This window comes from Lactuca sativa, chromosome 1 (assembly GCF_002870075.4).
Source record: "Lactuca sativa cultivar Salinas chromosome 1, Lsat_Salinas_v11, whole genome shotgun sequence".
Lineage (NCBI taxonomy): Eukaryota > Viridiplantae > Streptophyta > Magnoliopsida > Asterales > Asteraceae > Lactuca > Lactuca sativa.
This window is the reverse complement of record NC_056623.2, coordinates 42035808-42107896: the sequence shown is the minus strand read 5'-3', so window position 1 is coordinate 42107896 and position 72089 is coordinate 42035808. Positions and strand designations below refer to the sequence as shown.

Sequence of the window (72089 nt, the reverse complement as noted above, 5' to 3'; positions counted from 1 at the left end):
GACTCTTGAATCTCTTCAAGGTTAATGGTACTCCCACTGTCCTCTTTGAATATGAGCTCTCTTTCCAGAAAGACTCCTCTTCGAGCTACAAACACCACGTTTTCACTAGGTCTGTAGAACAAATATCCAAAAGACTACTTTAGGTAACCAATGAAAACACATTTCTCACTTCTAGCTGCTAGCTTGTCGTGAGTCTCTCGTATTACAAAAGCTTCACAACCCCGAACTTTAATATGTGCTAACGAGGGAACTTTTCCTGTCCCCATTTCGTGAGGTGTTTTGGCAACCTTCTTTGTAGGGACAAGATTGAGGATGTGGGCGGCTTTCTCTAAGGCATACCCCCAGAAGTGAATAGGAAGCAAGGCACGACTCATCATAGAACGAACCATGTCTAACAAGGTTCGATTGCGCCTCTCAGCTACACCATTTAATTGTGGTGTCCTAGGAAGAGTCAATTGTGAGACTATCCCACATTCTTTCAGATAGTCATTGAACTCGGTACTAAGATACTCCCCGCCTCTATCGGATCTAAGTATCTTGATCTTTCTGCCCAATTGATTTTCGACTTCATGCTTAAACTCTTTGAACTTTTCAAAGGGTTCTGACTTATGTTTGATCAAGTAGATGTAACCATATCTGCTATAATCGTCAGTGAAAGTCACATAGAATCGATTAGCATCCCTTGTGGTTGATCTGAAGGGCCCACACACATCTATGTGTATGAGATCCAACATACCTTCACCTCTTTCACAAGACCCTATGAATGTTGATTTTGTCATCTTTCCCAAAAGACAAGATTCACACATATCATCTGATTTTAGGTCAAATGATTCCAACACTCCATCCTTTTGGAGTTGGGCTATGCGTTTCTTGTTAATGTGTCCAAGACGACAATGCCACAAGCATGCCTTGTCTACACTATTAGACAAGTCAATATTTAGTACACTATTTCCTAAGCTATCAACACAAGTCACTGTTTCATACACACCATCACAAGGTAAAGCTTCAAACACAAAAACACCATTCTTATAAACAGAAATTGAACCATTCAAATCATTAAAAGAATATTTAAAACCTTGTCTGAACAATGCATGAAATGAAATAATGTTTCTCGTCATCTCAGACGAATAGCAACAATTTATTAAGTCTAATCTAACATCATTACTAAGCAATAGTTGATAAACTCCGATCTTGGTCACTGGTGAAGACTTTCTGTTCCCCATGATCAAGTTTATCCTCCCATGCTCTATCTCCTCACTTTCCTTTATCCCCTGCAAATCAGAACAGATATGAAAACCACATCCTGTATCAAGGACCCATGAACGAGAAGATAATGAGTTATTAGCAGAAATAGTGTAAATACCTGCCGAGGATGGCTTCACTTTGCCATCCTTGATATCTTGCAGATATTGTGGGCAAGATTTCTTCCAATGCCCCTTTTGATTGCAGTAAAAGCAAATGGCCTCTTTTGGATCAGAAACATGGGGAGTGGAACCATTGGGCTTAGCCTTCGGGCCATTACTAGATGACACAGCTTGAGCCTTGCTCTTCCAGTTTTGCTTGGGAGGACCTTTCCTCTTCTTCCCCTTTCCCTGTCCAATGGCCAAGACAGGGGCACTTGCAGGTGTGGAGGGTATACTTTTACCCTTCATCCCTGCCTCAGCTGTCTGCAACAAGTTGTGCAATTGGGCCAAAGTCTGCTCAGTGTTGTTCAAATGGTAAGTTAAGATAAACTGACCATAACAATCAGGCAACGAGTTCAAGACCATGTTAATGGCCAATTCCTCATCGAAGTGAATGTTGAGCTTGACCAAACACTCTATGTAGTGTTGCATTCTTTGCACATGAGATACAACCGATTCCCCCTCTTTCATCTTGCAAGCCATGAGTGACTTGACTACCTCAAACTTTTCTTGACGAGCTCGCTTATGGTACTTTTCCATAAGGTCCTTGTTCATCTCAAAAGGCCAGTAGTCCTCATAATACCTCTGCAATTCTAGGGACATGGTTGCAACCATGATGCATGCCACTTTGGTAGCATCATCATAGTGTTTCTTATAGGCAGCAGACTCTTCGGGAGTGGCTTTTGACTCATCAAGTTCTTTGAGCTCCTTTTTAAGGACATACTCTTTGTCCTCGAATCTAAGCGCCATCTTGATGTTACGCATCCAATCGTTATAGTTGGAGCCATCCATAACGACTTTGGAGCAGATGTTTAGTAGAGAGAAGTTGTGGCTGGAGGATGATGAAGCAGAAGTGTTTCCAGGAGTAGACATCTGAAAAGAAAGATAGTTTTAGTCAAATTACAAGACACCTCAATATAATAACCCAAAGATATCATATCAAGGTTAGGACCCAACTATGATGATTTACAACTTAGAAATGGGATGCCGAGATCCAAGTTCAAATCTCATAAAGGTAGGTGAATGACGATTCACCAATTCCACCATTAGGAAAAATAAACGAAGTGAAATTCCTAATTCTTTTGAGATACATTAAAACTATTTAATGACATGTTTTAATCTCGGATTATGCTCTACTATTTGTGACTGGGATACCGAGGATCACAAACTAGATGTGAACAACCACGCAAATGTGCTTGGTAACCTTATTGTCTTAATCATTAACTATTGATGTGCCGGTAAACCACACACGCTCCATCAAAATGATAATTATAAGATACCCATTACTACTCTTTATTAGTGCCTTTTAGTGTGCCGGTTAACCACACACGCTCCACTAACGACCAATAAAGCATAATGTGCAATTTCATGGATTAACATACTTTTCACATTTTTCCTAAAGTAACTAGAGTTGGGATTTTGAAAAAATGGTGTTCTAGTACTTTCTTTAATAACATTATACTTTTAATGGGAAGTAGTTGTCCTATCAAATCCGTTCTGCTAACGACCCTCCACTAATCAAGGAAGCGGTGGGTGAGAGTGGACACCCATTCAACTACCATTTTATAGGCAGTTTCCTTATACCCCCCCTTATAGACTAGCTTCGTGAATGAGGCATACTAGCGATTTGACTGACCATATTCTTCTACATATATAATATTTAACTTTTAATTATAGTATATATATAAGGTGTGTTTTAAAACATTTTAAAACTCCAAGGGTTTATATAAATTTTTTTTTCGAAATTTAAACTATTAAAATTTTAAATTTACATAAACCAATTAATTAGATTTAATATTTATCTATTAATTAACTTTTAATTAATTTATTAAATCTTGTAAGGATTATCTAATTAAATTAAACAATTAATTTAATCCTAATCCATATCCCGTCTAGATTTCGAAAATGTGGGGATAGGATAATTTCCTTATTTTTCTCAATTATCCAATAAGGCAACTATTATCCAAAACAAAGAAACCCTAATCTTTATAGCATATTTTGAAATTTCCAAGGGAGGAGGCTAGGGTTTTCAAAACCCTAACCCTAATTTCGATTAGGGTTCTTTGGAGGCTAGGGTTTTCAAAAACCCTTTGATCCACAACCCTAAAAATCGAAAAAATGGCCTTTAGGGTTTAATAGCTATAAACCCTAATTTGCAATTCAACAATTATAACAATTCAATTTAAAACAAACAAAGGCTCTGATACCACTGATGGGTTTTAGGTAAAACAAATAAACTAGAAAACAATTCCTAAGTTCACATGTAACCTACTTTGGATCTATGTTTTATCTATTGAACATACAACTTTGAATTGCAAAACAAGAACCCTAGAGGAAAGAGGCTATAATCGAAATTTACAAACTAGGGTTTAGTAATAACATACCTTTCAATTGTTATAGTAAACAATTGATGACTCCCTTGATCTTGATCTTGATCTTCTTGGAAGCTTAGCACCACAAGTGTAATGCCTCTAATGGAATCACACCCAAACTAGCAAGAAGGAAAGTAGAGGAGAGAGGGAAGAGGGAGTATGCAAAATTTCGGCCCTTAGGGTTTCTTCAAAAGAAAAGAGTGACCAAAACATGAACCAGGAGGCTCCTTATATAGCTGAGGGATCTAGGGTTTAGGGGAAATCCTAGTTATCCTTTGCTTAGGGCCTAAGCAAACCCAAGGGCCTTATCCAAGCCCCTATTGACGAAATTATTAGGGTTTCCCCTAAAGATTTCGTCCACCCTTATCCAAGGGGGTTCTAGAGCCTTCCACTCAACTATTAGATAATTGCAAACTAGTCCCTGCACATTATAATTAATTATTTTAACCCCGAAATTAATTCTAATTAATTTCTGGCTAACAATTAATTAAACAAAATAATTTCTTATTAATATATTAATCTTTTAACATATTAATAAATTCATTTATATTAATTTATCAATCTTATAATAAATTAATATCTCTCCTTTCATAATTTCCTTGTCCGGTTGCTAGGTTTGAGGGCAACCCAAAAGGACTGTGCTGCTATCAATTCAAGTACATACCAATTATAATTATGGGCTTAGACACCTAATCCAACAGAAATGTCATTTGGCACCCGTAGACTTGCAAGTCCCACTGTAGCGAGTAGCAAGGTGCAGGATAGTCAATCCAGTATAGATCTATACACAAATTCAATTGTGACATCCCCAAAATCTCGGCCAGAAAAGACCGATTTTCATTTATGCTTTTAAATATTTTCAGAGTAAATCCTTTTGATTTGAAAGAGTTGCGGAATTTGTTCCCAAAAACAAAACATGATAAAACAATGTTTACCGAAGCATTTCATAAAAGAAATGTATTTTCATTATAATCAAAACTCGGGGTGTCATGTTCCGATACAGACCAATAAGCATAAACGAATACATTACAAGTCATATAACAAATATAAACATATGCAGACTTGTAAACAAAACAACTTGATGGTTCATCCATCTCATGCCCTTCCGCCACTTCCTGTAATACAATTTAAAACTGAGTGGGTCAGGCTTGGGAGCCTGGTGAGCATATAGGGTTTTCAACCCACAATAAATATCATATTTAATTTTCACCAACCAACAATAACCCAATTACCCATTCCCGTTATTCTCACTTTAATGTCCCTAAAACAACTAACATAAGGGACCTAGTCTAAGAATATTTCATCGGGGCGACAACACATGCTTCGGGGGTACCTCAGCAATATAAGTCAAATAAGGCAACCATGAGGGGGATGGAGTACAGCGAATGAACACCCAAGTTCATTAACACCTACAGGTGGCGAACCTGCTAATGTTTCCACAAGACTATCTAGAAAAGTATGTGGTCGTCATCTAAACTCCGCTAGATGACTAAATCAAACAACAACGAGGCCTCTCATCTGTTTATTACACACCAACTATCTACCCATGTTCTACCCAACATATTAGTAGATAAAAATATACATTTGTATACATAGTTTAAAAACCTGTATAGCATGCTTTAGTCAACACATATATCACATAACAGATGAGGCACACACACACATAACACATATCTCATAGAGAAATAATCAGATCTATAAGATAGAAGAGAGTGAATACACATTCACACATAACACAACCAAATATATACACATAGCACATATTTTATATAAAATACTTCATATTATTGTATTTGGAAGAAAATAACTACACACTCACTTGATCAGAAGATGATCGGACAGCACTACGACTTGCAAAAGTAGTAATCCTCAGCAGATCTGGAAGATCTCTTCAAAAATCGAACTTCTCGCGGGCAGAGCTTCGGCTCGGGAACCGCACTTCTCGGGATCTTCGGGATCTCGGGACTTGCTTCGGGACTTGGGAATATTACCGGGGCTTCGGGGTACTTCTGGCACGCAAATCGATGCAAAACGGGAGAGAGAAGAGAGAAATTAGCAACCCTAAACGGCTGGCCCTTCAAATCTATTTATAGGGCAAATCTGGCCCTTGCCACGTCGTGGCAACCTTGTTCCACGTCGTGGGCTTGGTCGTCACTGCATGCGTCATCCCAAGTTGCATCTGGGGGCCTTCCGGAGGTGACAGGACACTTGCCACGTCGTGGCAACCTTGTTCCACGTCGTGGGCTCTGACAGATTTGGGGTTTCGCACCCCGAACTTCAGAAATTCATAACTTTCGCATACGAACTCCGTTTTCGACGTTCTTTATATCTCCGCAAAGGTGAGATTATGCTCTACAACTCTCGTTTAGACTCCATTGGCTAATTTTGACTTTATTTTTAATATATTATAAGTATATTACTTATATATTATCTTTAGTAGGCCGGGACAGGAAAACTCCGTTCGAAATTCATAACTCCTTCATCTGAACTCCGATTCCGTCTGTCTTTCCGTCGTTGCACTACTATCAATGAGATCTTCAATTCTCATTTAGATCACTAAGGATAGATATCTATCTACCTTAAATTCACTATCTACATCGTGTTAGGTCGCGCTGGGTCGTGCCGGTTCTGTCGCGAAACTTCGACAGGTCATAACTTCTTCGTTATAACTCGGATTTCGACATTCCTTATATCTCCGGAATCCTTGTTTCGACCACTACAACTTTATGAAAAGATATCGGGCTTATCTCACACTTTAATTTTGACGCTTATTTTTCTTCTTAATTAATCAAACCACACAATTAAGCAATTAAGCACAAAACACATAATACTCAAATAATACACTCTTATTATTTCAAAATGCGTTACAAAGGTTAACCTAGACTATTACATTGCTAAAAATGGCAAGCCCGGAAACACAGGCGTTACAATTCTCTCCACCTTAGAATGATTCCGTCCCCGGAATCACACATCGACAAACAAATGCGGATAGCGACTCAACATGTCACTCTACGTCTCCTAGGTGAGATTCGGCCCGTTCGTGTGTTTCCATTGGACAAGCACTAACCCAACCATTTTGTGTCGCAACTTCTTAGTCTTTCGGTCAACAATTGCCTCTGGTTCTTCAATCAACCTTTTGTTTTCATCAATTCTCAATTCAGAAATTGGAATTATATCGGGAACTTCTCCGGTGAACTTCCTCAAATAACACACATGAAAGGTGTTGTGAATTCCATTCAGTTCTTCGGGTAATTCGAGCTTGTAAGCTTGGTTCCCAATCCTCTGAAGAACTTTAAACGGTCCAATAAACCTTGGACTCAACTTTCCCCTTTTACCAAATCTTATAAGTCCCTTCCACGGCGAGACTTTAAGCAAAACCGAATCTCCAACCTCAAAAGTCATCGGTCTTCGCTTCCGGTCCCATAAACTGCTTTTCCCCAGCCTCAAGCCAACAAGACGGCGTACGACACTTCTGTCCATACAAAGCTTGATAAGGTGCCATCTTAATGCTCGAGTGAAAACTATTATTATAGGAAAATTCTACCAACGGTAAATGTTCATCCCAATTACCTAGGAATTCCAAGGTACATGCTCTCAGCATATCTTCAAGTGTTTGTATTGTTCTTTCACTCTGACCATCAGTCTGCGGATGGTAAGTTGTGCTTAAACATAACTTGGTACCCATTTCCTCTTGTAGACTTTTCCAAAACCATGAGGTGAAACGGATATCACGATCCGATACAATCGTTAACGGAACACCGTGAAGCCTCACAATTTCCTTCACGTAAGAATTTGCAAGCTTTTCCATAGACCATTTCTCCCTGGCCGCTATGAAATGCGCACTCTTAGTGAATCGATCAACGACCACCCAAATCATGTCGTGACCATTCTTTGTTCTGGGCAGTTTAGTGACAAAATCCATAGCAATGTCTTCCCACTTACCCATAGGCACAGGCAATGGTTCTAAACTCCCGTAAGGTTTCTGATGTTGTGTCTTGACTCTCGCACAAGTCACACACTCGGCCACATACTTTGCAACATCAAGCTTCATCGTCGGCCACCAGTAATAGGGTTTCAGGTCCCTATACATTTTAGTGCTACCCGGATGAATTGAGTACATGGTTTTGTGAGCTTCTTCCATCAGAAGATCCCTAATTCCTCCTGACTTAGGTACCCAAATACGATCTTGGAATACCTTCAGTCCATGACCGTTAGTACCAAACACCAACGTTTTACCCAAACGTTCCTCTTTTCGGTCATTTTTCTCAGAAGCTTCCTCTTGAGCTTTCTTTATACTTTCCACAATGATCGAGACAACTTCAATTCTCAACGCTCTTGGCCTTTTCCTTTCAAGATTGACTTTCCGACTGAGAGCATCAGCAACAATATTAGCTTTACCGGGGTGGTAAAGTATCTCGCAGTCGTAGTCTTTAAGTAATTCTAGCCAGCGTCGTTGCCTCGTATTCAATTCTTTCTGATTAAAGAGATATTGGAGACTCTTATGATCAGTAAAAAGTTTGCACTTCGTGCCATAGAGGTAATGCCTCCATATTTTTAGAGCGAAAACTACCGCTGCCAACTCCAAATCATGAGTCGGGTAATTCTTTTCATGCTCTTTCAGCTGTCGAGACGCATATGCTATCACCTTTTCTCTTTGGGTCAAAACACAACCCAATCCAACACCAGACGCATCGTTATAAACAGCGAAGTCTTCAACTCCATCGGGTAGAGAAAGTATCGGTGCCTTGCATAGCTTCTTCTTTAACTTCTCGAATGCTTCTTTATGCTTCTCACTCCAAGCATAAGTAGCTCCTTTGTGGGTCAAAGCTGTCAATGGAGTAGCAATCGAAGAAAAGCCTTGGATAAACCTGCGGTAATATCCGGCTAATCCCAAAAAGCTTCGAATCTCCGTGGGACTTTTCGGTTGTTCCCACTTCATCACAGCCTCAATCTTCGTTGGATCAACCATTATACCTTCTTGGTTGACCACGTGACCCAAGAATTGGACTTCACGAATCCAAAAATCGCATTTGGAGAACTTTGCATAAAGCTTCTCCTTCTTCAAAACTTCTAACACTTCTCGCAAGTGTCTACCATGCTCCTCCTGGCTTTTCGAGTAAATCATAATGTCGTCTATGAACACTATCACAGATTTATCAAGGAACGGGTTACAAACCCTATTCATCAAATCCATGAACGCTGTTGGAGCATTGGTTAGTCCAAACGGCATAACCAAGAACTCGTAGTGTCCATATCTAGTTCTGAATGCAATCTTCTCGATATCTTGCTCTCTTACTTTCAGCTGATGATATCCTGACCTAAGATCGATCTTCGAGAAATAGCTCGAACCTTGCAATTGATCAAACAGGTCATCAATCATCGGCAACGGATATCTATTCTTTATTGTTGCCTTGTCTCTGTAATCGATGCACATTCTCATACTTCCATCTTTCTTCTTCACAAATAACACCGGAGCTCCCCAGGGCGATGAACTAGGTCTAATGAAACCTTTGTCCAATAACTCCTGAAGTTGCATCATCAGCTCCTTCATCTCCGTCGGTGCTAATCGATAAGGTGCTTTTGCTATTGGTGTGGTTCCTGGTAACAAGTCTATTCTGAACTCCACTTGTCTATCAGGTGGTAATCCAGGAAGATCCTCGGGAAATACTTCCGGATAATCACACACCACTGGAATACTCTGCATCACCTTCTTTTCTTTCTTAGCATCAATCACGAGTGCTAAATATGATGTACATCCCTTGGTCAAACACTTTCTGGCTTTCATTAGAGAAATGATTCCAGAATTCACTCTGCGTTTGTCCCCATACACCATAAACGAATCTTTCCCAGGCGGGTTTACTTTAACTATCTTCTTCTTGCACAAAATTTCGGCATCATTGGCGCTAAGCCAATCCATTCCCAACACGATGTCGAAACCATTTAGTTCGATAGGCAATAATTCCTCGTGAAACTTATTCCCATTCAGATCAATTAAGATGCTTTTCATACGATGACTAACAGGTACAAACTTGCCACTAGCTACTTCGACTAATAAAGCATCATCTAGTCTATCAATAGGCAAAGCTAGCTTTCTACCAAACTCATGCGAAATAAAGGAGTAGTTGGCTCCAGAATCAAACAAAATTTGAGCAGGTAAATCATTTACGAGAAAGGTACCTGAAGCGACATCAACTTCATCTTTAGCAGCCTCAAGTGTCATCTGGAAGGCTCTTGCCTTCGGCTTTGGTGGAATGTTGGGCCTAGCTGCCTCCTTCTTCTTCGGACAGTCTTTCAAAATATGCCCCTCTTCATTACACCCAAAACACATCCTTTTGTTGTTCGGACATTCATTGGCAAAATGTTCAACCTTTCCACACTTGTAGCAGGTCACATCCTCGCTACATTTCCCAAAGTGCCTTTTCTTACACTTATCACACCACTTTGCTTCGCCTCCTTTTCCTCCAAACTTTTTCGAATCAGATTTCGAAAATTTGCTCTTCTTACTGGAACCAGATGTTCCTTCAAACTTCCTTTTCTCACCAACCTCAACCTTGACGGTGGTTCTCCCCTTGATCATGTTCTCCACAGACTTGGCAGCCCAGATAGTTGCCTCTAGAGTAAGTGCCTGACGTACTGGCACCTCGTACTCCCATGGAAGTCCCTTCGCATACCGATCCACCTTTGTCAGCTCGTCTGGAACGATACGCAAGGCAAACTCCATCTTATCGATGAAGTTATTGGTGTACTCATCAACTGACATGCTACCTTTCGTCAATGTCAAAAACTTATTCTCCAACTCCAACAGATTTTGAGCCGAACAAAACTTGCGCTTGAACTGCACCAAGAATTCTGCCCATGTCAATTGCAGTGGCTCATTAGGGCTTAAGGTCTTCCCTAGAGTGTTCCACCAACGAACGGCTCCACCTCGGAATTGACGCACGACATAGATAGTCTGCAATTTACCTCTGTAGCCACAAGTCATGAAGGCTAGCTCCATTTCGGAGATCCAATCCATAACCCCAATCGGATCCTCCTTTCCATTGAAGGTCGATGGTTTGCAAGTCAAAAAGTCCTTGTACTTGCATCCCATTCCATCATTCCTTCCATCACGGTTATCTTGCCTAACTATCGGTGGGTTGGCTGGACCAACAGACCCACTGAAGTTTCCTCCTTCTGAGTGCCCTTCATTTAATTCAGGCTCTTCCACACGAATCGACAGTTCTAATTAATTTCTGGCTAACAATTAATTAAACAAAATAATTTCTTATTAATATATTAATCTTTTAACATATTAATAAATTCATTTATATTAATTTATCAATCTTATAATAAATTAATATCTCTCCTTTCATAATTTCCTTGTCCGGTTGCTAGGTTTGAGGGCAACCCAAAAGGACTGTGCTGCTATCAATTCAAGTACATACCAATTATAATTATGGGCTTAGACACCTAATCCAACAGAAATGTCATTTGGCACCCGTAGACTTGCAAGTCTCACTGTAGCGAGTAGCAAGGTGCAGGATAGTCAATCCAGTATAGATCTATACACAAATTCAATTGTGACATCCCCAAAATCTCGGCCAGAAAAGACCGATTTTCATTTATGCTTTTAAATATTTTCAGAGTAAATCCTTTTGATTTGAAAGAGTTGCGGAATTTGTTCCCAAAAACAAAACATGATAAAACAATGTTTACCGAAGCATTTCATAAAAGAAATGTATTTTCATTATAATCAAAACTCGGGGTGTCATGTTCCGATACAGACCAATAAGCATAAACGAATACATTACAAGTCATATAACAAATATAAACATATGCAGACTTGTAAACAAAACAACTTGATGGTTCATCCATCTCATGCCCTTCCGCCACTTCCTGTAATACAATTTAAAACTGAGTGGGTCAGGCTTGGGAGCCTGGTGAGCATATAGGGTTTTCAACCCACAATAAATATCATATTTAATTTTCACCAACCAACAATAACCCAATTACCCATTCCCGTTATTCTCACTTTAATGTCCCTAAAACAACTAACATAAGGGACCTAGTCTAAGAATATTTCATCGGGGCGACAACACATGCTTCGGGGGTACCTCAGCAATATAAGTCAAATAAGGCAACCATGAGGGGGATGGAGTACAGCGAATGAACACCCAAGTTCATTAACACCTACAGGTGGCGAACCTGCTAATGTTTCCACAAGACTATCTAGAAAAGTATGTGGTCGTCATCTAAACTCCGCTAGATGACTAAATCAAACAACAACGAGGCCTCTCATCTGTTTATTACACACCAACTATCTACCCATGTTCTACCCAACATATTAGTAGATAAAAATATACATTTGTATACATAGTTTAAAAACCTGTATAGCATGCTTTAGTCAACACATATATCACATAACAGATGAGGCACACACACACATAACACATATCTCATAGAGAAATAATCAGATCTATAAGATAGAAGAGAGTGAATACACATTCACACATAACACAACCAAATATATACACATAGCACATATTTTATATAAAATACTTCATATTATTGTATTTGGAAGAAAATAACTACACACTCACTTGATCAGAAGATGATCGGACAGCACTACGACTTGCAAAAGTAGTAATCCTCAGCAGATCTGGAAGATCTCTTCAAAAATCGAACTTCTCGCGGGCAGAGCTTCGGCTCGGGAACCGCACTTCTCGGGATCTTCGGGATCTCGGGACTTGCTTCGGGACTTGGGAATATTACCGGGGCTTCGGGGTACTTCTGGCACGCAAATCGATGCAAAACGGGAGAGAGAAGAGAGAAATTAGCAACCCTAAACGGCTGGCCCTTCAAATCTATTTATAGGGCAAATCTGGCCCTTGCCACGTCGTGGCAACCTTGTTCCACGTCGTGGGCTTGGTCGTCACTACATGCGTCATCCCAAGTTGCATCTGGGGGCCTTCCGGAGGTGACAGGACACTTGCCACGTCGTGGCAACCTTGTTCCACGTCGTGGGCTCTGACAGATTTGGGGTTTCGCACCCCGAACTTCAGAAATTCATAACTTTCGCATACGAACTCCGTTTTCGACGTTCTTTATATCTCCGCAAAGGTGAGATTATGCTCTACAACTCTCGTTTAGACTCCATTGGCTAATTTTGACTTTATTTTTAATATATTATAAGTATATTACTTATATATTATCTTTAGTAGGCCGGGACAGGAAAACTCCGTTCGAAATTCATAACTCCTTCATCTGAACTCCGATTCCGTCTGTCTTTCCGTCGTTGCACTACTATCAATGAGATCTTCAATTCTCATTTAGATCACTAAGGATAGATATCTATCTACCTTAAATTCACTATCTACGTCGTGTTGGGTCGCGCTGGGTCGTGCCGGTTCTGTCGCGAAACTTCGACAGGTCATAACTTCTTCGTTATAACTCGGATTTCGACATTCCTTATATCTCCGGAATCCTTGTTTCGACCACTACAACTTTATGAAAAGATATCGGGCTTATCTTACACTTTAATTTTGACGCTTATTTTTCTTCTTAATTAATCAAACCACACAATTAAGCAATTAAGCACAAAACACATAATACTCAAATAATACACTCTTATTATTTCAAAATGCGTTACAAAGGTTAACCTAGACTATTACATTGCTAAAAATGGCAAGCCCGGAAACACAGGCGTTACATGAATGCTCTCCACTTAAGGAGATTCTAGATACAAAACGAGCCATGATAGGTGATGCCATGCCACGGTACTTGGCTCACATAACTGTTGTAAAGTTCTTTTATATGTATTGTATGTACTAGTTGTATTGTATGTTCTCCCTCTGTCTAGTATGTATGTATGTTCTCTCTGTTTCTCATAATAGTATGTTCTCTTGTATAATGTATAGTATATACTAGCTGTATTGTATGTTTTCTCTCTCTCTGTCTAGTATGTATGTATGTTCTCTTTGTATGTTATTGTTTGTTTCTCATCATAGTATGTGTTGAATCATGTATGAACTGAAGCATTTTATGTTTCATTGTTCTAGTAATAGTATTGGTAACTTCCTAAACTATACCTATTATAGTTTACTAGAAATGTTGTTTGAATGTATGAACATGATTGTATACCTTTGCTACCCAAAGGTATTGAACTGAATGAAGGAACTTTTATATGTATATACATATACATAATATATAACTAAGATTCAAACTACCTTCCGACAAATGACCAATACCATAAGTCCACAACCAAACAAGGAACAGGAAGCAAGGCGAGCTATCAGTCCTAAGTCCTTTCAATCCTACTTATATAACTATATCTATATAGATATGCATTTGACAAAGTATAAGTTTAAAAGAGTTTGAATAAAAAGCATTTAACATGTAAAAGCATTTGATAACCATTGAAGTAGTTTTGTTTGATAAAACAGCTAATTGAATAGCAAATCCTTTGTTTGATAGGTATTAATCAAATGTTATTGATAGAATAACTATAATGTTTCAACTTGTATCCCCCCCCCCCCCCCCCCCCCCGTAAAAGCATTTAAAATCATTTAAAGGATAGATTAAGTGGTATGAACTCATCTGTAATGAGTGGTTTGGAAGAACGGATGTTATAGGATGCTAAGTGTCAAGTTAAGACTTGAGCACACACACGGATCCTATATAACATATAATAACACATATATGTATTCAATTAATCATTTAACAATTACTTAACCAAGTTAAGACATCCTAGGACATGGAAAACACTTTGATTCAAGTGCTAGAAGTACCAAGGGTTGCATCTAAGGGTTGTATAGCTACTTAAGGGAGTTTTCGGTTCAAGTGGTATGTTTCTTGGAGTTTTCGGTCCAAAGAGGTTTTCAATCCAAATGGTTCGCCGAAAACTCATGATCTTTGATTCATAAGGTGATTTCCAAGGGCTTTCAACAATTAATGAAGTGTTCTAGACTCATTTTGCACCCTTCATAAGGGTTTTCGGTCTAAGGAGATGCACTAGACCGAAAACACCTTTGTTCTTCTAAATCAAGTATCCTTACTAGATAACAAGTATAGGCGATAGATACTTACAATATGGAAGCAAAGGAGGGTGTTTTCGGCCCAAAACACTAGTGTGTGTTCTTGGTGAAATGAAGAACACTTGAAGATCTAAGAAAATGGAATGATTTCACGGATGAAATCATGTAAGATCAGTAGATAATGGAAGAGATCAACTAAACAAGGAAGGAAACACTTACAATCTTGAAGATCTTGACAAAAATTCGGATGATACTTAAGAGAGAATTGTTATTGACTTGGAAATGGAAAAAGAATGGTAAAAATGACTAAGTGTCATTTATATACCCTTTAGGGTTTTCGGTCCAAACACTATTTGGGCCGAAAACTCCTAACTCTTGGAGTTTTGTGACATAAATGTTGTACAATTAATCCTAAAGTATACTTTCTCTAATTATCTCTTTAAGTACTAGGCTTTAGAACACTTAAACTGACTCCAAATAGCTTAAAAATTAGCAAAAATAAATCTGACTTCTATTGAAGTGAATGGTTGTACAAGATGGAAATTTCGGGTTGTCACACTCTGGCTACCTTTCTTTGTTTTTCTTATATCAAGAACTAATTACACGTTTTTTTCATGCTCTAAACTAACCAGGAGAGTTACTGGAAACATAAAAAAAAGATTAAAACTTTATCATAATAAACATACACCCAATCTAGTTTGATTAAATAAAAACATAAAAATGCAGAGTGTAGACTTTGATCTTGTAACCAAAATCAAGGGTTTACCTTATTGTATGTTGAAATTGTATTGAGTGTTTAAATCTTCCAAAAATGACCATGGGTTAAAACATAGTAAACTCTAAACACATAACATTTCACCTGCACACAAACACAAATTGGGCAACATATCCTCATAAACAAATGTCGATTGGATACATTTATTATAAAACATTAAAAATAAAAGAAACAACTAAAAATTTATTTAGGACTAGATAGTAGGACACACATATGAAGATAATGGTTTGATTTGAAATATCAAAATGGAACAAAAAACACAAATTGTAATGATTGAAAAACATTAGATATCTAAACCCTTCGTCTGTTGAACATCATTGACAAAATGTAAATCAAATCTCAAAGGTAATCACACTTGATGTTCGTTTCAATCCTTTTTCTTCTACAATAATTAGATCCAATAAAAATATAAGTTAACAACATTGTGTGATTATGATTGTAACAAAGAGGAAAGAAAAGAAATAGAAATATGAAAAACAAAAAAGAAAGAAAAGGATACAGTACCTAGATAGTGATCGAAGGAGACAGTACGATTTGGAGCGTAATTGAAAATTCAAATCAGGGCATTTGAGAGATCATCATCCACTAAAGGCTTCTTCTTTAAAGATTATATCCTGAAAAAAAAGATTTGAAACACATATAAAGCGATTCATCAATCGATGGGGATTTTCTAGATCACAAATATTAGGCGAGAGAATCATTTGGGGATGGGTGATTCGATGAACCAATAACGACAATATAGACAACAACGATTTGACGGTGGTCGAGATGTCGGTGAGTAGACGTGAAGGTTTCCGGTTAGGGAAGAAATAAGGAGGTTGCTGGTGGTGGTTTCCTTAACTGATGATGGAGATGGTTTCAATCGTTAGGACGATGGTTGATAAAGGTGATGAAGTTGGTCATAGCAGCGTTCGATTTAGGGCTTCAGGAGAGAAAATGAGAGAAATATGTTGAGAGAGGGTGAGCGCGCCTCAAGAGAGATGATAGAGTTGCAATTCTTGAAATAATTAGAAGAGAGATATAGGAGAACCATGACCAGAATAGAGAGATCTTTTTGCCTAGATATGAGGATTCAACGTATACTCCAAATTAAGGGGCTCAAAGTGAGGAATACTAATTCAAAGGCCTTTTAGCCTTTGACTTTTTTACTTTTGTTGACCATATAAGATTTCAATGCATAAACTCATTGTACAAATCGCATTATGGTCTTGTACGACTTAATTTCAGCGTTTGACCAAAGATGTTTTATAAGGTATAATAGATATGTTTTATTATATTGTATTATTGTGTATGGCCCAGTGTTGTATGGCTCATTCATAGCTAATCCATTGTACATTGTATATTTATTAGTGAAATGCAAATGAGTCCATCTAGAGAAAATATTCTCAGTATCATGGTATCAGGCCAAAAACTCTAGCAAGTCGTCCCCCCCCCCCCAAATCTCTCTTATCGTATTCACCTTGTGTGACCAACACTTCTTCTTTCTCATCTTCTCAATCATGTCCTCTCCAAGTGACAAAATATAAGGCTCCACAAACATAAATTCATATTGTACTTACCAAACTTAACATTACATATGCAATTCAACATGTCTGCTTATTCATGTACAATCTGAGGGAGCCTTACTTTGTGGATTTCAAACACATTATCATATACAACCGTGCCACACTCGGTCATGGCCTACAGTTATATACATCTTTTTTCTTGTCGTCTAGTAGCCTACTCTAATGCAGATTATGCTGGATGTCCTTCCACCAAACGATCCACCTCCGACTACTGTGTTTTCCTCGGTGATAACCTTCTCTCTTGGTCCTCAAAGAGACAAGGTACTATTTCTCGATCTAGTGTCGAATATGAATATCGTGGTGTTGTGAATGTTGTTGTCGAGACTTGTTGGCTTCGTAATCTATTACGTGGGCTTCTATATCCACCGCTTTCCGCTACTCTAGTTTATTGTGATAATGTGAGTGTTGTATACTTGTCTACCAATCTGGTTCAACATCAATGCACTAAACACATTGAGATCGACATTCACTTTGTGTGCGACAAGGCCGCCATGGGACAAATTCATGTTTTACATACCCCGTCGTCATGTCCCGTCGTCATCTCAGTATGCCTACATCTTCACCAAAGGGCTACCCTCCTCCTTATTTCTCGATTTCAGATCCAGTCTTATCGTTCTCTCACAATCTCCCATTTCCGACTGTCGGGGAGGGAACCGGGGGGGGGGGGGGGGGGGGGGGGAGGGGGGATTGTATAGTATATTTTATTCTATTGCATTCTTATGTGTGGTCCAGTGTTGTATTACCCATTACAAATGAGTCAATCGTGGAAAAATATTATCATTAACAATTTGTATTGGTCAGCATGTTAACGGAGGTGACAGATTTGAACAAATGTAAATAAATACCTGAATTGGGGCCGAATAAAATTTAGAATTAATTATGTTTGATTTTTTTTTTGGTTCAAAATATTTCAAAATTTTGGGTTTCCATTCAAAATTACCAATTTCTTTTCAATCCAATGTTATTATTAGGTTTGTATGTTGGTATGTTTTGGAACTGACGACATTCTGGGTTGATTTTTTTAGAGTAAATTACACAAATGGTTCCTATGGTTTAGGGTAATTTGTACGTTTGATCCCTAACTTATTTTTTTAACTCGAAAGGTCCTTGTTATTTGTTTTTGTTACACGTTTGGTCCTTGTCTTACCTAAAAAAAACTATTTCGTTATTGATTTTTTAATTTATTTAAATAAACAAACCCTCAAACCAACCCCCTCATCTTACCTTACCTACCTCACCATTTTTCCCTATTTAAATATTAATCTTTTTAGGTAAGATAAGAACCAATCGCGTAACAAAAACAAACACTAGTGACCAAGCACGTAACAAAAACAAATAGTAGGGACTTTCTGAGTTAAAAAAGTAAGTTAGGGACCAAGCATGAAAATTACCCCAAACCATATATATATATATATATATATATATATATATATATATATATATATATATATATATATATATATATATATATATATATATATATATATATATATATATATATATATATATATATATATATATATATATCGTTTTAACATATTATCAATTTCAATTTTAATGTGAAAAAAGTTTGAAAGAATAAAAAAATCTTCCTATTCTAATAAATAAATAAGTTTATTCTCCTATTGACAAGTGTCATAATATTAGAAATTCTCATTAATATTATATGTCACATATCAACCTATTAATTCTCAATTTTAAATTTTAAATTTTAAATTTTCCACTCTCATTATATTAAATTAACTTTTGATAATTGATTCTTCATTTCAAATTTCAAATTTTAAATTTCACACTCTAAATACATTAAATTAATAACATTAAAATACAAAATAAAATAAACAAATATATATTATAAGGTGATATAATTTCATGTATTTATTTAAATCAACGGTTATAATTTTATATACTTAAAAAATATCTCTTAATTAATAAAGTATTTAAAATAATTGATTAATAATTTTAAGTTTTATTATGAAAATTTAATTAATTTTATAACCATGGTTCTCACGGGTTATAAACTAGTGTTATATAAAAAACCAGTTTCTTAATAAATTAAGGATGAAGCAAAGAATTTTTTCTTTTTTTGTTTCGGCCCGGTCCAACCAAACCGTTGTTGAGATTTGCAGTATGGACTAATCAAGTTATCAAGAAATAAAAATCAAGGCATAAAGCCATGAACTACGGATCTTTAATTCAACTTCCCCATATGTATTATTACATGAGATGATTTTAATTAAGAGCGACAAAAAAAATGAGATAATGTATCGATTATTTTATATTTATTGTTTTGGCTTGAATCAATTTTTTCACAACTTATTTGTGATATCTACACGAACCATGTAATTTTAATTTTAATGGTAAACAAAACTAAACATTTAAGACTTCTTTTTACGGTTTAAATTCACAATTGAGTTTTCCACGACGACGAGACATGGGCCACGGCTTCACCAACAGTGATATACAATCCGTCCGACCCAAACGACTCCAAAGTGTTCGATTTGTGTAGCTTTTCCATCACGCTTCCTACTGGATTTGTCAACACAAACTATATTTCCAAATTAAACAATGGAATTTGTTATTTTTTTTGTTTGTATATATTATATTATATTATATACGGACAACAAGGCTCCACTAGGTTGTACAATACTACCCGATATAACAAATAAAACTAACCTGAAGTGATCGCTTTTCTAACATCCTTTTGAGCTCGTTCATCATGGCAAGGCCGCTTGTGTCCATGGCCGTTACAGCTTAAGAGGTTACATGCAATTCACATAGAGAAATTTATTGTTATTACAAAATAAGCAGAAAATTAAAACAAATAAGTCGGACAAAAACTTTGAGTATGTCATAAAATGAAAATGATTTGGTGTAAATACCATTCCAAAGCACACTAATTTTTAGAGCATATAAAAATGTGTTAGATCAGATTGGTAGAAGGTCAAAATTATATGAAATATTGTTACAACAACCTTGACTATGATAGGAATAATCCGGAAATTTGGAAGGGTTTTATCTAATTGTGGAAAGTTAAGTGTACAAGGAAAGTTACTAGTTTAGTCAAACTAGGAAGTTTTACTTGGTCAACAAGTCTTGGAATGTAACGTCTTTTTTGTTTGCCCATAAATAGTTGTAGTTGTTTTCGTTTTGATTATAAGAGAAAAGTTTAACTTTTAAGCAATCCTTTCTTCTCCTCCATATATCCATTTTTCATTATTTTGTTCCAACCCTTGTTTTACTTTCAAGCAAGTTGTTTGTTTTGTTCAAACCTACAGAGCATGATGTAAAGTGTAAACAATTTTTAACCATGTCGTTTGTTATTTTTTACTCGTTAGCCATAAGTATAACTCAGCCTTTTTTCGTATAAACCGGTTATATTCTAAAAATGTCCACTTTTAAGAGTCAAACTAAAAGAGTTGGATTGAACCATCAATTCTTATTTTGTCTATCTTTTTTAATTTGTTTGAGTTTAACAAACGTTAAATATGATTACAAAAACTATAAATAATTCAATAATCCAACTTTAACCGATTTTTGTAGGGTCTAACCTATTTTTTAACTAAATTTATTAGTTTTATGATTTTTTCCAGTAAACACATTAACTTAAATACATTATATAAACTTGGGGGACTTGTTTGTATATAAATTAGAATCGAAATCGGACACTTTGAGTCTTTGATGATAACATACCAGTCATGTCTATGATTACGCACTTTAGAGTACTGCCATTGTTTGCCGCAATCCAATCTTCCTCCTCCCTCAACCATCTCAATATCCTGCAACATTATTTTGGCGTTTCATATTTATTATTTATCTGTATATGTATATTACAAACATTGTGTTACATTTTAGATTTTATGTAACTAACCTTTCTTGTAGATACATCGAATTGGCAAAGTAGATTGGAGCCTCAACACTAAGTATAAAAAACGAAGGCACCCTTTGAGCTTCTCTATATCGATCAAGATCTTGATAGATTTGGGTGCCCGGAATATTTCCTAGGACACCTGTATTTGGTCGTGTCACGTGTAACAATATTTTAAATACCGAAACTCCCACCTAAAATAAACCCATAAAAACCATTATTAGAAAAAAGAAAAATATTTTGAAAATCTAATGTTATTCTTCCAACAGACTGAATTGAAACTCTCGTAAGAGACTGATTGTTTTATTGAAGAAAATTGGAAAGATTACCGCGACTGCAAGGCCAACAGGGACTGAGACGAATAGAACACCTAAGAAGGACGATAAGCATGCTACAAAATCGAGTTTATCAACTTTCCAAAGACGAAATGCACTTTGATAATCGATTAGTCCAATCACAGCAGTGACAATGATTGCAGCCAATATTAGATCTGGGGTGTATCTAAAGAGGGGCATCAAGAACAAGAGTGTTACAAGTACTGTTAATGCCATTATAATGTTGGACATCGCTGTTTGCCCCCCTGCATTTTCATTCACAGCTGATCGGGAAAACGACCCTACAAATTGGAATCTGTCAATGGGATTGAAATATGAAGAAATTTGAATCTAGTAGGAACAGGAATTGGAATGTAGTTGAATTCCATTCCTGTGTTGTTTTCAGGAAATGGAATTGAATTGGATTCCATTTCATATTCAATTCTTAAATCGAACCTGTAGTGACGTAACAAGAGGAGCAAGAACCGGCCATGTTCATAAGTCCGATCGCTATCATTTCTTTGTTTCCATCGACTTGGTAGTTCTTCAAAGACGCGAACGTTCTTCCAACTGCAATCCCTTCCTACAAATTAAAATGAACATAATGAATCGATCATGGATTCATTCCAATTGATGTACAGTACAACTCGACAATGCATCAAGTAGGATTCCAATTTCGGAGTAGAAACTATCAAATTAACGCATTCGTGGCATAGGTTCGATTGATTTATTTATATCAAGTCGTTTTTAGGGTTGAAATTGTATAGGAAACCTACTGTAAGGGATAATAGGCCAGTAACAGCGCCGGTTTTGACTGCAACAGCTAGAAATTCTCCATGAAAATAGAGCATGTCTAACGAGGATGGATTCAAACCCTTCTTTAACTGACCAATCTGTAAAGAAACTTAAAAGTTATGGAGCTCCATGTTAAAATGTAAACTACAGGTACTAATTTTGTAAAATATAAGCTTACAGTTGCAATGTTATGAAGCTTTGATTTGAAAAGAGCGACTATAAGAGTCGACAAAATAACTAATGTCAATGGAGCTGCTGCTGATATCCAAAAGAGCTTTGGTTTTCGCAATCCCTGCATTGATCAAAAGAATTTAGAAACAGAGTATAAAAATTTGGGTTAAAATGCAAAAACAGGGTATTCTTATTGTAACATTATATTTTTATTTAATTGTATTACTTACAATTTGCCTTGTAGTCAGTAAACATGCCAAAAAGCTAAACCCCATCATAATAGCATGCCAAGACCACTGCATAAATAATTAAATATCGAGAAATTATATATAAAACTGAATTAAAATCCCAAAAAATATCATAAACAAGTCCAATCACTTAAAATAATCAATAAACCTCTGAATATTTGTCATTGGGTTGCATCAATAAACATACGTAAACATATGTGTCTTTGTATATATGGGTTTTGAGATCCTCTAGAAATATAACTCCATGAAATTGATATAACAAACAATTAATGATTATTTACTCGTTACCTCGTCTCTTCGCTCGATAACAGACGACAAAACGGGAATAATTTGCATTTTGCTAGTGAAATTGACAATACCAAGTAGCCCCTTGAGTTGTTGCATGGAGACAATGACAGCTGCCCCAGCCATGAAACCAACAAGTGTCGCCTTCGATAAAAAATCGATTAAAAAACCCAACCTGTAGATTAAGATATATCCATTACTCAATTCACTGGAATTCGATAACATATATGTAATATGTGCGTATTGGTTTGATTTTGCGTTTACTTAGTGAATAGTGATCACTGATCAGATGCAAAATCATAATCATAATCTGATCGTTTATTGTTTAAAGAGACGATGAATTGTTGCATCGTATCGTATTTGTATGTATGATGGATGAGTCAATACATTAATGGTACCTGAGAAAGCCAAGAGAAGCTTGAAAGAGGCCAGCGAAGAAAGTAGCAGTGAAAGCCAACTTAAGGTAGAGAACTGGGTTTAAGGTGTAAGAAACGGCGTCGTTCAACATTGTTCCCATCACCAATGAAGCTATGGAAACCGGCCCGACCGCTAGATGTTTAGAACTCCCAAGTACAGCATATATCAATGGCGGCACAAAGCTTGAATCTGATCATATTTCCATATTTAAGTAGTAAGTAATTGTATTTATATACACTATTTCAAAAAAAAAATTATAGAAACTTACAGAGGCCAATTACAGGAGGCAGATTTGCAAGCTTTGCATAACTTATTCCCTGCAAACCAAATTGAAAAGCAAAATCAACTCATTTAGTAATTCTGAAGATGATGATGATGGATGATGAATGCGGAATGTATCAATCTATCATGCATGTATATATGTATATATAGTGTATGCTATACCTGAGGTATGGCAAGGCTGGCAATTGTGAGACCAGAAACGACGTCTGAGCGGAAGAGGGTTAGATTATAATTAGGTGCCCACTGAAAGATTGGGAAGACGAAGTGAAGAGCGAAGAGGATTTTGTTTAAGCGTGTTTGGTTTTTTAATCCGTGGAGTGGATCGTCAGGGAAGAAAATCTCCGAGAGTTTGTGCCGGAGTTTCTGAAAAGTAGTTTTCTGCGGCGGTAGACAAACGCCGTGTAGCTCCTGTGGCTGTGTCCCCATTGTTTCCGACGGAACTAATATAGAAATGGTGGTGGTTTCTGGCTGAGCATGACCCGGACCCGAATTGTCCTCCACTCTGTCTATGTTTAAACCCATTTTTTATATCTATTAATGGAATTGCAATTCGGGTTTAAATAAGGTGTACAAGAAGAAGGATATGATTGGAAATTGTATTGGGAACCCAGGGGCAATATAGAGATTATACTTGCTTATGGTTTGGTTTCATTTTTTGAATCTCTATGGCGGATTAAAATCGGTCGAAATGTATAAATGTTTACAACTTTTGAATGGACGATTTGATTAATATTATCTTTTACTTTTTAAAAGTTTTAGTAATTTTCATAAAGTTTTGCTAGCAAAATATGTCAAATTAATCACATACCGTTTAAATATATATTACCACCGTTTGAACTATTTTATGAAACAAATTAGATCATCATTTTTATAATGACCTTCGTAATCATATTAATACATTATCTATTTATTAAATTAAAAAATAAGCATAAAAAGTATTGGATGTAAAGCCGATCCAAACTAATATTTCTAATTTATAGAATCTTGTAAAGTTTCTATTTTTGTCCATCGATATGGAATTTAATGGCCTTGTTGCATATCCATTTGTTTGGGCTTTTTAATTGTCCACAACTCCTCATAGACTGGTGTCATCATCCCCCATTCAGATTTTGGTTTGTACAATAAGTTTCCAAAAGGAATTTATGCTTCCTGTCAACGGTTCTATGTATCCAAAAGAATATTATGGGGCCAAATTTTGATTCAACTCAAAAGGTCAAATATAAGTTAATTATTAACTAAATATATTACAATATGGCAGGGTATCCAACCGACAGAAATGTATGTTTGGCAAAACTAATAGGTAGTTAAGACCTGTTAGTTGAAAACAGGTATTTTTAGTTTTTATTTGATCCAAGTATTTGGTAAAAATAGTTCCAACATCTTATGCACTTTGCACTTTTGAAGCCTCCAACTTCCAACACTTTTCATCATTAACTCTTTCAACGAATTTTATCAACAAACTCTGAGCCCACATACATGATAATGAAGCCCACGAATTCTTTAATGTTAACCCAATAATAAAAACTAACCCACAAACGATATTTTAACTATATTATAAAGCATATTATATAATTTTTAAATTTAAGAGGTACAAATTTTAAATCTTTGATGTATAAATTACCAAAGCACAGATAAACAACCAATCTTTACCATAAATAAATGAAGTGGAATAAAGAAAATTATTATTGAATTTAATCGGGACAAAAAAAACTATATGTCATTATTTAGGGTTTTTTATTTAATTCAAAATTTGAAATGAATCTCCTTATACATTACTTCATTATTAATCTTCTTCACTTATTGTTAGGCATGTCAAACCCAACAAATAATAGGGGTACATCAGACTACAAATACATTGCTTTAATGTAGTAAATAGTAGTACAAAACAAGCAGGGTCAAACCACAGAGACACGAGATAAAATTTTATACCTCTTTGCGTAAGGTACTTTGGTTAAAAATGGAGCTTTGTTTGCAAAAGTAAAATAATAAAATAACAATCTACTTTAAAAGCATGCACAAAATGAGATAAACTTGTAAACAATTTAATTGAATGGTTCTAATTCTAGTTCTTAATGTTGTTGTTCAACTTGATTATGACTTGATGTAATTCATGATTGCTATTCTAAGTTGGTACTGAAAGATATTAACACACTCTAATACCTCTCGCTTGTCAAATTATCTAACAAAAAACGCTCTTTGACTAGACCTAGCTTTACTAATTCAACATAAACACACTCTTAGATTGTATTGAAAAACTGCATTAAGTTTTGTACAAGCTTCCCAACAATGTTTATTTCTTCTCATACGCTCGGAAGTGTGAAAAACATGTGATATATGTTTTACAATAAGAAAACTTATTGTTTGTTACTAATTATTAACTTAATAGAACAAGCAGGTGTCCTAAAGTTAATTAACTACACAAAAATTCAATTCATAAAAAGTGGCCAATCAAACACAAATCAAATTCAAGGATTCTAGGTTAAACAAAAACATAATCACTAGAATAGAATCACAAATCAAACATTTAATCATATGCTTCAAGTCAAGTAATCAACATGTTTTGAACAAGAACTAGAAATTAGGGTTTGTATGAGCACATAGGATGTCTTATGACCAAAACCCATCAGTGGTATCAGAGCCTAGCTTGGTTTCAATTGTATTGATGCATTGTATAACTGGAAAATTCGTTTTTTAGGTTTCTGGAGGCTGGACTCGCCGAGTCCATAGCTGAACTCGCTGAGTCCAGGCTTGACTCGACCAGTCAACTCGTCAGATGGAGGGTTTCTCGGGTTTTCTTGATGTTTTTGCTTATGGATTGTTACCTTATCATGTTAGATCAATATAAATCCGATTATATGATATATTTGACTATAATTTTGATCTAATTGAAGATATTTATCAATTAATAAGATAATTGTTTCCTTATGTGATAATTGATTAATTATTTTGAGTAAATTGATAAATTGTTTTGCAAGAAATCATTAAATAAATCAAATATGGATAATTATGTGATTAAATGTTAAGTTGAATTATTTGTTATTTGATCCTTATTGTTATGAAAAGTTTCATATTTTGTCATTTAGGTTTTATAGTTTAAATTTGAACCCAAAAGTTTTGTTGTTTTGAAATTTAAATAGTTGAAACCCTAATGTTTTGAAAAAGGTTTCAAAACTTGCCCTCAATTTTTGGAATTTAAATTTTGATTAAATGGTTTAATTTTGATGTATATTTAAATTCTAAACCCTAATGTGTTGAAATGTTTCAAAACTTGCCCTCGAGTTTTGGAATTTAAAAGTTGATTAAAAGTTTAATTACGAATGTTAAATTCTAAAACTCTAGTATAGTTTTGAAAAAGTTCAAATCACACCCTTATGGTTTTATTAATTAATTAAGGTGTATAATTAAAAGAGGTTTAATAAATCCATAAAAGTTTAGGTTTACAATTTAATTGAATTAAAAGTATAATTGTTAAATTTGACCACCTAATATTTTAAAAGTGTAAAATACACCCTATACTATATATAACATTAAAAGTCTAACATTATATATATGTATGAGTAAAAGTCAGTCTTACCGTTAGTAGGCCTCATTCACGAAGCTGGTCTATAAGGGGCGTTTAAGGAAATTGCCTATAAAATAGCGATTGAATGGGTATCCACTCTTACCCACCGCACTCTTGACTAGTGGAGGGTCGTTAGCCGAACGGGTAGGATAGGACTAATTCTTCCATTATAAGTAGAATTGAAGTATAAAAGTAACTAAATGTTTTCATAAAATTTCCAATCTTAGTTACTTAGGCAAAAGTGAATTGATGCAATTCCATGAAATTACACTTTGTGCCCTTGCAAAGACGTTAGTGGAGCGTGTGTGGTTTACCGGCACACTAAATGGTTCTAAGCAAAGGTAGCAAAGGGTGACTCAATGTTTGTCATAGTTCGGTGGAGCGTGTGTGGTTTACCGGCACATCGAATAGATGACTGTAACATGTGAGGGCACCATGTAAGTTTGCATGGTTATTCACACCCGCTTTGTGATCCTCGGCATCCCAGTCACAAACAAGAGGGTCATATCGAGATTTAAACATGTCATTGAATGTTCAATGAATCTCAAAGGATCTAGGAGTTTTCATAGATTTAAAACTTAAATTTCTTTTTCGTTTTTCGTGGTGGAAATTAGTGAATCGTCATTCACTTACCTTCAAATGTTCTGCAATTTGGGTTACGGCATCCCTCTCCCAAGTTGTAGAATATTGTGTTGGGTCCTAGCCTTAGTATTTCATTTGGGTGATTTACTAAGGACTCTATCAATCAACTAACTTGAATTTGTTTTCTCCCGTTTTGTAGATGTCAAAGTTCGACAACTATGGTCTTCCCAAATCACGTGGAACAAGCATTCCACATGAAGATGATATTCCACGATTCGATCGAGGAACAAGAAATCATGCTTCACTTCCTCCTCCTCCTCCAATTATTCTCCCTAACCCACAAGATTGTAAAATTGAAAGGTTCAATATCACTCAAGCCCTTTTGGCAAGTAAACATAAAGAAGGAAAGTCGGTGTGTGCACACGTCCTAGGGATGAAGTCGCACATTGATAGACTAAGAATGTTAGGATCCGTTGTCTATGAGGAAATAGTTGTTGATTGGGTTCTTCAGTCACTTCCCAACTCGTATAGTGAGTTCGTAAGAGAGTACTATATGATGAATCACGACGTGACCCTTATAGATCTCACCTACATGCTTATTGCTGTTGAATCAGTAATGGTTTGGCACAATAGAAAAGCAAAGTTGATTGGTGAATCTGCCTTCAAGACCTCTATGAATATAGACAATGGCAATGAAAGACATGCAATGATCGAAAAGTTTGATCATAAGACAAAGGCGATGTCTAAAGTAGTTCCATGTGTTGTTCCAAAAGAGTCAATTTGCTTTTATTGCCAAGAGAAGGGGCATTGGAGACGAAGTTGCCCTAATTACCTAAGAGATCTAAGAGATGGGAGAGTCAGAACGTATGGCTCTACTTTAGGTAAGAATCCACTATCTAACTCCGTTAAGTTCCTATTCATTGATTCTTAATACATGATGTAATAAGATTGCATTTGAGTGTTTTGCAGGATCGGTGAAAAGAAAGGAAGCTTGTTGAGAGAGAGCAAGATGAATCTAATCACCAAGAGATGGATCTCGATCGCATGGACTTGAAGATTAGATTTTGAGCTTAAATAGTTATGATAGAGTTGTTAGAAATTTTCCTTTTACATAGTTTTCAATGGATTGTGAGGACAAATTTTTCCGCTGCTTTTATAAATAAAATAAATTTTGTTTGACTTATTTATTTATTTGTTTATTTCCTTGCAATGAAATCGTTATGAAAATTGATGTTTGCATATTTCTACAACGAATGGATATGATTCTTAGTCATGTTATTTATGGAGATGTCAGGAATTTACCAAATAGAGAGAGTTTCTTATCGCCCAAGTTTCAATTGGACAGAAACTTGGAATCATGCAACTCGGTTGCACGATGAATGAGAAATTTCATATTTGGAAATTAGACTAATTCATTGACAAAGTATCAAATGAAGGACTAGGAGATAGAGTACACAAAGGTGTGTGTTGAGCAAGTCCACCATAAGAGTAACAAAGATATTCGTCATGATTTACTAAAGGCTTAGTAAATATGATTATACTTACAAGATTAAGTGTAATTCTGAATTGATTAAATGGTTTAGATCAATAGCATAACGAATAAGAAGAATCAAGTAGGCATAAAGATAAAAGTTTCTCTATTCTAAGAAGATGGGAGAGTACCTTTTATGCTTTATGATAGGTCTTAATGATTAAGAACCATATCTCAATTGATCCTCTAAGTGAGTCTTAGTACAATTGTATGTTTAAGAAGAGGAATCAAGGATTGAAGAAATGGTTAAATCAAGAAGTCAATCATACTTCGTCCTAATAACAAGTCTTAAAGTTAAGATTGTGACAATGAGTGAGAAGTATTAAAGGTTTATAACATTCATCAAATGTGAAAAGTTGTGATGTCTTGAATAAGACAAAGACCGACTAGGACCAATTTATCAAGTGTTTTGATAAAAGCTACACTAACTCTTGAATGTTTGTTTGTCAATAAATGTTTATTGACAAGAGAATATTATATGTCAAGGAGTCAGTGGGAGTCTTAATGGTATTGAAAGGTTTCAAGAACAAATCAAATAAACCTTATCGATCATCACTAGCACACGAGTTGAGGTTTACAACCTATCGTGATGACATTATTTTTGTGTCAATCCAATCGAGTTAATTATGCATGTGAGTTCTATGAATTCTCATTTTGAACGCATAAAAGGCAAAGCACCTTAATCAATGAAAGGTACATTGATAGGAAAGGGTGAGTTGCTTAACTACTTGGAAGACATGGTGGGCAGCTTGCTACCATAAGGCAAGAAATCAAGATTAAGAAAGTTCGGTCCATATGAGTTTGAATTTGTCGTAAACTTTAGTTTTAACAAATTCACATGGATAGGAACACATACACCGCTCAAATCTAAGTGTCATAAGATTTCCTCCTTCATGAAAATGATTGTGAGGAAATGCTTTCATTAAGAGAGATTTTAAGAAGATAGTGATTGTAAAATTGCATTCTCGAATTCAATTATGGTTACGGTATCCCTTTCCATAATTTGAATTGTGAGGTTTGGCAATTAGTCTTAATTGTTTAGACACACATATGAACTATCGAAGGCAAAGGTGTATAAGTTCAAAAAAAACCTTGATAAAAGACTATCAAAACACTAAGTATGAGAAACATGAACTTAAGAAATTCAATAAGCATTGTTTTTCTGAAAGTTAAGATGTTTATGAATACATGTCGAAGATAGTGGGAGCATAAGTGTTATGTTTTATAATAATCATGATAGTGGGAGCATAAATGTTATGATTGTATGATTATTAAGGCACGTATTGCAAGTTGGCAATATTAATTATAGAAAATAAGAGTCATACTTTGCAAAGTTGTAAGAGTTGAAAGGTTGTTTTGCTATAATTAAGGGAGAGAATATTATGCTTCATTTCAAATCTAAAGGCTTAGGTTGTGGAATGTTAATTAAATTTAGTCAAAGGTACATAGTGTGTTCTTAAAATTTCGATTATGATTACGACATTCCTCTTCACAATTCGAATTTTGAGAACATAGCAAATAAAACATTATGCGTCGTGTCCCATACGCTTCGAGTATAGGATCGATTGCAAATGCTTTAATGTTTGACCATTCTAAAATTTTCCAAATGTCGAGCGCATTTAGAGGGAAGAGGGACTAGAATAGGTTTTGACTGAAATAATTAAACAACTATCAAAGGACAATCCAAAGTTCGACGAGGATTGGTTGCTTGTGAGTAGTTGGAAGCATGGTATTGAATGGACCATATCGACATTATTATGAATAGATAAGATTCTATTAAGAATGAGTTGTCATATGGAAAATATGGAAGCGTGTCCATATTGGGAATTGAATATTGAGAAATCTATGACTAGATTAGAAACTTCTATGCAAAAGGATGTTCAAAGAATGTACTCTGAGTGAGAGACATCACGTCTATGGAATTGTCTTGTAACAATCTCCAATAGAGGACTTTGTAATATCATTGGCGATAGTCTTTGTGACTTTGGTGCAGTGACATTACGAAAGGATAGTTGCATAGAATGTTAGAATCTAGCATATTCTATAAGTAGCAAGAATTTGATATTCTTTCACTAATGGAAAAAAGGATTTGGAGTTGTGAAATGAGAAAGATTGGAAATGTGTTCAATTTGATCTATTTCACAAAGTAAGAACCATAGGTAAACATTGTGTGCATGCTAGGAGCATGGGACAAGTGTAATAATTCAAGTAATAAGTTGATTACCCGAAACGACAAATAATGAGTAATCAATATGGTGATAAATAAAAGGTGTTTTATTTATGCTCAAAGGGTTGAGGCCATATGGGATTAGTATTATTCTTGTGTGTTCACATTTGCATGTTTTGACTTCCAGAATAATTGTGTTTCACAGTCGTTCATATGATGGAAGTAGATATGAATGAAGACTGTCGTGAATTGGTGTGTGGATTGTCTAAATAACATTAGACATAAGCAAATGTTTGCTGCAACGTTCATGAGTGCTTATGAATATGAATTTGAGCATTGGATTAAACCCACGCTCACTTGGATCACTCCATGAATTGTATCACGAGTGATTGGTGAGACGATAACATCTTATATTCTTGAAACCGATATGTGTGAGTTGTATCTTGCAAATCGGTTGCACATTGATAATATGTAAACGCACCAGTAACTTGGTGTTATAAAACATATTGTTGTGTGTGATTCGGTGAGTGAGTGCAAGCAAGCATTGTATCAAAGTTTATCCATTCCTTTTATTCAAAGTAGGATAAAAGCGATATCTTTGGGCCCCTCGATGATTTTGTGATGACAAACGTAAATGCTCGGCTGGGCTAGGGCTAATTTGATTTGTTCAATTAGTCAGTCGTCATAAATCGGGAATCGAGATATAGTACAAAGAGAATGATTTGAAATCATATCTCATATGATATCTAGAATGGAGGAATATATGATCCCTTATTTAAGGACACGCGTATCTGATAGGATCAGAGTTGACAGCGACTTTGGAAAGCTACGATTGCAGATCAGGATCTGAAGTCATACGCAGAATAGTTGTTAGACTTATCCAAGTGGGAGACTTTTGGATTAGTGTCTAAGTCCATAACTATTTTGGTATGTACTTGACCCGATGGTGCATGGTCCTTTTGGGTTGCCTTCACCAAAGCAACTTGATAGGTTGAATTATGGAGAGAAAGGATTAAATATGATTTATTAATATATTATGAGAATAATATATTAAAGGAGAAATCATATTGTTTAATTAATATTAGTCAATTATTAATTAGTAATTAGTTTTGTGACTAAAAGAGATTAACTAAACTTAAGGGACTAGAATTGTAATTATAAGATAATTGCAATTTGGGCTATGGATTGCCTTTTATTATAAGGTGGACGAATTCTATGGGGGAAGCCCATATGAAATCGTCCAAGGCCTTATGGAAAGGGCTTCATGGGTTGCTTAGGGCTTAAGCAACCAAATTAGGGTTTCCTTGTTAGATAACCCTAATAGCCTCACTATATATAGAACCCTTAAGGCTCAAAAACGTGGGGAACTTCTCTTCTAGGGTTAGAACACGTTTTGGGCAGCCTCCATCCTCTCTCCTCTTCATCCTCTTGCTTATGGTGTTTGTGAGCCATTAGAGGAGTTACACTTGTGACTCTAAGCCTTCCAAAGTCAATTCAAGGAGGAATTGGGATTGTTATTGCTACATAACAATCAAGGTAACATTATGAACCTATTCTAATATCTAATATGATTACTTGTATGCTAGAATTAGGGTTTATAGTCTTGGATAACATGCATGTACAATAGAGAAACCTAGATCCAAGCATTAGGGTTTGTATGAGCACATAGGATGTCTTATGACCAAAACCCATCAATCCTTGATGAGCCAAGTATGTTATGAAGTAATCTATGATGTTCAAGATCGTTCAAGGATGCTCTGAAGTTGGTATTTCTCAAGGATTACACTATGTTGTGCCACCATGATGGATGTTAGGCCATTAGTGTTCATGATGCGCCACTTGTACATCATGATGCTCAATTATAACACAAGGTGTTTCATCATGTGTGTTCTTGATGCTCATGGGCCGTATGACATGGAAGAATGTTCTAGAAGATGTTGCATGGCAGAATATGATTCGTTGCCACCATTCATGGGTCTATGGGCCAATGGCCTTGGCCCATTAGGGTTTTAGGTCTGATCCCTCAAGTATATATAGGGATGCATGCAGAGTCATTTGAGGTGTATTGTGTCTTGTATCTTGAATTCTAAAGTGTTAGGAAAATCTCTGGTGAATAGTTCTTGTAACCTCTATTTGAGAACTCCGAAATAAAGAATATTTCCCTCCTGCCTGTGGATGTAGGTCACCTTGACCGAACCACATAAATACTATGTCTTGTGTGCTATAGTTTTGTTTGTTATCCGCATTACTTCCTAACAAGGGTCATCAAAACTTGGCAAGTGACATCAGATTTGTTCTGAATCTTGACAAGTATCACATGTTTTCCCTAACAATATGAAATTTCAATTGGTATCTGAACATTAATTACTAAATCTCTTAAAACCTTTATTACCCACAATATTTCACATGTGACGACATAGGCAAGGGAACAACTTTTTAACTATATAGATAACGACAAACGGTTTGTCAGTTTCTTACTCTTCCAGTAAATCAATGAGTCCCTAAGAAAGAGATGAAAGTCAGTTCCAAATCTTCCATTGTTAAGATATTTGGCCTGATCAACATCCACACATGCAACAAGCTAGATTAATATTACTTTGCTTTTTATAATGATCCGATAACCAAAACTAGACTTAAGATATTGTAAAACTCTAATAACCAAATATAAATAAAAATTTGTGAGAATCCATAAACTAGCTCAAAGTCTTAATAGCAAATGAAATGTATGGAGGAGTGATAGTTGGGTAAATAAGTTTTCCTATAAGCGTTTGGAAACCAATATAATCACTCAAATGACAATCATCTATATTCAGATCATCCTTCGTTCATGGTTCGATATTCTGGTGTCCTAGGCGTAGAAGAACCACACCAATTCATCCCAAACTTGGTGGTTAAACTCTACTGCGATGACGATACTGTAGGGGAGGTCCTGCGGAAAAATAGCTCGGCGTCAGGATGATAAAAAACTTCACACCTCCCGTTCTTCATACTTTTTCAATATGAAAAAAAATGCAAAATAAAATCAAAAGGTCGTCTTATTCAAAACCCCAATTATGACATCCCCTCTCTCCTATTTCACACCTCGGAACGCGCCGTTCTTATAGAGATAAAGGCGCTTTGACATCTTCTTAACAATAAGACAAAAGTATCCAAGTGTGTGCCGACAGTTTACAACTAAGCACACCATCTTCATATAAAGTGGTTCAAGAGTATATTTTCGTTGAGACATAAACAACCCAATGACCCACTGTTGGTTTGAACTTTTAATCATCTCGATTAAAGATTTTCTTTCGCAATTTCTAAGTCTTTGATAAAAAACTTAGTTTATAAAAAGTCGTTTACTTTAACAATTTCTTTTTTAGAGTAGCAAATAACAATGATTTCATTAACATAGACCAAAAAGCAAGAAAACATTTATCTCTCTTAAACGTAAATAAAGAGTAATCAATTTTTCTTTATTCAACGGCTTAATCAGTTTTAGTATACACTAACTTTTCATTTCACTTTTTATGGGCTTGTTTAAGTCCGTAAAAAGATTTTTTCAATTTACCAACTCTAAAATCATTTCCAAAAAAATAATCCATAAGAAGTGTCATATACACGTCTTTATTTTTCATAAAGAGAGTCATCTTGTAGCGTAATGAACAATAATTTTTGTATAATTTAATCAAGTTTTGTATATGATTTACCAGGAAAGTCATCTAAGATGTTCATAACCTATCATTTTGTCTAGGTATCGCAGGTTAATATTTTTTATGTATACGATTCATCATTAAATTTTTTATACATGATTTATTATTAAACTATGTCTCAGTTGTTTATTCCAACAAACACTATTCATTCCCACCACCACCATTTACCTTCCATCGCTACCAACACTTATAACTAGGGGTGAGCAAAAACCAAACTGCAAACCAAAAAAACCGCATAAACCGAAACCGAAAAACCGAAACCGAAATGAAAACCGATGGTGCGGTTTTTAGTTTTACAAAAACCGAAAATACTCGGTGCGGTGCGGTTTCTAGTCTCACTAAAACCACAAAAAAAACGAATTGCACCGCATATATATATATATATATATATATATATATATATATATATATATATATATATATATGTATATATATATATATATATGTGTGTGTGTGTGTGTATATATATATATATATATATATATATATATATATATATATATATATATATATATATATTAAATGTTGATATTCATAAGAACCAAGAACTTATGACAATTAAAATTTCTATGAATATAAATATTTATCTTATCTATCGGGGGATGATTGAAAATTTTTAAGTATACATTTAGTGGTATTTATAGTAACAAATAATGTTTATGACATTTTTAACATTTAAATATGAAAAGTACTAGTGATATAGTATCATTTTTAATAATATATTAATTGATAGTATCGTATGTATTTGTGAAACAAATATTATATTAAATTCGTATTATATTAAAGTATTAAAAACATATTGGATGAGTGGTTATGTAATTTGATTTCAAACCAAGAGATGGTGGTATCGTTTTATCTCCAGTAAATGATTAATACTCCTCATCTGAGTCAAAGTAACTCGTTGAGTTACTTGAGTTTTAGTAAAAAGACAAAACGAAAACCAAAAAAAAACTAACAAAAAACCGCAAAAAAACCGAACCGCAATAAAAAAACCGCATAAAACCGAACGATGCGGTTTCTAAATTTCAAAAAATCGAAGTTGCGGTTTTCGGTTCGGTTTTGGCCAAAAACCGCACTGAACCGCACCATGCTCACCCCTACCTATAACAACAAACATTACCTTTATCACCACTCATCTTTACCATTTACTACCACCACCACCAAAAGAGGGAAACAGGGTAGGGTGAATTTCACAAAGTAGTAGGAGAGGGAAGGGAATACGGAAATGTATGAGAAGAGGCGAGAAAGATGCCAATGATAATAAAGGGTGTGTAGGATAGAGGTGATAAACCTGACAGTCGTATCGTATTTATAGATGACATGACACAACATGACAATTTTTATATGACATGAACACGACACAACTTGATATCATGTTCTATTTTACTATAACAAAAAGAGTAAACTACACGAATGGTACCTATGGTTTAGGGTAATTTGTTTAGTCCCTAACTTATTTTTTTAACTCAAAAGGTCCCTATTGTTTGTTTTTGTTACACGTTTGGTCTCTGTCTTACTTAAAAAAACTATTTTGACCTTGATTTTTAAAAATATTTAAATAAACACACCCCAACCCCAACCCCAACCTCACTCACTTACCTTACATATCCCATAATTTTTTTTTCTATTAAAATAATAGTCTTTTTAAGTAAGATAAGGACCAATCGCGTAACAAAAACAAACAGTAGGGACCAATCGCGTAACAAAAACAAACAGTAAGGATTTTTCGAGTTAAAAAAATAAGTTAGGGACAAGCGCGCAAACTACCCCAAACTATAGGGACCATTCATGTAATTTACTCTAACAAAAACGATCCAAATTAATAGGGGGGAAAAACAACACGACAAACATGTAAAATAAAAAATAAAATAAATATTTAGTTTATTCAATTCATCATTAATCTTACAAAACATTAAAAATAAAAAAAATAAAAAATAAAAACACAACAAACTCATGTTAATATTGTTTCGAATCTAGAACACGAATATGACAAAACATAATATCATGTTTTTTTCATTTGACACAAACACGAATTCGAATTTCAATTTTGTCATAATTTTCATTTCGTGCTTTTTCATGCATGGATTGTCACCTCTAATTCATGAGAATGTTTTCACCGGAGATCAAGAAGGAAAAGACTATGCACTTTGAAATGTTTTTAAAAAATATACAAGCAAATTGATGGTTACTCTCTTATTTGGAATTGTCTTCTTCGAAAAACCTAATACAAAGTTTGCTGAAAACTGGAAAATTTGAAAGCCGCTTAATGTGTATTAAAATTAGTTTAATAGTAACTCATTTTTTGTGGAGAAGATAGATATGGAACCGATTAAAAGACTATTTTTTTAAACAATAAATATAAATTTTAATAGTAAATTATATAAATAAACTACTAAATATATACAAAATTAATATCTCATTACCATAAAAGATATTTTCCTTTCCGTATTTTATAGTGGGACAAAAGATGATTGTTTAATGTTACTATATTTTGCCAAACCATCAAAAGCGATTATATTAATTGTAAAAATATTTGAATCGCAACATGGTTTTGCAATTCTTAATCACATAATGATACATTGGAAAACGCGCCTTGGGATTTCGTTCTACCTTACCTTCCTTGAACTCTCCGTTTTCAGTTTGCCACTAAATATCATACAATCTTTGCCGTTAAAACAATTATTTTGCATGATCAACGGTTGGAAAGGTGTCAAGTGACACCATTCATGATAGCAAGAGTCAAATTCGACTGCTTGCATGCCAACACCTCCCAACCTATCCTATATAACATGATTTCGCCCGCACCAACATATATCGCCACAAATCTCCAACGTTAACTGACCATTAAGAAGAATTAAAATGGTTAGTTATTTATCATTCTTTTATTAGCAATAATACAAATGATATTTCGAAACGTGTATATACAAAATGATTATCATATCTATTTTATGTTTTAAGATATGTATATAAAATGATTATCATATCTATTTTATGTTTTAAGATATGTATTTTGAATGGTTGTTACAAACAATTTATGCAATGATTGCTTGTATTTTCTTTTTACATCTATTAGTAGTTACTAATTTATTGAGAATTTAAATTGCTGGTTGATCATTACGTTTATTTAAATTGTTACTGACCAATATGTATTTTTTCATGTATTGAAATTTTGTTCTTCTGTGTTCAATAGAATTCTGCAATCGAAATCAAGGTGACCTTCCAACACGGCTTTCATGCAAATTGAACCTACTATTAATTAATCTTGTTGTTTTAGTAACTTTTTTATTTGATTTCAGAAAATTTCCGTTCTAAAATCTGAGAGAGTTAAATCCATTGACTTGCATCCAACCGAACCATGGTAATGGATTTTTCTATTTATATTGTCTCATATATTCATTCTCTTAAATGGTTCGTATGTAAATATATTTAATAACGACGCTATCTTTTTTTTTTTTTTTATCTAAAGGGTCTTGGTGGGTTTGTACTCTGGAAATGTTTCTATTTGGAACCATAACTCTCAAGTAAGCCATTATCGATTTATGTGCTTGTTATTTACATTACCTTTATCAAATGGGATTACAGGAGCGTATAAATATGTCCAAATATATGTATTCATGGGTAGCATCTTTTTTTAGGTAATAGAGAAGACTTTTGAAATCGGCAAATCACCAGGTACGTGGTTTTTGTTTTAAATGAATTTTATATGTTTTTCCTACAATATATATATATATATATATATATATATATATATATATATATATATATATATAGGGTTAGGTTATTTTGTTTTCATTATCTATTGTGTGCCCGTATGACTGATTCTGGACCAATCATTTTAGTTATTTTAAGAAAGTAATTAATGCATATTACATGTTGAAGATATAATAGGTATTAATTACATCTTCAGCATTTAATATGCATTAATTACTTTCTTAAAATAACTAAAATGATTGGTCCAGAATCAATCATACGGGCACACAATAGATAGTGAAAACATTTGAACCTATCTCTTTCTCTCTTTCTCTCTCTCTCTCTCTCTCTCTCTCTCTCTCTCTCTCTCTCTCTCTCTCTCTCTCTCTCTCTATATATATATATATATATATATATATATATATATATATATATATATATATATATATATATATATATATATATATATATATATATATACACATGATGTCTAATGTTCAAGCTTAATCATATTATTTTTTACTCAAATGACACTCTGATTTACTATCAATTTTTTATTGTGAAATATTTGGTGGCTTCTTTTTTTATTACAAGTCTTTAGTGAAGTTATAGACTTGTATGTTGTGGAATCTAGTTATATTCACTTGTACTTTATGTATGTTTTGTAGTACGAACTGGAAAATTTATTGCGCACAAGGAATGGATTGTTGTTGGATCTGATGATGGGTTTCTTCGTGTGTACAACTATAACAATATGGAAAATGTCGGAGAACTGAAGGCACACACAGACTTTATTAGGTCAGTGGTTGTGCATCCATCTCTTCCATGCATACTTTCTGCATCTGATGATAAGCTCATAAAGCTATGGAATTGGGAGAATGGTTGGGAATGCACTAAGACATTTCAGGGGCATGAACATTATGTCATGCAAGTAGCATTTACCCCGAAGGATTCCAGTGTGTTCGCAAGTGTATCACTTGATTGTACCATTAAGGTAGTAGTAGCCTTCATTGTACATCTCGATAATGTATACACGTAACTCAATATTCATGATTAGATAATCCGATTCTAATGCTTTTATATGTTTCTCTTTCAAGATGTGGAATCTTGAATCATCAAGTCCACATTTGTCAATCGAAGGTCATTCGAAAGGTTTGAATTCTGTGGAATTTTTTGAAACTGATGAAAAACTCTACTTTATTATTGGGTCTGATGATTATACTGCAAAGGTATGTCTATACAAAATTTATCTTTTTATTTGATCAAAAGTAAACCAACCTTATACTAATATACAAACATTATTTAGGTTTGGGACTATGAAACCGAGACTTGTATTCAAACTCTTGAAGGACACACAAACAATGTTACGTCTACAATATGTGTGAAATCGGACGCTAATTTTATCATCACCGGTTCTGAAGACAAAAGTGTACATGCTTGGAATGCGGTAACTTACAAGTTAGACCATGTGTTTACTTCTGAACTCGGGAGAGTTTGGACCATTGGATTCATAAAAGACTCATCTCAGTAAGTTTCTTGAATTTTACATTTGACCTTCAATTGATATGATTATAAAACGAACAATTATTTTTATGTTAATAGGATTATACTTGGTTGCGATGAAGGAATACTCGTTGGTCAAGTCATCACTGCTTGTTCTTGAGCAAATCACAATTTAGCTGATGTACTGGTGTAATATAATATATTAATAAAATGCATACCTTTCTTATCTAATATTATGTATTTTAATGTGTGATGTATGATATATCTCAATATTGTATCTGTATGGTATGATGTATGAAAAAAATGTTTTATCATTGGTTAAGGCTTTAATATGATCTTCGTATCTATCTATTAATATTTTTTTTGTTTCATATATTCCTTTTTGTCTAGTCATTGATCATATGGTGAGATTCCAAATCGTCATCGGTTTAAGTATTATGTTATTTCGTAATACCTTCTAAAGTCAAAATAAATGGTTATTCATATTGATAGCATGTTTTTACTTTTTGACACATTTAACCAAAAAGTCAATATTAAAAAAATAATAAACTTAATGGCCCAAACTACCCGTAAAAGAAAACATAAAACATGAAGGACTTTGTGCTGTTTATTGGGCTAAATCACGAAAACTTTCCTATTTTTTCGTATATGTTTTGGCCCTAAAGTTTATAGGCGAGGTCTCCTACTTAATGATTTGGCTCTTGGGTTAACCGATTAAAAATGTTTGCTTTTTTGAGAAAATGACTTAAAATGACAATCAATAATTTGAAATCTGCTTTTTAGGTCATTAAACTTTCAGTTGTATCCGATAAGTAAACTTATTTTTTATTTTGGTTTTAAAATAACAATGATTATGATTTTTATCGATTAAAATAACAACAAACACCGTCATTATCTTGCCACGTGTAACATCCGTTTTCCATAATAGATCAAATGTGAGATTTTTGGGAAAAACCTTGTGCCACGTCGTGGCATGCCAATTTCAAGAACGCGTGTTTTGATGGCCGCCACGACGTAGTAAAAGGAAGGCCACAACGTGGTAGCACCTGCAGCCCAAACCCATGATTTTTAGGATTTTCTCCATATTTAAGCACCCAATCTCAAGGATTAGGGCATCTTCTTCAGCCTCCATGCACTAGTTCCTACCCCTTAGGAGCTAAGGTTCGGTTCGCCTTGGATCTCTTGTATTGTGTGGTAAGGAGCTGTTGGGGATTGATTTCTCGATCTATTGCACTTTCAGGACTGGAGATTATGTCTTGGGAGTAGTTTGTAGCCCGGTTCAGGGCAGAGGTTGTTTCTGCTACCGCAGTGCAGCCGTGGACAATCGAGCTGGTGAGTGTGTCAGGGCGCGGGACCCCGAATAATATGATTTCTAGAGCCCGAGGGCAGAAGATCGATTTGGGGTACCTCGGGAAGAGAGGTTCAGGTCAGGTGCATTTAGTAGAGGGTTTCGGGAAGAGACCCTAGACTTTTGTACAACGTTTGAGAGGCCAGTAGGACGGATTCAGTACGGCACGTGCGGGAAACAGTTCGATGGAGTTATCGCTCCAGGAGTATGGATTGCTACAAGCGTAGCAGGATTAATCGTGTCATTGCGAGTGAGTGCTCGACTTTGGGCGTATCCGATCTGATGGATCAGCGGTAAGGTTTTGGGCAATTATAGTGAGGCGAGAGTGTTGTGAGACTATGCGGTAGCTCGGCATTTACCAGTCCCTATACAACGGTGAAACGGTGGTAAGTTTATATTCGCCTTCGGATTTCTTTGGTAAAAGGGTGGCTTGGGAAGTGATTAAGATCTTCCGATGGTTAAGATTACGAGAGTATTCTTCAGGATATCCAGATCTGAGTGATCATTGTGTTTGGCTAGCAATGGGGCGCTTATGTTATTCGGCGCAGGATTTGGGCGGGTCATGCATATTGATGGGAATGGATCGGAGATCCATAAGGTGTAAGAGGTGAAAGAGCACCGCCGAGTCCAGGTGGGGGAGAAACAAGTGGCTGCTTAGGCCTAGGTTGTGTTGGTGGGAGTTCAGGAAACTCCTAATTGTTGGTCGGCATCGCCTTGATTACGCATAGTAAGCAGTGGGAATCCATATGTGTGATCCGAACTCCTTATGGGATATAGGATTTGGCTTGAGACGTGCAACGTTGTGATAGTTTGAGTGCGGTGAGGCCATGGGTGGTAAGTATGGTTGGACAGAAGAAGTGTTAGGCTGCAATAGGATCATAGTATTCATCAGATCGAAGTAGACTATTTGTGTGATGGCCACTAGCATGGAAGGGATATCAACTCATGCTTTGGGTGCATCGGCCAGGGTTGGCAGGGAATTACTCTCTGTTCCAAGATGAGAATCTACGGAGTCTACAAGTGAGCCCATATGATTATGAGAATCCAGGATGGAACTGGTAGAGACTGTTGAGTCAAGGGTTTGGATCTTGAGTTGCATGATCATGTGGATAATCAATGTGTGATGCATAGTAGTCTAGGTTGGGTAGCCTTGATATTGATCTCTTGGGAATCTAGTGGTTGGACCAAGTGCGAGACTGGTAGTCTCGGGGATTGGCTTAAGGGTAGTTATTTATCGGTCAAGTAAGGGATGTTGGGAAGTTGTGGTGTATTATGCAAATACAGATTCATTGATCTCGGGGTAGGAGCGGAGTATCGATTTGGTTTTGGGTAAGATCCCGAATCAAAGTTTATGTGTCTTCAGTGTGAGATTTCCGTTCCAGTGGAATAAGGATTGAGATATATATACACTAAGGGCATCAATTGCATGGTCCAAGGGTAATGGATGGGTTTAGTTGATGGCATTTCAAGATATTGTGATGTGTCTTGGGTCGATTTTATCCGTGAAGGAGCCATAGCGTGTTTAAAGTGAGGAAAATATGGGTTGTTGAAGACCGGGTATGAGATGACATTGCAGTGGGTCATGTAGCGTTTATTTTGATAGTAGAACTTTTATGGCAAGGTGTGTAAGCAAGTTAGGCCAATCGGTTTTCTTTTCGGGAGACGCGTGGTACTGTTATGTGTGTGTGTTTGTAGCCCAGCAATCAGCTAGGTGTATGTGTTTCGAGTAGTTGACAGATAAGGTGGGATCAGAGAGGTCTCGAATGTTTCTAAAAAGCAGCAAGTGGTAGCAAGAAGAGTCGAAGTGGGTTCAGTGACTTAGGATTCGTGTGTGGAGTTGCTTGTATTTGGGGTATACGCTAAGATGTTTGCAGTTGGATTAAATAATCTCAGAGTGGCTGACTAGACCCTATTGCACAGCTCTCATCTAAGTCTAACTATTGCATGGATGAGCCTCCTACTCGAAGGATTATTTGAGCCTCCTGTTAAGTTGAGCGTTCTGCAGCCGCATTTAATCAATAAATTTGTTCTTTTGGAAGCCTCAAGGTATAACGGGTGGAAAGTATTCTATTTAGGATGGTTTTCTTATGGAATAAGTTTGATGATGGTTCAGTGTGGGCAGTTGTCAGGAAGCTAGGTCAATTTGACGTTTCAAGTTTCGGAAGGATAGAAGTGGTCTTCTGCAAGGGATTAAGGATTCGTTTTCTTTGGGTTGGAGATGTATGTTAGGGATGGTTTCGGTTGCCTTGGGAAGATTGTGGTATTCTCAGGTTTGTGGTTGTGTTGCTCAGGTTGCCTGGTATGTCGGGGATGGCAATAAATGATTTCGAGGAAGAAATATATTTTAAGTGGGGGAGAGTTGTAACGCCATGTTCCGAATCGATTCCTAGTCTGAGGTTAGGACTTTTGAAAAGGTAAGATCTAGGCCCGTTTGGGTGCGAGTGATGTATTAGAAGTGATCTGGGTGTTCGGTTCATGTTTTGGAGCTTAGGGGTATTTCAGTAAAGTGTCAGTTCGTGGTTTTGTGGAAAATGGACTTTTTTTGGAAGGTCTTAAGAAAGGTATGAGTTGATAGAAGTGTAGGGCTTCTTGTCACCTTTCCGTGGATATAAAGATCAGCGGGTTTATAACGAAGAAGTTATGGCCTTCAAAAGTTTCGTGGTTTTCCGGCTTAGCCGAGTACGCAGAGCATACACAAAGCGTACACAGGGGGTACTAGTGAATAAGGCAGTATGCGGGGCGTACCTTGGAGTACGATGGGCGTACTGACCAGGATGGTCGCAAATGTTCTTCGGAGTACGTTGGGCGTACGCCGGTCAGATCAGAACCCTATTTTAAGGTCTTGGACCATATTTAAGCTCCTTATCTCATAACCTAACCCTAATATCTTCTGCCTCCATCCCTCTAAACCCTAGAAATCGACCCTTAGCCCTCATTTAAGTGATTTTGGAGCTTGGATGGCCATTAAAGGAGTATTTTGTTGCTTTTGAAGAAGGTGTTCATTCTTGAGGACTTATTGAAGAAGATAGAGCTTTTAGATCCAGAACTGCACCAACTTTTGGCTCTCATTTGAGGTATAAAGTCTTACGCTTGGTGGTTATTTCCTTAGATCTCTTATGTTGAGTTTTTAGACCTTTTGGTACCAAGGATGAAGCTTTATGGTTCAAATCTGATTCTTAGGCATAGGGTTGCCACCCTTGGTGCTATTTGAGTCCCTAAGACAGAAAGTTGCCATCATGAAGGTCTTAATGGGTTCGTGCAAGAGTCAAGACCATTTTTATGGAAGTAGAATGCTATTTGGTCTTTTGGAGCACGCAAGGGTGTGACATCCCTAATTTCACAGCCAGAAATGACCGATTTGTTTATGCTTTGTTTTTAAAATCAGAGTAATCGTTTAAAGAAAACTGTTGCGGAATTTGTTCCCAAAACAAAATATGATAAAAATTTATCAAAGCATTTCTTAAAGAAAAGTATTTTCATTATATAACAAAATTTCGGGATGTCATGTTCCGATACAGACACATAAGCATAAACAGAACTTACATTTATTTACACTAATGATTTACATCTCCTTTAATCTCTCAGTGAAATATGTCTTTGTAATGATACCTGTGATACAAAGAAAACTGAGTGGGTCAGGCTTGGGAGCCTGGTGGGCATATAGGGTTTTCAACCCACAATAATACATTTATTATTCAATCATCAAACAATCAACCCAAATACCCATCCACATATCTCCTTTATTTCTTAAGGGTTTACCCTAAGAACCAACTATCCTTCATTCATTCATTCCTAATGATTTACCTAAGAAATTGGCACGAAGTCCATTGCTGCCAAAGTTTATCTATCAGATACTAAATCCATAGCTATCAGGCGCTTACTCCATAGTCACCAAGGTTTACTCAACAGGCACGAAGTCACATCGCCACCAAGGTTTATCAAATAGGCACAAAGTCGCATCGTCACTAAGGCTTACTCAATAGGCACAAAGTTGCATCATCATCAAGGCTTACTCAATAGGCATGAAGTCGCATCGTCGCCAGGGCTTACTCAATAGGCACGAAGTCGCATCGTCACCAAGGCTTTACTCAATAGGCACGAAGTCGTATCGTCACCAAGGCTTACTCAATAGGCATGAAGTCGCATCGTCACCAAGGCTTACTCAATAGGCACGAAGTCGCATCATCACCAACTATTCCATCTACCCATGTTCTACCCAACATTTTTGTAGATATAAATACAAACACAATTTAAATCATTTAACACCCGTATAAAAATATCAATTCCAAGCCTACCTCAAATAGACAAATAATATATATAACACATAGCACGTATTTCATAGCTAATACTTTATATTTATGTGTTAGAAGAAAGTAACTATACACTCACTTGATCAGAAGATGATCGGACAGCGTTACGGCTTGTAGAAGTAGTATTCTTCGGTGAAACTGGGAGATCTTCACAAAAAAAACCAGACTCCTCGCGGGCAGAGCTTCGGCTCGGAAATTTCACTTCTCGGGATCTTCGGGGCTTCGGGACTTGCTTCGGGGCTCGGGAATGATACTGGCTCTTTGGGGTATCTCTTGCACGAAAATCGAGGCAAAAACGAGAGACAAAGGAGAATTTTTGGCAAAAAGATCGGCAACCTTCGACTTTTATTTATAGGGGCTGAAACCCCGAGTTACGCTGGGCGTAACCCCAAATTACATTGGGCGTAATCCTCCGTCAACATGTACGCTGGGCGTACCAGGTGGATAAGGTCGGATGAGTCACTGGTTTGGTATTATCCGATTTTATAATTAAATAAATATATTTTAATTATTTAAAAACTTCATAAATTCATATCTTCCTCATACGAACTCTGTAACATCCCCCTCTGACACGTATCACAATATTGTCCGCTTTGGGCCGCTCGGCACGAGGACTTCCCAGGGGGTCACCCATCCTGGTACTACTCCCGCCCGAGCACGCTTAACTGCAGAGTTCTTATGGGATCTGCTGCCCTCACGGATTTAAAACGCGTTATGACAAGGAAGGTATCCACACCCCTTTATAAGGATATGTTTTGTTCTCCTTCCAAGCCAATGTGGGATCAGATCTAACCCACTTTCACCCCCCATTATAGGGTTCGACGTCCCTGTCGAACACATCGACCCGTGCCCTGGCTCTGATACCATTTGTAACATCCCCCCTGGCACGTATCACAATATTGTCCGCTTTGGGCCGCTCGGCACGAGGACTTCCCAGGGGGTCACCCATCCTGGTACTACTCCCGCCCGAGCACGCTTAACTGCAGAGTTCTTATGGGATCTGCTGCCCTCACGGATTTAAAACGCGTTGTGACAAGGAAGGTATACACACCCCTTTATAAGGATATGTTTCGTTCTCCTTCCAAGCCGATGTGGGATCAGATCTAACCCACTTTTGAAAATTTGCGTTGTTACAATTGGTATCAGAGCCTTGGTTTGAGAGATTCGGGTGCACCTTCGGGAGTAACTGAACTCAAACCGAGGATTTGAGGAAAACTTTTTAAATAAAGGCATAAATTTTTGTAAATGGTTTTGTGGTAAGCAAGAAAGAAGCAGTGTGTACGATCAGTCAGCGCCCGAACGGTAAAGATCCCCAAAATACCTTACAATGTTATATGATATAAATTGTTATGCATGCTAGAAGACTAGGTATTCATGATAGGACTAGAGTGGCCTGATTTGTGATGCCTAGTCTAGGGAAGTTTGCCGATATGAAATGCTTTGCTAGTGTGCGGGTAGATAGTGCATATCAGAAGTAGAGTACTCACTATCCGGGGTTTGGGGAGGAAGACTTGGGATGAATGCTGATGCGGTGTGGTCGGTAGTGTTGGGCCCGTACTACCGAAGACACTGGGTCAGTGGGAGACCCAAGTAAGAATCCCTGGATATCGGAGACTGAGTAGGGTTGCGTTATCGAGTGCAATTATACTCGATGGAGTCTCTGATAGATTTATGTTGTATTTCAGAGACATCATGGTTAGACCACGTCACGGAGCGAGTTCGAGCAGTGTGAGTGACGAGGAGATTCGTCAGATGATTCACGAGGAGGTAGATGCGGCGATCCGGGCTGAGATCCCGGAGATGTTTGGGTCTATTAAGACCACCCTGATGGAGACGTTTGATGAGCGGTACGCCGCATTGACTGAGGCTGCAACTGCTGCAGCTACCGCAGCTGTGGCCGCTGCTAGGCCACAGGGGGGTGACTCGTTGCTGTTCCGAGAGTTCAGCAACACGAAGCCACCTGAGTTCGATGGGACGCAGAATCCGATTGCTGCGATGAGGTGGATCGCGGATATAGAGGGGTGCTTCTACACTTGTTCATGCCCGGAGCACCTGAGGGTACGGTTCGCTTTGAACCAGCTCCGTCTGGGAGCGAAGGACTGGTGGAAGTTCGTAACGGCGAACTTCACTTTGGCAGAGATTACAGCAGTGACATGGGAGGGGTTTACTGCTATGTTCAGGGACGAGTACGTTCCCCCGGTGGAGAGGGAACGATTGGTTTAGGAGTTCTTAACCCTCAAGCAGGGTACTGATTATGTTGCGGTGATCATGCGGAAGTTTCATGAGAGGGCGATGTTCTGCCCCGAGCTGGTGTCCACTGATCAGGCTCGGATGAGCCGGTACTTGGGAGTGTTGAGGAGGGATATCTGGGAGTTTGTGTCAAACTCCACCTACCATACTTTTGCTGAGCTTCAGGCGAATGCCAGGAAGCACGAGATCGAGTTGGAGACCCAGGCCAGGGAGGAGGCCGAGTCTCAGCGGGTAGACCGGCGACCGGCTCAGTTCCAGCCGGCAGCCAAGCGGATAAGGTCCGCCGATGCGAGCAAAGGAGGTTCGAAGGGCCGCACTTGCAGAAAGTGCGGCAAGGGTCATGAGGGGGCGTGTCGATCTGGTGCTTGCTACAAGTGTGGCAAGGAGGGGCACATTGCTAGGGAGTGTCCCAAGGGATTTACGGTTTGCTTTCATTGCAACCAGACAGGCCATAGGAAGGCAAGGTGCCCTCAGCTTCTTCAGGGATCTGCACCTGCTGTCGGAGCTACTGCGACTCGACCGGTGAAGGCCGAGGCCCCGAGGGCTCGGGGGAGAGCCTTTCAGCTGACAGCAGAGGAGGTCCGCGCTGCGCCCGATGTTGTGGCAGGTATACTGTAATTCATGTATTTATTTTAATGTCGAATTGTTATGCTTATGTTATTATATGCGTAGGTACTTTCCTTGTGAACTCTGCGCCTGCCTTAGTGTTATTTGACTCGGGTGCGAGTAGGTCCTTTGTATCTTTAGCCTTTAGTCAGCATATCAGCGTTAGTCGCGAGTCGTTGAGCCGACCTCTGAGGGTTTCTATAGCTGACGAAAGAGTGATTTGTGCCACGGAGGTTCTCCAGGGATGCGTGTTAGAGATTTTCGGGGTCGAATTCCCGATAGACCTGATTCCTATTGCGATGGGTGACGTCTGTGTCATCGTGGGCATGGACTGGTTGAGCCGATTCGGCGCTGTCATCGACTGTGAGCGTCAGCTGGTGACTATTCGAGACCATAGTGGGGGAGTTCTTTCGGTGTACGGCGAGGGTACCCGTTCGGGATCTGCTTTTTGTTCGGCCGCTAGGGCGAGGCAGTGTCTACAGCAGGGCTGTAAGGGTTTTGTGGCGTATGTGATGGATACGCGGGAAGTTTCCGAGAGACCGAAGTCAGTGGAGGAGGTCCCAGTGGTGCGTGAGTTTCCAGATGTTTTCCCCGAGGAACTGCCGGGAGTACCTCCTGTGAGACATGTAGAGTTTGGTATTGACCTGGTTCCGGGGGCCGCGCCTATTGCTAAGGTGCCTTATCGTCTTGCACCTCCAGAGATGCAAGAGTTGTCCTCGCAGCTCCAGGAGTTGCTGGGGAAGGGATTCATTCGGCCGAGCAGCTCGCCATGGGGAGCACCTATTCTGTTCGTCAAGAAGAAGGATGGTTCACACCGGATGTGCATTGATTACCGGGAGTTGAACAAGTTAACGGTCAAGAACCGTTACCCGTTACCGAGGATCGATGATTTATTCGATCAGTTGCAGGGAGCGTCTTGGTTTTCCAAGATCGATCTGAGGTCAGGGTACCATCAGGTGAGAGTGCGGGATGAGGATGTCCAGAAGACAGCGTTTAGGACGCGATATGGGCATTATGAGTTTGTGGTGATGCCTTTCAGGCTCACCAATGCCCCGGCTGTGTTCATGGATCTCATGAACAGGGTATGCAGACCGATGTTGGATCGGTCAGTGATTGTATTTATCGACGACATTTTGGTGTATTCTAGATCTAGAGAGCAGCATGAGGAGCATTTGAGGGAGGTCCTCGAGGTATTGAGGTCGGAGAAGCTTTATGCAAAGTTCTCCAAATGTGACTTCTGGCTGCGGGAGGTCCAATTTCTAGGACATGTTGTTAATCAGAAAGGGATATTGGTCGATCCGACCAAGGTTGAGGCGGTGATGAGTTGGGAGGTGCCGAAGTCACCTTCCGAGATCAGGAGCTTCCTTGGGTTGGCAGGTTATTATCGGAGATTTATTAAGGATTTCTCCAAGATCGCAGTGCCACTCACCAGATTGACCCGGAAGGGTGTTGCATTCTCATGGGGGCCCGAGCAGCAGACCTCCTTTGAGACACTTCGCCAGAGGTTGTGCGAAGCCCCGGTATTAGCCCTCCCGGAAGGGATGGAAGATTTTGTAGTATATTGCGACGCATCGATTTCGGGACTGGGTGCAGTGTTGATGCAGAGGGGCCATGTGATAGCGTATGCATCGAGGCAGCTGAAGCCTCATGAGGCGAGATATCCCACGCATGATTTAGAGTTGGGGGCAGTAGTGTTCGCTCTCAAGGTTTGGCGTCACTACCTGTACGGGGTTCGATGTACGATATACACGGACCATAAGAGCTTGAAGTATTTGATGGATCAGCCCAACCTAAATATGCGTCAGAGGAGGTGGTTGGATGTGGTCAAGGATTATGATTGTGAGATCCTGTACCACCCAGGCAAGGCTAATGTGGTAGCCGACGCGTTGAGCCGCAGGGCGGAGAGCACCCCATTGCGAGATGTATGCTTGAGACTGACTGTGATGACTCCAGTATTGGATGCTATTCGTGGGGCACAGGCCGAGGCTGTGCGACCAGAAATGCAGAAGAAAGAGCGGGTTGTGGGGTTAATTTCAGAGTTCGTTAAGGATAGTCGAGGGCTTATGACGTTTCAGGGTCGGATTTGGGTACCGTTCGTGGGCGGTACGCGTATTACTTTGATGGAAGAGGCTCATAGATCGAAATTCTCGATCCATCCCGGTGCTACGAAGATGTATTTGGATTTGAGGAAGGAGTATTGGTGGCCCTGTATGAAGAGGGACATCGCATGGTTCGTTGAGAGGTGCTTGACCTGCCGTAGGGTTAAGGCCGAGCACCAGAGACCGCATGGCAAGTTACAGCCATTGGAGATTCCCGAGTGGAAGTGGGAACAGATCACCATGGATTTCATCACCAAATTGCCGAGGACTGCCAGGGGAGTTGATGCAATTTGGGTGATTGTGGATAGGTTGACGAAGAGTGCACACTTCCTTGCCATCAGTGAGAGTTCTTCAGCGGAGAAGTTGGCGGAGATATATGTGAGAGAGGTGGTATCTCGGCATGGGGTACCGATCTCGATTGTTTCAGACCGTGATGTGCGTTTCACTTCCAGGTTCTGGAAGAAATTTCATGAGGAGCTGGGTACTAAATTGCATTTTAGTACCGCATACCATCCCCAGACAGACGGTCAGAGCGAGCGGACGATTCAGACGCTGGAGGACATGTTTCGAGCGTGTGTGTTAGACTTCGGGGGTAGCTGGGATGCATATTTACCCTTAGCAGAGTTTTCCTACAACAACAGCCATCATTCGAGCATTGGTATGCCACCTTTTGAGCTGTTGTATGGTAGGAGGTGTCGGACCCCCATTTGCTGGGGAGAGGTGGGACAGAGAGTGATGGGCAGCACGGAGATCGTGCTTCAGACGACAGAGCAGATTCAGCAAGTTAGGCAGAGGTTATTGACTGCCCAGAGCCGACAGAAGAGTTATGCAGACAGGCGCCGATCCGAGCTTGAGTTTCAAGTCAGCGACTTCGTTCTCCTGAAGGTCTCTCCTTGGAAATGAGTGATTCGATTCAGGAAGAGAGGCAAGTTGGGGCCCCGGTATATTGGGCCATTTCGGGTGATTGCAAGGATAGGCCGGGTAGCCTATCGGTTGGAGTTGCCAGCGGAGTTGGGACAGATCCACGACACCTTTCATGTGTCGCAATTGAGGAAGTGCATAGCCAATGAGTCGGCAGTGGTTCCATTAGAGGATATTCAGGTGGATGCGAGCCTGAATTATGCTGAGAGACCAGTGGCCATCAGGGATCGGAAGATCAAGGTTCTGAGGAACAAGGAAGTACCTCTGGTGTTGGTCCAGTGGCAACACCGTAAGGGGTCGGAAATGACTTGGGAGCCGGAACTTGAGATACGGGAGCAGCATCCGGGACTATTTTCAGAGTGAGACTTCGAGGGCGAAGTCTAATCCAAGTGGGGGAGAGTTGTAACAGCCCGGAATCTCAGGTATTGTTAAATTATGTTTTTGGGGTGAGTTAAGAGGGGACTCGGCGAGTTGGAGCCTAGACTCGCCGAGTAGGATCGCAGACTTGGTCGCGGGTTCGCGACTGGACTCGACGAGTCCGATATGGACTCGACGAGTCTACGCTGTTTAGCGAAAACCCTAACCGTTCAGGTTTGGGTCGTATATAACGCACTATATGCCGTCATTGTCCGTCTTTTAGTCGACTGAGAAGAACCCTAAGCGGTTGTGGGCATCTAGAGCAAGATTGAAGGCCATTGGGGATTTGAAGAAATTGTGGTGCAAGGAGGAGGAGAGTCTTGGCTAAAGGAACTGCAAGGGATTCGAGTTCTGAGGTTTGGGGACACAGAGAGTGCGTTATTCAGGTAATATTTCGGATCATTTCTGTTATATTGATGTGTGTATGGATCTAGGGTTTATGGAACCCATTTGGTGATTAGATGGATTATTGCCTTGTTACCCAAACGAATATAACCCTGTATTAGGACCTTTAGAGGTCCAGAAGGTCCCATGCTTGTGTATTTCGGAACCATACGGATCCCAGGATGCAGTTTGAGCGGTTGCATGGCATGGACTCGCCGAGTTCGATGAACAGACTCGGCGAGTAGCTTGAAGATTAACTGGGACTCGTCGAGTTGTTCTTCAGACTCGGCGAGTTGAGTCGGGGTGGCCCCGCGATTCTTCCAGGAGTAACTCGTCGGGTCAGGGAGGACACTCGACGAGTAGATAGGGAATCTCAGAGAGTTGGAGGACGTCTAGACTCGCCGAGTCGCCATGGCACCCGCCGAGTCCGGTCAAGTTGACCGTTGACCGTTGACCAGAGTTGACCTGCATGTAATTTCTTAGGGTCAGTTGTCTTGAATGATAAGAGTATTAATAAGGGGTATATGGTATTATAGGGAGTCTGTAGCTCGGCGGATCGAGCACGAGTGATTTCGAGATTTGCTAGCTTTCGATATTCACGAGGTGAGTCTTCTCACTATACTGTACCCGGAAGGGTTTGACTGTGTGACCGGAAGGTCGGATATGATATGTGATATGTATGCTATATGTGGTAAGTTATTTGTTATATGTTTGCTATGTATGTCATGGGCCGGAAGGCGATTATATTATGGGTCGGAAGGCAATATGTTATGGGCCGGAAGGCGATATGTTGTGTGATGGACCGGAAGGTCGGTGTGGGTAGGACCGGAAGGTTTACCCAGCAGGGACGGAAGTCCCCTGAGACACATGGACCGGAAGGTCAGGGCCTGGAAAGGCGTATGTGCGTAAGTTGTATATTGGGGAACTCACTAAGCATTTATGCTTACAGTTGTTATGCATGTGTTTCAGGTACTAGCGAGGACCGTGGGAAGGCGCCGGCGTGATCGATACACACTGAAGAATGTTTTTATGATCTTGGGATTTAGACTATTTGTATTGACATAATACTTAAACTATTTATGCCTTGTTTTGAATGGAAATACTTTATTTTTAAAATGAAAAATTTGTTTGAAAATTTGCGTTGTTACAAACTCCGTATTCGACATTCTTTATATCCACGTGTAGGTGAGACTATGCTCTACAACTTTCGTTTAAAATCCGCACGCTGATTTCGACTTTATTTTTATTATATTATTTTTAGTAGGCCGGGACAGGAAAACTCCGTTATAAATTCGTAACTTCTTCCTCTGACGTCCGTTTCCATCTGTCTTTTTACCGTTGAACTACTATCAACGAGATCTTCGATTCTCGTTTAGATTGTTTCGGCTAGAAACCACTCGATCTTAAATTCGAGTTTCGGGCTGCAGATTTGGGCGTTCTTTTTATGCATGCTCTGGGTTTAACTAATTCTACAACATTCTTTAGATCACCAAGACTAAATATCGCTCTATCGTAAATTCACTTTTTACGTCATTCAGCGTCGTGCCGGTTCTCTCGCGAAACTTCGACAAGTCATAACTTCTTCATTATAACTCGGATTTCGGTGTTCTTTATATGTACGAAATCCTTGTAACATCCACTACAACTTAGTTAAGACTACTCCTTCTAAATAATCTTCCATCAAAAAGTCATTTTTGACGCTTATCGTCTCTAAATTGACTAGCCCTGATCTACGGGCGTTACAAAAGGCATAAAGTTGCCAACTTTATGCCTTATGACTCATCAAACGACCTAGATCTGAGTTTGGGACACAAAGTATTCAAGTATTAAGCACTTAATGGATTTTGTGCATAAGTTGGATGTACGTTGGGCGTACTATGTAGTACGCTACGCGTACAACCTTTCGTGTAGTAAGCTAAGCGTACAGAAGAGGTATTATGGATGTACGCTCGCAGGAGGACTTGGGCCTTAGTGGACTTTGGACCTTTGGGAACTAATGGTTTTGGGCATGTATTTGTTGATAGTTGGGCTTGAATGTATCTTTGGGCCAAATTTGGAATAGTTGGACATATTGGGCCTTATGGCCCAATATAGAAATGGACTTCGCATTTGTGAGCCTCGGTTTGGGGCAATTCTTGGACTAGGTTGTTGTCGGCCTTCGTGGGCAGATTGAAAACATGATTATGGACTAGAGAAACATTATTGGGTCTTAGGTTGAGTCCCATGTGAAGGGATTGGGCCCAATTGGAAATTGAACCATATGTTGGGCCTTGTAGGAGTGTTTATCTTTAATGGGCCCAATAGGCTTGGTCATTGGGCCATCGGAGAATTATTATTGGACCATTAAATGCTAATTTATTGGACTTAAAAGATTGATTAGGCCTTATGGCAAGACCCATGTAGAGGTTTGGGCCCAATTTGGAAAATTAGGCCATTGATAGATTTGTGGACATTATAGTATTTGGCTTTTGTTTTGGGTTTGGGCCTTCGTTTTGGATCATACTAGGCCAGGGTTAGAATGGTCATTTTACCCCATACATGGATTAAGGATTATAGGATGGCACCCAATTGTTAATTGGGTATATTGATTGATATTTATAGCTTAGGAAGTGGACAGGCCAGCAGCTAAGGATTTCTTTCATGAAGCTTCTGAATTCGAGGTGAGTTTCCTCACCATATTAACGGGTCGAAGGCACCAAGGCCGACTAATTTTGTGATATTTGATACACTAGTGATATAGTGCTATGTGTTATACTAGTTGGTTACGTGTTATACAGTATGCTAATTGACTTGTGACACTTGCATGAAAGACCTCGGGGGGTTCCCGAGGCACTTGGGTGTAAGACCTTGTAGGATTTCCAGGGGATCCTAAGTAAAGACCTCGAGGGGGGGGGTCCCGAGGCACTAGGGAATAAGACCTTTGAGGGTTTCCTTGGCATCTCTAGTCAAGACCTCGGGGGGTTCCCAAGGCATTGGGCTAAGACCATGTAGGGGTTCCCATGGCACCCAGAGTAAGACCCTGGAGGGTTTCCAGGGCATCCCTATTTGTTTATATGCATGACTTGTGTATTTGATACAAATTAGGTGATTATATGTGCAAGACCTTGGAGGGTTTCCATGGCATCCTTATATGTATCTTCTATGGCTTATGTGATTGATATGGTTTATGTGATTATGTGGATTATGTGGGATATGCTCTAAGGAACTCACTAAGCTTCGTGCTTACAGTTTTGTTTATGGTTTCAGGTATCATTGATTTTGAAAGAAAGGGCCCGACTTGATCGCAACGCACACATCCGAGTTTTCCGCATTATGTGATTTTGGGATGAACTCTGATAACTGTTTTTAATTTACAATGTTTTTGGAATGCTTGGATTTAGAAGATATTTGTGTTTTGACTATAATAAAAATAAATTTTTTACCCTTGATTTTTGGGTCGTTACACCGAAATCTGAGTTATAACGAAGAAGTTATGACGTGTCGAAGTTTCGCAACAAAACTGGTACGACGTTGTGTGACGTAAAAAGTGAGTTTATGATAAAGTGTCTTTTAGCCTTAATGATCTAAACAAAATTCATAGTATACGTTAAACCGAGAGCGTGCATGAAAAGAACGTCCAAATTTGACTTTGCATGAGAAAGTTATGAATTTTCTAAGATTTGGCATAGTAGTGGGCAGCCTGAAGTTCGAATATTAGATCGAACGATTTTTAGCCGACACAACCTAAACAAGAATCGAAGATCTCATCAATAGGAGCTTAACAATAAAAAGATAGACAAAAACGGACGTCGGATGACAAATTTATGAAATTTTAACGGACTTTTCATGTCCCGTTCTATTAAAAATATAACTTTAAAAATAAAGTCAAAATTAGTCAACGGAGTCTAAATGAAAGTTGTAGAGTACATATCCACTTATGCATGGATATAAAGAACATCAGAAATGGAGCCCATATGTGAAAGTTACAACTTTAGATGTCGGGAATGGAAAATGCGAGACTGCTCAAAAGAACGCCCAACGTACTCGCATACTAGGTCTCGGATCGTCCACGTCTCTCCATCCAAAGTCCGAAACACAATCGTACGAACACGTTGTGTACGCAAGTACGCCCTGCGTACCGATGAATGTGCAACATACCTCCACATGTACGCCCTGCGTAACCGAGGTTCCAGCCCTATAAATAGAGGTGCGAGGGCAACCTCATTCTTCACACCTTAAACCACTTCTTTCTCTCTCTACTCTCTCTCTCTCTCTCTCTAATCACCCTAACCCCTAGAATCTTCCTAGTGCTAGTAGAAGGCCCTGGAGTGCCCGAAGGCTCCGAGAAAATGAGCTTTTCGGCTCGGAAAGTTCTGCCCTCGCAGCCCGGTTTCTAGCAAACCTCCCGGTTTCGTCGAAAGAAATCATATTGTTAAGAAGCAAAGCGTTGTCCAAGTTGGAATCACCACTTTATCAGGCGAGTGCATAGTTACTTTCGTCTTAAACGTATATATGAAGTATTTTATATAAATTATGTGTTATGTGTGTGTAACATCCGGTTCCTGGTATGTATTTTAATTAAAGTAAACTCATGTTTTGCTTTGGGACTCGGCGAGTTAGAGGCCCAACTCGTCGATTAGACTCGACTTTGGATCGGTAGGATAAGTGACCTACTCGAGGAGTCGGGAGACCGACTCGACGAGTAGGACTGTCTCGATGAACCCCTAATATTTGGGGTTTGCACCCTATTTAAACAACTTATAACGCCCCAACCCAGGCTCCATTGTTCCTCCCAACCCAGAGAAAACCCTAACTCGAACCCTAAGCCTCTATTGAGTGTTCTTGAGCTTTTCGGTGACTTTTGTGTGCATTTAAAGTTGGAAGAGAAGAAGGAAGCTTGGGAGTTCAAGTGGAAGGTAGTAGATCCATAGGGTTTTCTTCATTCTGAGTTCATTCAAGGTAAAAAGCTTGAACCTTGACCATCTATTTCTTAGATCTTGTTTTAGGGCTATTTTATACCCTTTTTATGAGTTGGTGAAGTTATAATCGGATTTTGTGAGTGTGTTTGGAGTTACACTACAGATCTGGAACCATTGAGGGTTCCCATGGCATAAAGGTGCCAACTTTATGGCCATGGGAGACCCATGCTTCTTATATACCTCTTTTTATGGCTTTTTGAGCCAAAAACCCCATGCATTGACGTCAAGATTGAAACTTTATGTATAATATGGACCTTAGGATGTTAGATCTATGGTTTTGATGCATTAAGACCCATTATAATCAACTGAATAGTTTTTGAAAAAGAAGGACTCGGCGAGTCGCTTGGGTGACTCAGCGAGTCGGGTCGCATTTTCCCCCAAGTGTCTTCTGGTAATGGTCTTTGGTTGAGTGGAAGGAACACTCGGACTGTTAGGGGTTTGTTATGGACTTGAAGATCGAAGGACTCGAAGAGTTCAAGGAGGAACTTAGCGAGTTACACTACAGATCTGGAACCATTGAGGGTTCCCATGGCATAAAGATGCCAACTTTATGGCCATGGGAGACCCATGCTTCTTATGTACCTCTTTTTATGGCTTTTTGAGCCATAAACCCCCATGCATGGACGTCAAAATTGAAACTATACATATAAACTAGACCTTAGGAGGTAAGATCTATGGTTTTAATGCATTAAGACCCATTATAATCAACTGAATAGTTTTGGACAAAGAAGGACTCGACGAGTCGCTTGGGTGACTCGGCGAGTCGGGTCGCATTTTCCCCCGAGTGTCTTCTGGTAATGGTCTTTGGTTGAGTGGAAGGAACACTCGGACTGATAGGGGTTTGTTATGGACTTGAAGATCGAAGGACTCGACGAGTTCAAGGAGGAACTTGGCGAGTTCAAGGCAATGTGCCAACCACATGAAGACATACTCGACGAGTTCAAGGATAAACTCGGCAAGTCATAGGCTGAACACCTTCATACGGATGAAGATGGACTTGACAAGTTCAAGGAAGAACTCGGTGAGTCAGTTGAAGAAGGTCCCGATGTTTTGTTGGAGGAGAAATCGTCGAGCTCTTATAAGAACCGACGAGTATGAACGAGGTTGTAGCATTTCGTGGAAGTGGGGACTCGACGAGTTGGTGGACCAACTCGGTGAGTTGAGTCAACCGAATGTTGACTTTGACCAGGGTTTTGACCTTGACTTTGACTTGGACTTGAGTTGACCCTATAGGGGTTATGAGTATGAAATGGTAACTTAGAAAAGGATGTTGTGTAGGGATCGAGGAGTCGAGAAAAGTTGATTTCCGTACCGAGGACAGTGCAGACACTACACGACTTTTAGGTGAGTTACCTTCCAGTAAAAGTGGGTTTAAGGCACCAAGGCTAACCCACTGGTAGTTGATTACAGTAAAGACAATTGTCTATGTGATAATTGTCTGGTTGCTATTATTAGATGTGTTCTATGTGTCAGTATGATATGTTCTATGTGCTAGCGGTATTAGGAAGGGGAATAGTCCCCCATTCGATCGTTAGGACCGAAGGGTAGGTCAGACACCCCAGATATGTATGACAACATTATTATGATATATATTATTATGTGATAGTATTAGGGGTGAAATAGTCCCCGTGACCGGGTGAGATAGACCGGAAGGTAGGCAGACACCCCAGAATGGCCTGACACGGGTAGGTCAGCACCCCATAATGGCTTGACATAGGTAGGTCAGCACCCCAGAATGGCTTGACACGGGTAGGTAAGGCACCCCTGAACTGCCCAACAGTATGTATGGTTGTATGGTATGCGGTATGATGGGGGAACTCACTAAGCTTTTTGCTTATGGTTTTCAGTTTTGGTTTCAGGTACCTCTTCTGTTGGATTAGTGTCTAAGTTCATAACTATTTTGGTATGTACTTGACCCGATGGTGCATGGTCCTTTTGGGTTGCCTTCACCAAAGCAACTTGATTGGAGAAATAAACAGAGAGAGAGAGGTTACTATGATTTATTAATATGTTATAAGAGTAATATATTAAAGGAGAAATCATATTTTTTTAATTAATATTGGTCAATAATTAATTAAGAATTAATTTTGTGATCAAGTGTAATTAATTAAACTAGAGGGGTTGAATTGTAATTATGTGATACTTACAAAATATGGTAATGGTTATCCTAAATATGGGTTGAACAAATTCAAGGAGATAAGGATCCTTGAAATCGTCCAAAGGATAAAGGATAAGGGTTTTCAAGGCTTATCTTATGGTTACTTGGTGGGCAAGCAACTAGATAAGGATAAGGACTAAAACCCTAATCTCTACACCTATATAAAGACCCCTAAGGCTCATGAATTCGTCCATGCCTTCCCAAGAGGTCCTAGAGACGAATTCTTATACCTCTCCTCTCTCTTTATACCTTCTCCGTTTACTTTTGGTGTTTGTAAGCCACTAGAGGAGTGACACTCGTGACTCTAAGCCTTCCAAAGTCAATTCAAGGAGGAATTCGATTGTTATTGCTACATAACAATCAAAGGTATGATCTTAAACCTAATTATATGTTAATATCGATTTCCATATGCTAGAATTAGGGTTTATAGTCTTGGATTCAAAGCATGTACAATAGAGAAACCTAGATCCAAGCATTAGGGTTTGTATGAGCACATAGGATGTCTTATGACCAAAACCCTTCAGTGGTATCAGAGCCATGGCACAGGTCGATGTGTTCGACGGGGATGTCGAACCCTATAATGGGGGTGAAAGTGGGTTAGATCTGATCCCACATCGGCTGAGAAGGAGAACTAAGCATTCCTTATAAGGGGTGTGGATACCTTCCCTATCACAATGCGTTTTAAAGCCACGAGGGCAGCAGATCCCATAAGAACTCTGAAGTTAAGCGTGCTCGGGCGAGAGTAGTACCAGGATGGGTGACCCCCTGGGAAGTCCTCATGTCGAGTGGCCCAAAGCGGACAATATTGTGATACGTGCCAGAGGGGGATGTTACAAATGGTATCATATCCTTGATTGGTTTCTGTTGTATTGATGCTTGATGTAACTGAAAAACGTGTTTTGGCCTCATTGTTCGACCTGACTTGGCGAGTCACTCTTGGACTCAGCGAGTCAGCCCTACTCGGCGAGTTCCAGAGGGTGATTCGACGAGTCAGTGCGTCAGACAGAGGTATATCCGGGATTTCTTGCTGTGTTTGCTTATGGATAGTTATCTTATCATATTATATCAATATAAATCCGATTTTATGATATATTTGACTATATTCTTGATCTAATTGAAGATATTTATCAATTAATAAGATAATTGTTTCCTTATGTGATAATTGTTTAATTATTTTGACTAAATTGATTATTTAATTGGTAAATTGTTTTGCAAGAAATCATTAAATAAATCAAATATGGATAATTATGTGATTAATTGTTAATTTAGATTATTTTTTATTTGATCCTTATGTTATGAAATGTTTCGTATTTTTCCCCTTTAGGTTTTATAGTTTAAATTTGAACCCAAAAGTTTTGTTGTTTTGAAATTTAAATAGTTAAAACCCTAATGTTTAGAAAAAGGTTTCAAAAATTGCCCTCAAGTTTTGGAATTTAAATTTTGATTAATAGTTTAATTTGATGTATATTTAAATTCTAAACCCTAATGTCTTGAAATGTTTCAAAACTTGCCCTCAAGTTTTGGAATTTAAAAGTTGATTAAAAGTTTAATTAGGAATGTTAAATTCTAAAACTCTAGTATTGTTTTGAAAAAGTTCAAATCACACCCTTATGGTTTTATTAATTAATTAAGGTGTATAATTAAAAGAAGTTTAATAAATCCATAAAAGTTTAGGTTTACAATTTAATTGAATTAAAAGTATAATTGTTAAATTAGACCACCTAGTATTTTGAAAGTATAAAATACACCCTATACTATATATAACATTAAAAGTCTAACATTATATATGTATGAGTAAAAGTCAGTCTTACCGTTAGTAGGTCTCATTCACGAAGCTGGTCTATAAGGGGTGTTTAAGGAAATTGTCTATAAAATGGCGATTGAATGGGTATCCACTCTTACCCGCCGCACTCTTGACTAGTGGAGGGTCGTTCGCCGAACGGGTAGGATGGGACAAAACCTTCCATTATAAGTATAATGAAGTATAAAAGTAACTAAATATTTTCATAAAATTCCCAATCTTAGTTACTTAGGCAAAAGTGAATTGATGCAATTCCATGAAATTACACTTTGTACCCTTGCAAAGACGTTAGTGGAGCGTGTGTGGTTTACCGGCACACTAAATGGTTCTAAGCAAAGGTAGCAAAGGGTGACTCAATGTTTGTCATAGTTCGGTGGAGCGTGTGTGGTTTACCGGCACATCGAATAGGTGACTGTAACATGTGAGGGCACCATGTAAGTTTGCATGGTTATTCACACCCACTTTGTGATCATCGGCATCCCAATCACAAACAAGAGGGGCATATCGAGATTTAAACATGCCATTGAAAGTTCAATGAATATCAAAGGATCTAGGAGTTTTCATAGATTTAAAACTTAATTTTTTTTTTCGTTTTTCGTGGTGGAAATTAGTGAATCATCATTTACTTACCATCAAATATTCTTCAATTAGGGTTACGACATTCCTCTCCCGAGTTGTAGAATATTGTGTTGGGTCCTAGCCTTAGTATCTCATTTGGGTGATTTACTAAGGACTCAATCAATCAACTAACTTGAATTTGTTTTTCTCCCGTTTTGTAGATGTCAAAGTTCGACAACTATGGTCTTCCCAAATTCCGTGGGACAAGCATTCCACATGAAGATGGTATTCCACGATTCAATCGAGGAACGAGAAATCATGCTTCACTTCCTCCTCCTCCTCCTATTGTTCTCCCTAACCCACAAGATCGAAGAATTGAAAGGTTCAATATCACTAAAGCCCTATTGGAAATGAAACATGAAGATGGTAAACCCGCGTGTGCCCACGTTCTAGGAATGAAATCACACATTGATAGGTTGATAATGTTGGGTGTGTCATTCCCAGATGAGTTGGCTATAAATTGGGTTTTGCAGTCACTTCCTGAATCATATAATGAGTTCAAAAGAAAGTATTATATGATGGATCATGACGACAACCTCATTGACCTAACTTACGTGCTCATTGCTGCTGAATCAGAAATGATTTGGCGAAGCAATGGAGCGTATTTGTTGGGAAAGTCAACCAACCATGCTTCCGAGGATGTTCTAGGAGAACCGACCTGCGTTTGCTGCCAAAAGAAAGGGCGTTGGATACAAGTCTGCCCAAAGAGCCTGAAGAGTCCAGAAGATGGGAGAGTCAAAGAGTATGGCTGTGCTTCAGGTAAAATCCATTATCTAACTCCATTAAGTTCCTATTCATTGATTCTTAATACATAATGTGATAAGATTGCATTTGAATGTTTTACAGGATCGGTGAAAAGAAAGGAAGCTTGGTGAAAGAGCAAGATGAATCTAATCACAAGGAATGGATCTTGATTGCATGGACTTGAAGATTAGATTTTGAGCTTAGATAGTTATGATAGAGTTGTTAGAAATTTTTTCTTTTGAAATACATAGTTTTCAATGGATTTTGCATTGTAAGGACAAATGTTTTCCGCTGCTTTTATAAATAAAATAAATTTTCGTTTGACTTATTTATTTATTTGTTTATTTCCTTGCAATGAAATCGTTATGAAAATTGGTGTTTGCATATTTCTACAACAAATGGATATGATTCTTATTTATGGTGTTTATGGAAAAGTCGAGAATTTACCAAATAGGGAGAGTTTCTCATCGCCCAAGTTTCAATTGGACAGAAACTTGGAATCATGCAACGTGGATGCACGATGAATGAGAAATTTCATATTTGGAAATTAGACTAATTCATTGACAAAGTGTCAAGTAAAGGACTAGGAGATCGAGTACTCAAAGTTGTGTGTTGATCAAAGTCCACCATAAGAGTAACAAGATATTCGTCATGATTTACTAAAGGTTTAGTAAATATGATTATACTTATAAGATTAAGTGTAATTCTGAATTGATTGAAAAAGTTTAAATCAATAGTAGAACGAATAACAAGAATCAAGTAGGCAGAAAGATAAAAGTTTCTCCATTCTAAGAAGAAGGGAGAGTACCTTTTATGCTTTATGATAGGTCTTAATGATTAAGAACCATATTTCAATTGATCCTCTAAGTACAATTGTATATTTAAGAAAATGAATCAAGAATTGAAGAAATGGTTAAATCAAAAAGTCAATCATACTTCGTTCCAAAACAAGTCTTAAAGTTAAGATTGTGACACTGAGTAAAAAAAAGTAGTAAGAAGGTTTATAACATTCATTAAATGTGGTAAGTTGTGATGTCTTGGATAAGACAAAGACCAACTAGGACCAATTTATGAAGTGTTTTGATAAAAGCTACACTAACTCTTGAATATTTGTTTGTCAAGAAATGGTTATTGACAAGAGAATCTTATATGTCAAGGAGTCAGTGGGAGTCTTAATGGTCTTGAAAGGTTTCAAGAACAAATCAAATAAACCTTATCGATCATCACTAGCACACGAGTTGAGGTTTACAACCTATCGTGATGACATTATTTTGGTTCTGTGCCAATCCAATCGAGTTAATTATGAACGCATAAAAGGCAAAGCACCTTAATCAATGAAAGGTACATTGATAGGAAAGGGTGAGCTGCTTAACTACTTGGAAGACATGGTGGGCAGCTGTGCTACCATAAGGCAAGAAATCAAGATTAAGAAAGTTCGGTCCATATGAGTTTGAATTTTTCGTAAACTTTGGTTTTAACAAATTCACATGGATAGGAACACGTACACCGTTTAAATCTAAGTGTCATAAGATTTCCTCCTTCATGAAAATGATTGTGAGGAAATGCTTTCACTAAGAAAGATTTTAAGAAGATAGTGATTGTAAAATTGCATTCGCGAATTTGACTATGGTTACGATATCCCTTTCCATAATTTGAATTGTGAGGTTTTGCAATTAGTCTTAATTGTTTAGACACACATATGAACTATCGAAGGCAAAGGTGTATAAGTTCAAGAAGCCTCGATAAAAGATTATCAAAGCACTAAGTATTAGAAACATGAACTTAAGAAATTCAAGAAGTATTGATTTTCTGAAAGTTAAGATGTTTATGAATACATGTCGAAGCTAGTGGGAGCATAAGTGTTATGTTTTATAATAATCATCATGATAGTGGGAGCATAAATGTTATGATTGTATGATTATTAAGGCGCGTATTGCAAGTTAGCAATATTAATTATAGAAAACAAGAGTCATACTTTGCAAAGTTGTAAGAGTTGAAAAGATGTTTTGCTATAATTAAGGGAGAGAATATTGTGCTTCATTTCAAATCTAAAGGCTTAGGTTAAGAAATGTTAATAAATTTAGTAAAAGGTACATAGTGTGTTCTTAAAATTTCGATTATGATTACGGCATTCCTCTTCACAATTCGAACTTTGAGAACATAGCAAATAAAACATTATGCGTCGTGTCCCATACGCTTCGGGTATAGGATCGATTGCAAATGCTTTAATGTTTGACCATTCTAAATTTTTTTCCAAATGTCTAGCGCATTTAGAGGGAAAAGGGACTAGAAGCGGTTTTGACTAAAATAATTAAACAACTATCAAAGGACAATCCAAAGTTCGACGAGGATTGGTCGCTTGTGAGTAGTTGGAAGTATAGTATTGGAAAATATGGAAATGTTTCCATAATGGATGGACGATATCGACATTATTATGAATAAATAAGATTCTATTAAGAATAAGTTGTCATATGGAAAATATGGAAATGTATCCATATTGGGAATTGAATATTGAAAATCTACGACTAGATTAGAAACCTTTATGCAAAAGGATGTTCAAAGGAATGTACTTTGAGTGAGAGGCATCATATCTAAGGAATTGTCTTGTAACAATATCCGATAGAGGACTTTGTAATATCATTGGCAATAGTCTTTGTGACTTTGGTGCAGTGAAATTACGAAAGGATCATTGCATAAAATGTTAGAATCTAGCATATTCTATAAGTGGCATTCTTAAAATTATGAAAAATGGATTTGGAGTTGTGAAATGAGAATGATTGGAAATTTGTCCAATGTGATCTATTTCACAAAGTAAGAACCATGAGTAAACATTGTGTGCATGCTAGGAGCATGGGACAAGTGTTGTAATTCAAGTAAGAAGTTGATTAACCGAAACAACAAATAACGAGTAATCGATATGGTGATAAATAAAAGATGTTTTATTTATACTCAAAGGTTTGAGGCCATATGGGATTAGTATTATTCATATGTTTCACCTTTGCATGTTTTGACTTCCAGAATAATTGAGTTTATTAAGAATAATCGAATTATTCAAATGGGCCACAGTCATTCATATGTTGGAAGTAGATATGAATGAAGACTGTCGTGAATTGGTGTGTGGATTGTCTAAAGAGTATTAGACATAAGCAAATGTTTGCTGCAACGTTCATGAGTGCTTATGAATATGAATTTGAGCATTGGATCAAACCCACGCTCACTTGGATTACTCCATGAATTGTATCACGAGTGATTGGTGAGACGATAGCATCTTATATTCTTAAAACCGAGATGTGTGAGTTGTATCTTGCGAATCAGTTGCACATTGATAATATGTAAACGCACTAGTAACTTGGTGTTATAAAACATATTGTTGTGTGTGATTTGGTTAGTGAGTGCAAGCAAGCATTGTATCAAAGTTTATCCGTTCCTTTTATCCAAGGTAGGATAAAAGCGATATCTTTTGGGCCCCTCGATGATTTAGTGATGACAAACGTAAATGCTCGGCCGGGCTAGGGCTAATTTGATTTGTTCAATTAGTCAGTCATCATAAATCGGGAATCGAGATATAGTACAAAGAGAATTATTAGAAATCATGTCTCATACGATATCTAGAATGGAGGAATACATGATCCCTTATCTAAGGACACGCGTATCTGATATGATCAGAGTTGACAACGGCTTTGGAAAGCTACGATTGCAGATCAGGATCTGAAGTCATACGCATAATAGTTATTAGACTTATCCAAGTGGGAGACTGTTGGATTAGTGTCTAAGTCCATAACTATTTTGGTATGTACTTGACCCGATGGTGCATGGTCCTTTTGGGTTGCCTTCACCAAAGCAACTTGATTAGAGAGAGAGGTTATTATGATTTATTAATATGTTATAAGAGTAATATATTAAAGGAGAAATCATATTTGTTTAATTAATATTGGTCAATAATTAATTAAGAATTAATTTTGTGATCAAGTGTAATTAATTAAACTAGAGGGGCTGAATTGTAATTATGTGATACTTACAAAATATGGTAATGGTTATCCTAAATATGGGTTGAACGAATTCAAGGAGATAAGGATCCTTGAAATCGTCCAAAGGATAAAGGATAAGGGTTTTCAAGGCTTATCTTATGGTTACTTGGTGGGCAAGCAACTAGATAAGGATAAGGACTAAAACCCTAATCTCTACACCTATATAAAGACCCCTAAGGCTCATGAATTCGTCCATGCCTTCCCAAGAGGTCCTAGAGACGAATTCTTATACCTCTCCTCTCTCTTTATACCTTCTCCATTTACTTTTGGTGTTTGTAAGCCACTAGAGGAGTGACACTCGTGACTCTAATCCTTCCAAAGTCAATTCAAGGAGGAATTCGATTGTTATTGCTACATAACAATCAAAGGTATGATCTTAAGCCTAATTATATGTTAATATCGATTTCCATATGCTAGAATTAGGGTTTATAGTCTTGGATTCAAAGCATGTACAATAGAGAAACCTAGATCCAAGCATTAGGGTTTGTATGAGCACATAGGATGTCTTATGACCAAAACCCTTCATCTTCATTTAAGGGGAAGGAGTCGGCAGGGTAGCAGCGCATCGCACACATATGTTTCCACATTTGAGAACCCTGGGATTGTACTCTGACATTATACTATTTGACATTTTGGTTTTAAGACATGTAACTATGGTTTTGTGGTCTGATGTGATATTAGTATTGTTTTTCCTTAAACAATCTTACAAGTAATATAAATTAAAACAAAATTTTTTGGTCTCGATTTTTGGGATGTTACAAGTTGGTATCATAGCCTTGGTATGAGTGATTCAGGCATACCTTCGGGGGTGTCTGAACTCAAATTGTGGGCTTGAGGGATTTTTACAAAAAAAATGTTTTCTAAAATTTAAAAATAAGGAGTTTTGAGAAAGAACAAGGTGTGTGATGCGTGCGACCGTCCGAGCTCAAGTAAGTTTTCCCTAAGATACCCATACATGTTATGTTATGTTATATTATATGATGTGATTATGAGAATTGCATGCTAGATTAGAGCTAAGGATATAGGAAGGATGCCTTACATGTCTGTTATATGAGTTTATTGAGCTATTTGCTAAGGCTGGTTAGTCAGTGGTATGGTAGCTTTATTAGGCTATGCTTGGTAATGGTTACTCAATGCACGAATGTTGCTTGCTTTGTGTTTATAGGGGTTCCAGCTAGCTTTAACTAACTAGTAAAAGAATATGTAATAGTATTCGCAATCTAGTTAGGGAAAGATGGTAGGGACTTCTTGTGCAGCTGATGGCGGAGAATAAGTCGGAGAGTGCCCTAGGACAAGCCTAGGATGAGATTAGCTTGGAAAGCAGTATTATTAGAAGGGACTTGGTGAATTCGAAGCAATCCTTGAGGAAAGTACGGATAGATGTGGAAGGTAGTATGGGCAGGTACTATTGGAAGTAGAGGTTCCGTACTCGAATCAAGGAGGGCTAAGAAAGAACCAGGGAATTTGGAGAGTGTGTGAGGCCTCTCGAGAGTATGTATGACCATGACGTTTATGTGTTTTATTTCGGTATAGCGATTACGCGACATGGAGCAGGAGGTTCAGGGTCTGGATCAGGATCAAGATTAGCCTCGGGTGCGGGATTCGAGCAAGTTGATGATGGGCTATGCGATTTCATCACGTCTGAGATCATGAGAGGTATCCTTGAGGCGGCACCAGTCATTTTCGTTTCGATCAAGGAGGGGATTATTGAGCTGATGGAGGATCTCCTCTGGACATTCAGGATAGACTTGGTGTCCAACCAGTCGGGTTCATGCACACTGTCCTTCAAGGACTTCAGGGGGAGTGGTGCGCCAAACTTTCATGGGACGAAGGACCCCTGGGCTACCAGGAGATTGATCGCAGACATCGAGTCTGCACCGTTGATGAGCTTCTGCCCGGGGGGGTCGAAGGTCCGCTTTGTTGCGGGTTTTTTGAGGGATGGAGCTAAGGATTGGTGGGAGTCAGTTGGTGACTCACTGGGAGCCCCAGCCATCGAGGCTATGACTTGGTCAGACTTTGTGACTAGGTTCAGGGCTGAGTTTGCGCTAGCTGTGGAGCTTCAGCAGCTGGCCAGGGAGTTTCTTGACATGAGATAGACTACGGAGTCAGTGGCAGAGATCACCGCCAAGTTCCAAGAGAGGAACTTGTTGGTACCTCATTATGCAGGGGATAAGGAGACGTGTAAGACTGCTATCATGATATGTTGAGGGCTGATATTTGAGAGCATGTCAGCTACTCAGCCTGCCCGACCCTGGAGTCCATGATTGTCAGGGCGAGGGAGAGGGAGATTGATTTGGAAAACCTCAGGAAGACGAAGGCAGAGCCAGAATAGGTTACTGGGGTTTAGGGGAAGAAACCCAAGGGATCCGACACTAGGTCGAAGGGCCAGCTGGGCCAGAGCCATTGTAGGAAATGCGGTAGGCCGCTTGAAGGAGCTTGTAGAGCGGGATCATCAGGCTGCTGCAAGTGCAGCAAGACGGTGCACTTTGGCAGGGATTGTACTGATCTTGCCCCCATCGTTCATATGTCATACTTGATTTGCTTTCATTGCAATCAGAGAGGCCATAAAAAGGCCAACTGCCCCAGGTTGACAGCAGCAGCAACAGCGTCAGTGGTGGCGCCAACTCCAGTGACTACACAGGTTACGGATGGCCGGAAGGTCAAGTTAGAGGCTCCAGTGGTGAGGAGCCGAGCTTTCCAGTTGACATCCGAACAGGCACGCACCGCACCCGATGTGGTGACGGGTATGGTTTCTTCTTTCTAATTATTATCATATGTCGATTGTGATATTGATTTATTATGTTATATATTTTGTTTTGGATCGTTCCATGTGAACGGTATCCCGGTTTAGGTGTTGTTTGATTCGGGTGCTACCCGATCATTTGTCTCTCTTGCTCTTAGCAAGAGGTTCCCTGAGTCTTTAGGCATGTTAGATTTCCCTCTAGAGGTCAAGATTGCGGACGACCGATCAGTGTGAGCATCAGAGGTTTTCAAGGATTGTGTTTTGAGGTTGTTCGAGGAGCGATACTTAGTAGACATGGTTCCCATACCATTGCAGGGGAACAAGGTTATTATAGGCATGGATTGGTTGAGCCCCAATGGGGCGGTGATCGACTGCACGCAACAATTGGTCCGGGTCATGACCCCAAGTGGGGGAGAGATAGTGATTCAGGGTGAGAGGGTATGGTGATACTGCGGGGAGCCGTAGTACTCACCAGTCAGTGAGAGGGTGTGGTGATACTACAGGGAGACGTAGTACTCACCAGTCTGTGAGAGGGTGCGGTGATACTGCGGGGAGCCATAGTATTCACCAAGCCGCAAGCGAGAAGCGTTGTGAACCTATGGGGAACCATAGTATTCACTGGTCAGCACGTGACTCAGGTAAGTTCCTAGGCTTGAGCAGCCTCATCATTTGAGCCTGTAGGGTCCTGGTGGTCGAACAAGGGGCGAGATTGGGGTCTCCATATTTGTCGGGAATCGTTATATTCTGAGTTATCCTGGAGACCGCAATCGGAGGAGATCGGAGAAGTGATGTGTGTTTGGGTTGTGGGTCATGGGTCACGGGTTGAGTGTTCGTTGGGACGAGTGGTTCCAATTTTGTGTCAGAGCAGACTCTCGAGTTGAGTTTGATTCTAGTGGTGTATTGAGTAGGTGGAATGAGATGTCTGATTCAGAGATGGATTCCATATTAAGGTGTATTCTTTATCATCTGATGTCTTAGACCTGTGTAGGTCAGTACTCGGGTACGGGAAGTACCGCTAGATGCTTGGAACTATAAGCAGTGAACGACATAGATCAGAAATGAGGTGTGACTACAGATCAGTTGTAATATAGCTTGGAGTAACCAGACTTCATGATTGTGTGCGCCATATGATTGGTTGGGATAACTCGGGTAAATTACATGACTGTGAAGTTATGTTATCGAATGTGCTCGGGTAGCATTGGTAGTCCAACTGATAGGTTGAGAGTCGATCCTGTATTAGGATTTGGTATTCAGCATTGGAAGGTAGCTAGAGTTATGTTTTTGGAGATCAGTGGATAGCTTCAGATGGGCATGGTCATCCAGTTCAAGTCGGAGCTGAATTGTCCTGGGATTGTTAGTGGAATGGTTATGTCGGACGGGAGGTCAGACCTAGTGTAAGGTTTTGGGATCCATGTGGATCGACAGGTTTTCATTTAGTGTTGAGAGGCAGAGTATTGAGGTTCATGTTGCGGATGGGTTCTGATAGTAGTATTAGTGTTTGGCCTTCAGGTGCGAGATGACCCCTCCATTTCGTTTGGGTTTTAGGTCAGGATTGACCGATATGACGGGCATGAGTGCCCAACAGCCGATTATTGCCAATAACGCGTTTCCATCAGTCGCATCAAGATAATCAGGGTTTGAAGTGTTTTTTTTGTATGATATTCAATGAGGGTTTTATAGAGGAGATAATAAGGAATGATTTTAGGAGGTGGTTGAGGGAGACATAGGGATGATGCCGTTGTTGGTTCCAGAGATTATAATCGAGTCGGATTTCGAGGGCGAAACCCAATCTAAGTGGGGGACAATTGTAACACCCTGGTTTCCAATAAATTATTTAAATACAAGTGCAAATATTTGAATAATTATATAATGGAGCAAGGAACCATTTGGTTTTTAATTAGTTTGAAAATGGTACCTATAAGCTTGTTTTCTTCAAGGGACCATTTAATTAATTGAAGGTATAATAATATAATATTAATTGGTATAAAGGTCCAAGGGGGTATTATGCTAATTTCAAAACTTGGTCTGTTAAAGAAACCCAAGGATGGGTTAAATTTGTCAAATATCTAAACTTAAGGGGCTATTTCTGCCGATTTTGGAAAATTATTGTTTCCCTTTTCCCTGATCGCGACAGCGGGTGGAGGGGGAGACCTTCATTGCATTTTGTTTGTATCTGCAACGTATCTCATATTTAATCGCACAAACCCTAAATCATTGAGTGAGTGTGTATTTGTGCGGGTGGAGAGTGAGGGGAAGAGTGGGAGATCGAGAAAAAGAGAGAGAAAAATAAGGCGGCTGCCATCATCGGAACAACTGTTGGGCACCGGATCTGCCTACTGAGGACGTCATAGGAAGGTGAGTAAGGAATGAGTGGTTGTTCCTTCTTTAGGCAATGAGTGTGTGAGTTGCGAAGGAATTGTAAGGAGATGATGAGAGAGGCCGAGATATGTATCAGTTTAAGAGAGGGATAATC

General features: G+C 38.3%; 2 protein-coding genes across 3 annotated transcripts; one reads left to right on the top strand and one right to left on the bottom strand.

Moving 5' to 3' along the window:
• Positions 1 to 19268: 19268 nt before the first annotated feature.
• LOC111909260 (probable sulfate transporter 3.4) lies at positions 19269 to 24181 on the bottom strand. Its single transcript, XM_023905055.3, has 13 exons — positions 23667 to 24181; positions 23491 to 23539; positions 23204 to 23411; positions 22809 to 22980; positions 22503 to 22568; positions 22280 to 22393; positions 22083 to 22199; positions 21763 to 21889; positions 21322 to 21608; positions 20996 to 21186; positions 20818 to 20903; positions 19801 to 19877; positions 19269 to 19672 (listed from the first exon to the last, which is right to left on the bottom strand). Exons 1-13 carry the CDS (start codon positions 24024 to 24026, stop codon positions 19529 to 19531), a joined length of 1998 nt encoding a protein of 665 aa, XP_023760823.1. The 5' UTR covers positions 24027 to 24181; the 3' UTR covers positions 19269 to 19528.
• A 13670-nt stretch (positions 24182 to 37851) lies between these two features.
• LOC111910790 (coatomer subunit beta'-2) lies at positions 37852 to 40545 on the top strand. Of its 2 annotated transcripts, none has more exons than XM_023906617.2 (9): positions 37852 to 37900; positions 38229 to 38249; positions 38335 to 38396; positions 38505 to 38559; positions 38674 to 38710; positions 39397 to 39722; positions 39826 to 39957; positions 40035 to 40255; positions 40331 to 40545. In XM_023906617.2, exons 1-9 carry the CDS (start codon positions 37898 to 37900, stop codon positions 40389 to 40391), a joined length of 918 nt encoding a protein of 305 aa, XP_023762385.1. In that variant the 5' UTR covers positions 37852 to 37897; the 3' UTR covers positions 40392 to 40545. The 2 variants fall into 2 exon arrangements, with proteins under 2 accessions (XP_023762385.1, XP_023762379.1); XM_023906611.2 differs by having other exon boundaries at positions 39397 to 39725.
• Positions 40546 to 72089: the final 31544 nt, after the last annotated feature.

Excerpts from the sequence above, each read along its gene's own strand:
- LOC111909260 (XM_023905055.3), bottom strand. The coding sequence starts at position 24,026 with ATGGGTTTAAACATAGACAGAGTGGAGGACAATTCGGGTCCGGGTCAT. Across the intron at positions 21,609-21,762 it reads CTCTTGTTACGTCACTACAG|GGTCGTTTTCCCGATCAGCT; the intron begins GTTCGATTTAAG and ends TCCAATTTGTAG. Across the intron at positions 20,904-20,995 it reads TCGATGTATCTACAAGAAAG|GATATTGAGATGGTTGAGGG; the intron begins GTTAGTTACATA and ends ATAATGTTGCAG.
- LOC111910790 (XM_023906611.2), top strand. Across the intron at positions 38,397-38,504 it reads TTGCATCCAACCGAACCATG|GGTCTTGGTGGGTTTGTACT; the intron begins GTAATGGATTTT and ends TTTTATCTAAAG. Across the intron at positions 40,256-40,330 it reads TTCATAAAAGACTCATCTCA|GATTATACTTGGTTGCGATG; the intron begins GTAAGTTTCTTG and ends TTATGTTAATAG.